Source organism: Budorcas taxicolor, chromosome 10, assembly GCF_023091745.1.
Source record: "Budorcas taxicolor isolate Tak-1 chromosome 10, Takin1.1, whole genome shotgun sequence".
Lineage (NCBI taxonomy): Eukaryota > Metazoa > Chordata > Mammalia > Artiodactyla > Bovidae > Budorcas > Budorcas taxicolor.
The window spans coordinates 86,231,537-86,294,210 of record NC_068919.1 but is presented as its reverse complement, the minus strand read 5'-3'; the positions used below and the strand labels follow the sequence as shown (position 1 = coordinate 86,294,210).

Genomic DNA, 62,674 nt, shown 5'->3' with positions numbered 1-62,674 from the left:
CAAACCCAAGCCCCTTAAAAAGTTGACTGTGAAGAGCCACCGCCATGTTCTTCTCTCAAGGTGGTTGTGCTTCAGGTACGAAATATTTCAGTGATGGGTGAGGTCAGTTTTCTTCTTCCCAGTTCTTCTTGCTTTTTTCTTTCCCCCTTGGGAGAGTATCCTCAACCTTGGAGCAGAAGATCAAAAGCAAAGCACGACAAACATATGTTCTATCACTACAATTGGTTGCAGCCAAAGTGCTGTTCAAACTGCTGGGCTGCCTAACTTGAAACCATTCAACCATCTTTCCCACGCCTGGCTGTTTTCACATGCCTTGGAGTTGAAGCCCACTTGCATTTTACTGTCAAGAGAATCTGGAGGCGTGTTTGTTCCTTCTTGATAAACTATCAGCACATCAACGGGCAGGTCAGTGACTGGAGGGCTTGGGGACATGAGAATCCCTCTTTGCCACTCAGAAGAATGATGAATATCTGGCGATGCATGTAGGGAAAACAGTTAGAACCTTGAATCAAAAGAAATATGTAAATCTGAGACATGACTCATTCCTCCAGGCATTCATTCTGAAAATTTATGGAGCATCTGTTACATATAAGGCACTAAGATAAGCACCACAATGGGGAGGGGAATGCAGACATGATTAAGACTTGGGTATTCCAGTGCATGTATAATACAAAATAGAAGTCAACAGGGCCACTCCTAGGTTGTGAGAGTCCTGGGCAAATACTTTTGGCAGAGCTTCTGTTCAAATAAACAATTTGAGTTATCCTAAATCAGCATGACAACATTTCTAGCGGTCCAATCTCCTGTGGTTCTGTGAAAGAAACACGGAACAGGCCAAAGGAAATGGTCACCTCCTAGGATAACTTGGTAGGCATGAGTCCTGAAGACCCTAGGCATATCTGGTCAACCCCCATACTGGTGCAGAGGATAAGAAAGTGAGGTATTTCTCTCTTAAAAGAGAAAAATGGTGACCAGAAAGTATTTAGATACTGGTCTAAGTTCTGGGGGCTCTGCCTGAATGGTACCATGTGGTCTAAGGTACCACAGGTGAATTAGAAAATTTGGAGGAAGGCATCTCAAATAGCCACTGAACAGAGACACCGCTTACCTGGGTCTAAAGGTAGTACTGGCAAATTGCCAGTACTGGGGGGCATCATGCCCTCACAAAGAGTGATGCTGGAATGGAGTCAGAGGTCTACAAGTGGATTCAGGGGTTTTGCCTAATATATGTACACAGATAGATGGATATAAATATATGCATGTGTTATGCAGGGATTATCATACATACATATATTTTCTAACTTTACCCACTGAAAGGGACCAGAAGCAGAGACAACTTAACGGTGATGAGCATGCCAGTGCCCAGATCTAGGTTTCTATTTTCCTTGGAAAGGTGGGTAATTTCTGTGGTGCCAGCAAAGAAGGAAGGGATCAAAAACAAAAATAAAAAAGAGAGGCATGTAGAAAGTGTGCAGAAGCCAACCTGAATGAGCTCCCATAGCCAGAATTGGAATTTGAAGAGCAAAATAAATGACAGCATTGTGCTGTAACCCAAAGAATAAAATAAACATCTACAAGCCCATATTATTCATGGGCTCTGAGCAAATAGAGGGTGGGGAAAAGGCAGTGGGTGAATCAAGTTGTCATTCAAAGCAGCTATATAATTTTGAATTCCCACAGGGAATATATGAGCATCAGTTGCTTCAAATTCTCACCAATACTTGATATTGCCAGTTTTGCTTTTGAGTGTCATTCTAGTAAGTGTGTAGTGGTATTTCATGGTGGTTTTAATTTGCATTTCCTTAATGACTAATGATGTTGAGCATCCTTTCGTATGTTTATTGGCCTTTCCTATATCTTCTTGCTATTTGTTCAGATCTTTCGCCCATTTTAGATTGGACTGTTTATTTTCTCATTAAGTGCTGATGTGTTCTAGATATAAGTGCTTTGTCACAAATGGGATTTGCAAATATTTTCTCTCCCAGTCTGTGGTTTACTTTCTTGCTCTTAACAGTGTCTTTCACAGAGTACAAATTTTAATTTTGATGAAGTCAAATCGTATCAAAATTATCAGTTTTTTCTTTTATGGATCATGCTTTCAGTGTTGTATCTAAACTCTCTACCTAGCTCAAGGTCAAGTAGATTTTTTCCTGTTTCATGTTAGAAGCTCTATAGTTTTAGCTTTTACATTTAGGCCTATGATTCATTAATTTTTTATCATGATAAAATATACTAACATAAAATTTGCCATTTTAACCCTTTTAAGTGTGTAATCCAGTGACATTAATTTTATTTACAATGTTTCATAACCATCACCACTATCCATTTCCAGAACTTTTTCTATGATCCATGTTGAGTTAATCTTTAGATAAGGTGTAGAGTATACAATATACATATAAATGCACGTGGATGTTACATGTTCCAGCACTATTTGTTGAAAAGACTGTCCTTTCTGCATTTATTGGAGAATTTTTTTTAAGCACAAAACCCTTTTTATTTGATATTGGCATATAGCCAATTAATAATGTGCTTGTTTCAGATGGACAACCAAGGGACTCAGTCATGCATCTACATGTATCCATTCTCCCCCAAGCTCCCTTCCCTCTAGGATTCCACATAACACTGAGCAGAGTTCCGCGCGCTATACAGTAGGTCCTTGTTGGTTATCCATTTAAAATATAGCCGTGTGTCCACGTCCACCCCAAACTCCCTAACTATTCCTCCCCTCTCTCCTTCCCAACCACGGCAAGGATTTATTGTCTTTTCACCACTGTTAAAAATCAATTGACAAACCAAAACCGCATAATCAGCATCTAACCAGAGTGTACTTTAAGCTACTAGTTTGTGAGATAAGCCGCTATGGTGCTGGGAGGTGGGCCTAAGGCACTTAGTGGGTAGGCAGTAAACTGGCTCTACAGTCAATCCACAGAGTGGGGCAAGAGAGACAGTCTCTGGGGGGAGGGAACTGTGATTTTGATAAAAAATGAGTCAATGAGAAAGCCACCCAGAGCAAGGTATGGCCAAATACTAAGGGAATGACTATTTTCTTCTTTATTGCCAATATTCATGTTACGATCTATTCGTTAGTGGGGATCATGGCAGAGGGACCCTTTACTATCCTATAACCATTTTTACCGCCCTTATAAATGCTGGTATTGCTCTGTGGTCCTCACATGTATTTCAATTTTTCACTCAGTTGGGTCCGACTCTTTGCGACCCCATGCACTATACGGTCAATGGAATTCTCCAGGCCAGAATACTGGAGTGGGTAGCCTTTCCCTTCTCCAGGGGATCTTCCCAACTCAGGGATCGAACCCAGGTCTCCCGCATTGCAGGCGGATTCTTTACCAGCTGAGCTATGAGGGAAGTCCCCTTACACGTATAAACACATTCAAATTGTCTAACAGCTATTATGAGATGCTATTTTTATTCCCCTTTTATAGATGAGGAAACAGCACAGAGAGGTTAAGTTACTGGCTCAAGGTCACACAGCTAGAGCTGGGATATAAGTGAATTCAGTCTGGCTGCTGCCTCTCTACACTGACCCTCTTGCCATTCCTTGAACAAGACAAGGTTGTCCCCCACTCAAGGCAGCTGCTGTTCATGGTTCAGAGGAGGGTCTGTGCTCAGGTTATGTATTTCAAGAGTTGGCAAATTAAAGTCTGAGGACCCAGTCTGGTCCATTGTTTTTTTTGTAATAAAGTTCTGTTGAAGCACAGCTGTGATCACTCATTTAGGTATTTCTGTGCCTGTTTTCATGCTACAATGGTGAAGTCAAGCAGTTGCTACAGAGATCCACGGCCGGCAAAACCAAAAACATTTTCTATCTGGTCCTTTAGGAAAAAGTTTGCTGTTGTGTTTGATGACCGTTAGCATGGGATAACTACCGAAGGTCCTAATATTCTGTAGGAAAGAATGGAGAGCCAAGGGTCAAAGATAGCAGGCAGAAATCATGTGAGGAGGCAGGAGGAGGAAGCAGAAGCACAGAAGGAAACAGAGCCTTCATTATTAGGTGTAATAATATCCAATTTTATGTAAGGGCTGGTTTTCTTTAAATGGCAACTGCAAATCAAATTGGATTTCAAGTATGTGGGAGACTCTGAAAGAAAGGCACTTTCAGAATTATTTTGTAAAGCAAATAAACCTTTGCAAAATACAGAGAAGTTCCCCATTACTTGTCTGCTTCTGCAAGTTTGGGTTTTATTATGCTTGGTTTCCTTGGGAACCGGAGCTCTTCAGAAAGAAGGATTTCTCATTAATTAATTATTAATGAATGAATGTGTTGAATATCCTGGTACTGAATATCTGTCTGTCTTCTTTGGAGAAATGTCTGTTTAGGTCTTTTTCCCATTTTTTGATTGGGTTGTCTGTTTTTCTGGTATTGAGTTGTGTAAGCTGCTCGTATATTTTGGAAATTAATCCTTTCTCAGTGGCTTCATCTGCTATTATTTTCTTCCATGCTGAGGGTTGTCTTTTTACCTTGTTTATGGTTTCCTTTGCTGTGCAGTCTTTTTGTTTGTTTTTACCATGTTATAACTTTTTAAAAGTATTTATTTTTAATTGAAGGGTAATCGCTGGGCGATGGGGACAGAGTGGGGAACAGCGTGAAGTATACAGTATACTGAGAGATACTGATGAGTAAGCAAACCGTGACTGTATTGAACCCAGAGTAAGCGAGGATGTTTCAGAAACAAAGAAGGAGGGCTGTGGTCCAGATGTGGGCAGTCATGTGTCTGTAGGTGGGTGGGTGTTAGAGACCTGGAAATGCTTTCCTGAGGAAGGAAGGTCTAGGCTGAAACTTGAAGGTCTGTTAGGCAGTAATTAGGTGAAGGCAGAGGGAAGGGTAGGCCCGGTAGAGAAGGAGAGGTATATGTGGCTGAGAAAAAAGCATGTAAAAGTCTTGACAGCAAGTTACAGTCTCCAGCAAGGCTGTAGTGTGATCCTCCCTGCAGAGGAATTGTGGTGGGAAGGAAGAGCTGAGAGATGAGATGGGAGGTGAGTGGAGGGCAGTAATGAAGGGTCTTTAGTGCTATGCTATGGAGTTTGACTGTATTTTCAGGACAAAAACAATTTTTGTTTTTGGCTGTGCTGGGTAGCATGTGACATGTTAGTTCCCAGAACAGGGATTGAACTTGCACTCCCTACGTTGGAAGCACAGAGTCTTAACCACTGGATCACCAGAGAGATCCTTCAAGGAGGGTTTTTTAAAAAAATTATTTATTTGCCTGCATCGGGTCTTAGGTGCAGCCACGAGATGTTTGTTGCTGCACTCAGGATCTTTCACTGCAGCGCACAGACTCTCTAGTTGTAGCCTGAGCGCTCCAGAGGGCACGGGTTCAGTAGTTGCAGCAAGTGGACTTAGTAGCTCCACGGCAGGTGGGATCCTAGCTCCCCAACCAGAGATCGAACTCAAGTCCCCAGCCTTGGAATCGCAGAGTCTTTTTGTTTGTTTGACCATTCTAGACTTAAAAAAACTTATTTACTTTTTAATTGAAGGATCATTGCTTTACAGAATTTTGTTGCTTTCCGTCAAACATCAAGATGAATCAGCCATAGGTATACATATGTCCCCTCCCTCTTGAACCTCCCTCCCATGTCCCTCCCCATCCCACCCCTCCAGGTTGACACAGAGACCCTGTTTAAGTTCCCTGAGACATACAGCAAATTTCCATTGGCTATCTATTTTACATATGGTAATATACAGGAGATCCAACCAGTCCATCCTAAAGGAGAACAGTCCTGAGTGTTCACTGGAAGGACTGAGGCTGAAGCTGAAACTCCAATACTTTGGCCACCTGATGCGAACAGCTGACTCATTGGAAAACACCCTGATGCTGGGAGGGATTGGGGGCAGGAAGAGAAGGGGACGACAGAGGATGAGATGGCTGGATGGCATCATTGACTCGATGGACATGAGTTTGAGTGAACTCCGGGAGTTGGTGATGGACAGGGAGGCCTGGTGTGCTGTGATTCATGGGGTCGCAAAGAGTCGGACACGACTGAGCGACTTGACTTCACGTGTGGATGGGCAAGAGTTGGGGAAGGAAAGGAGAGGGATGAGCAAAAGGAGCACAGTCTCTGAGGAAGTGAGAGTTGGGGGGTGGGTGGGAGCCCAAGACGGTGGAGCGGTCAGCACTATGCTAGGAGGGAAAGAGGAAAAGGTGGCGATTGGTGCTGGCCGGTGTGTTGGTGTGGCAACTGGGAACAGAGTGTTCACTGAGTAGTTCTGTTTTTCCTCTCAAGTTGGTAGGGAGATGATCTTCAAAGCAGGAAGGGAAGCAACAGAACAGCAAGTCTGAAAAAAGTGGCCATTGTGGAAACAGGAGGGAGAGTGCTAGGGAAGAACACAGGATGGCTGCAGGAAGGTCACGGGCTAAAGTGAGGCTGCGGACCAGCGACCAACAGCTCTGCTCTGTGCAGTTGGTAATTTTATTCCCTGGCACTCGGCAGCCTAGGTGTAAGAGCCAAGAAGGAGAATATGGTTTAACTTACCTAGGCAGGTGTCGTCAAAGAACAGATGGTAAGACAGTGGATAGCAGGCAGAGAGTGACTTTAAAAATGGCTCACGGGTTTGATGAAGTTAAAGAACAGATGATGCAAGGGTGAAAGAGAGAGAGGCAGAAAGCCGTGAGGTGATCCACGAAAGTGGGGGGTGTGAATTTATGATTTCAGAGGTGGAGCAGTATCCAATGATGGTACATCAAGGGTGTTTGGAGTACAGTGGGAATGAGGTCACCAGGAGGTGGTGACAGTGAGCTTCTCAGATTTGGGGTGACTTATCCACATTGATGATAGGAGGACTTTGAGGTAGGGCAGACTGTGAGTCCAGGGCTAGAGTTTTTGGTGAAAGAGGAGAAGTGGGCCAGAGGTCAAGAAAAGCCTGGGGTGAAGCTGGAGTAAACGTTGATGAGTGCTTGGTACATCACTGATGAATGTATCGAGTGCACAAACCAGGGAAAGCGTGAATGAATGAATGCATCAACTCAGACAAAATCCCATGGACGGAGAAGCCTGGTAGGCTACAGTCCATGGGGTCGCAGAGAGTCGGACACGACTGAGCGACTTGAACTTCAAGGGAACCATAACTTAGTCTCCAGATATGGCTTTCCAGGTGGCTCAGTGGGAAAGAAACTGCCTGCAGTGCAGGAGACCCAGGTTCCATCCGTGGGTCGGGAATATCCCCTGGAGAAGAGAATGGCAACCCGCTTCAGTATTCTTGCCTGGAGAATTCCATGGAGAGAGGAGCCTGGTGGGCTCTAGTCCATGGGGTTGGCAAAAAGTCGGACACGACTGAGCCACTAAATACAGGCACACATACACATAGTCTCCAGATAAGTGCCTTGATTTAGGATCTGATTTGGAACTTCAACTTTAGGTAATTATTGGGACAAAATGGAAGGACATGCAAGGAAGGTTTATTTAAGCACATATGAAGGAGGTCAATCTGATCTGGGGGGCTCCTTAGGTAGTTATGTGCTGGTTCCTAAGAGGCTTTCCAGTCTTCAGATTACCCCAGCAGCCTCTGCTTCATCTCTGGAGAAGGTGAGAGTAGGATTGCATGAAGGCACACGCCACCTATAGAGCTAAGGGGCCAGGGTGGGAAGGCCACTGTACTGACTCCTCCTTCCTCCTTCCAGCCTTGCAGTGTTATGATGTACCCAGCTGGTCCTGGATCTGGTGACTCTCCAGAGGGCTTCCCGGAACCACCAAGGCGCCAGTCCCAAATCGGAAATCGCACAGCTCAGACACTGGGTACTGAAACTGGGGGTACTGAACGATCACTCCTTCTTTACAGTGTGGTCGGGCAGGAGATGGAGAGTGGGAAAGGGGAAGACAGGATTAAAGAGGTCTGGGTAGCACAGAGCTGGTGGAAGAACTGGCCTTCTTTTAGTGACATATATTTTATTCTGTCAACAAGGTTTATCTAGTCCCTACTATGTGCCTGGCATTGTCACAGACATCCGGAGGAAAATGAACCAACCAACCAGACTTGGTCCAGTTGCCTTTGTGGAGGGTTCCCACCTCCCTTTTTGGCTCCCTTACCAGTGGGACACCCCCTTTCTTCAAAATTACGGGGGAAAGGGCCCCTTTGGAACAGGATGAGGCAGGAGACAAAATCGTATGTGCTGAAGCAAGGAATGGACTTGATGTGTGACCTAAATCTAAGCTGGGGAAGAGAGTTAAGGAGAAAAATGAGGAAGAGTTTTCTGTCTCCAATGTAAGCTGAGAAGGGCAAGATCATGCTGGGTGAGACCTTAAAGAGACAAAGTCTAGCCCCTCATTTTACAGACGTGGTAACCGATGGAAGGAATGGTTAGGTGGCGCACCCAAGGTGGACACCCAGTCAGGCGGCAGAAGTGGGAATAAAACCGTGGACTAGTAATAACACTACGGGGCCTGCAAGGAGGGGTTTAATGTTAAATGCCGGGGCACCTGGTGCCGCCGCCGCTGCCGGCAGCCAGGCCCTGGGGCTCCGCTCGGTTGCCTTGGGAACTGTCTCCCAATCTTGGCCCTGCGTGCCCAATAAAGTTGTTGTTGAAGCGCAGCGGGGTCAAGTGAGCAAGGCCGGGGAGGCGGGCGGAGCCGGGGAGGCGGGGCGCGGAGCCGGGGAGGCGGGGCGCGGAGCCGGGGAGGCGGGGCGCGGAGCCGGGGAGGCGGGGCGCGGAGCCGGAGAGGCGGGGCGCGGAGCCGGAGAGGCGGGGCGCGGAGCCGGAGAGGCGGGGCGCGGAGCCGGAGAGGCGGGGCGGGCCCGGGAGCGGGGCGGAGCCGGGGGCAGGGCGAGCGGAGGGAGACCGGCTCGCCGTGACGGAGAGAAGGGGCGGCGGGCGCGGGCGGCCGGCCATGATCGCGTCGTGTCTGTGTTACCTGCTGCTGCCGGCCGCGCGCCTTTTCCGCGCCCTCTCAGGTACCGGCCCCGCGTCCTGAAGGGCGGGTGCCAAGCCTCCGGGCCTGCCTTGGCGGGGCCCCCGCGGGGTCTTGGGCGGCGTGCGTTGCGCGGCCGGCCTCACGACCGGTTTATCCTGGACTCCGCGAGGCCCAGGCCTGGCCGGCGACCCTCGTGGGCGGCACCCCCACCCACCTCCTCACGCCGGTGGCCTGGAGGCGTCGGGCCACAGTTACAGCGTGGAGGCTGCCGGGGGAGGGGCGGAGCCCCCCCTCTCCCCCACTTTCTGGCCCCGCGGGCGCGGAGAGGCTCCGGGGCCCGCTGAGTCACTTCTCGGGGGGTCAGGGAGGGTCGGCCCCCTTGGGGGCCGAGGCGAGTGCCCGAATTCTCCGTGGACAGGGGCCCTTCGGCCTTTAAGGGTCTGTGGACTGAAGACCTGGACTTGCTTTGTCTTCCCCTGGGTCGACTCCACAGTCGCCTTTCCGAGCTGCCTCTCTGCGGAGTCTTTGGTTGAAAAACAGCAGAATCCAGAGACACGTTGAAACCTCATCTTTGAAGCAATTGTTCCGTGCGCGTAGACATGTCGTGGGTGGAGGCAGTACTCAGCGGCGGCCTGGAGAAGAGTTACTGTTTAACTTTGCCGGGGTTTGCCCGCGCACCCCATTCCTGGCCTTTGACTTTTCCGAGGTTCTTGTTCTTAAGAGACCATCCGTTCCTCTCGGAGATCGCACAGCACTCCTGGACTTCTCTCTGGCATTTTAGGGGACAGGACAGACTAAGAAGGAGTTTTAGAATAGAATAGAGTAATTTCTATTTCTTAGAAATAGGTCCAGCTGTGTGCATTCTACGCTTTTCCTTTTTGGAATTTTACCTTTTGTGTGTGTAATATCTGTTACTTCATATTTCATATAAAACACTTAAAGTATGTACATGTATGTTTGTATCTGCGCACTAGAATGCAAACTCCAGGAAGGCAGGGCTGTCTGTTCTGCTCACTGTATCTACTGCTAACATACTACCCAGACTATAGTAGGCACTCAGTTCAGGAATCCGAGAATGTCTTGTGTATACATACTTCTTAGAAATGAGGAACTCCACAGAAGGCATTGCTTTCAGAGAACCATCGCATATTCCCCTAACCATGTTGCTGCTATTTCTTGAGCTTTGCCACTGTTCATAATGGCAGCCTTAGTGACCTATACTTAGTGACCTCTAGTCCAGAGGTTTCTTGACCAGTAGCCAGAGTTTTGGCTGCCCTCCCACCCACAGGTGTGGGCCTCCCCCCATCCATAGGTACACACCTATTAACGTAGTCCTATTTGTGTATTTGGTTTCTACAGATTTTCTATCTTTAATAAAAATTCTGCTGAAAAACACAAACCACCACCAATCAAAACCTAAATTTGAAAACTAGTAACCTCACACATATAAATCAAAGAACTTAAGCCATTTGGTATAAATAGAGGATGTTTCAAAGGGCAGTGAATTAGCGAGTCCCTGAGACTAAAACCAGCAACCCAGCACATAGGTTTAAAGCAGAGTTTCCCACTCTCAGTACTATTGATATTTGATAGTTCCTTGTGGAGCTGTCTCTCACTGTAGGGTGCTCACAATCTCTTTATCCTATAACCACTAGATGCCAGTAGCGTCCGCACAGTTGGGACGACCACTGTTCCTCCAGACAATGTGGAAATGTTCTTTGAGGGCAGGATCACCCCTGGTGGAAAACCACTTTGAGGTTTGAGGGACCTGAATCCACACAGGCCATAAATAAGAGTGTCTTTCAACATTTGAGCCATTTTGAAGTTTTTCTTGCCTGAAAAAAAGGAACTGATGAAATGCGTCTCCAGTGATGGAGGGACATCATCCATGTCACTTGGATGATATAAACAAGTGACTTAGTGTGTGTTGGTTGGGGGACGTTTTGTCTGCACCACAGTACTGTGCTTGGATTTTGAGGGCCTCTAATTTTAGAGTTTTTCCCACCTACTTTCTTTTGCCTGTTGGCTGTCATTGTGGCTGCTGTAGCAGAGAGGTGGCGGCTGTCTCTTGCTGAGTTGTTGGCACCTTCTGATTTGCAGCCTCTAGAAGGCAATGGCACCCCACTCCAGTACTCTTGCCTGGAAAATCCCATGGACGGAGGAGGTTGGTGGGCTGCAGTCCATGGGGTTGTGAAGAGTTGGACACGACTGAGCCACTTCACTTTCACTTTTCACTTTCATGCATTGGAGAAGGAAATGGCAACCCACTCCAGTGTTCTTGCCTGGAGAATCCCAGGGACGGGGGAGCCTGGTGGGCTGCCGTCTATGGGGTCGCTCAGAGTCAGACACGACTGAAGTGACTTAGCAGCAGCAGCAGCAGAGCGCTATGGAATGGGAAAGCTGATAATGATATTTGTGAAGATTTATGAGTAGAATAAATAGCTTTGAGAAGAGGACCCCAGGCCTTTGCTAAAAGGCAGATTGTCCAGATTTTGAGACACCCTTTTTGTCTACTTTCTGTTGGAATGCATTCATAGACGGGGAAATTTATAGAACTAGAAAAGCTCTTGGGGATTATCCAATTCACAGTTCCCTCGTCCTCATTTTACACGCAAGAGTAAGTCCATCTCACTAGGGGCATTGTCTAAGGTCACACAGTTTTGTTCATTTCGGTGCTGGGCCACAACCCACAGTTATGATTATGGTCAAGTGCTGGTTCCAGTGTCATGTGGCTCTTAGAACCAGAGAGTTGAAGTTAATAGGATTCTTAGCCTCCAGACAAAAGGAGCGTGGTTATATGTGATCATCTCTGTTCTCGATTATATGGGATAGCCATTCTTTCATTCACGCACAGAGTATTTATCAGATCCCTACCATGTAAATTAGTTAATACTTGTAAAGTCCTTAGAACAGTGCCTGACACATAGTAAGCACTTGGCTCTGGTGATGATTATGTTCCAGACCCTAAAACGGGCAGGTTCAGTGATGATACAACGGTGAGCGCGGTGGATATGATTCTTGCTTGTATGGGACTTACTGGCTTTCTCGTGGCTCAGTGGTAAAGAATCTGCCTGCAGTGCAGGAGACCCAGGTTCAGTCCCTGGGTCAGGAAGATCCCCTGGAGGAGGGCGTGGCAACCTACTCCAGTATTCTTGCCTGGAGAATCCCATGGACAGAGGAGCCTGGTGGGCTACAGTCCATAGGGTCGCAAAGAGTCGGACACGACTGAAGCAACTGAGCATGCACTCACACGAGACTTATATCAGGAGTTGAGAGAGAAGTGTGAGTTGAATGATGCCATCATCTTATAACATGGTATTTTGGCTTTCTTTTTAGATGCTTTCTTCACATGTCGAAAAAATGTCCTCCTGGCGAAGAGCTCGTCCTCCCAGGTAGAAGGCAACTTTGCCATGGCCCCTCGGGGCCCCGACCAGGAGGAGTGTGAGGGCCTGCTGCAGCAGTGGCGGGAAGAAGGGTCGAGCCAGGTGCTGTCAACTGTGAGCGATGGTCCCCTTGTAGATAAGGGACTCGCTGAGAGCAGCCTGGCCCTCCTGATGGATAATCCTGGAGAACAGGATGCTGCTCCTGAGGACAAGTGGTCCAGCAGGCAGCTGAGTGACCTGCGGGCAGCAGAGAACCTGGAGGAGCCTTTCCCCGAGGTGCTAGGAGAGGAGGAGCTGCTGCCGGAGGTCGAGGGCCCAATATGGGCAGCAGTGCCCGTGCAGACCGGCCCCCAGTACACAGACTGTGCCGTCCTCCCCGTGGGTGCGCTGGCCACAGAGCAGTGGGATGAGGACCCCGCGATGGTGGCCTGGAGCATCGCACCGGAGCCTGTGCCCCAGGAAGAGGCTGCCGTCTGGCCCTTTGAGGGTCTGGGGCAGCTTCAGCCTCCCCCAGTGGAAATCCCATATCACGGTGAGTCTTGACAGCTGGTTGAGCGAGCCGGGGCAGCGGTCGTCTCGGAGGTGGGCAAAGCCGTTGCTAAAGAGAAGGCCCTTTGGTGTAGAGCTCTGCTGCCACATTCTGGTTTTCTGAGACTTGCAGCGGCAAATCCAGAGGGGCCTTAGAGGTCATTTCATCCAGCCCTGTGGCCTTTTGAGATGAAGTCATCAAGGCTCGGAGAGGTCGCAGAACATGCCGAAAGTCACATAGCTAGGTAGTGGTAGAACTGAAAGCAGACCCTAGCTCTCATTCTCTGTGTTACTGATTGTCTGGAGGAACCTGGGGTAAGGGTGGAGAGCTCTCAGGGACTTCGCTTTCTCTGCTCCAAACAGGATAACTCCGTTTTTATCTGTGTTACATATTGGGCTTCCGTTAAAATCTGGAAAATGAGGGCTGTGCCTCGCATAGGTTTGCAGTCCACTCTACAGCTAGCTCCCTGCTCTAGGTGATATAGGGGACACATTACAGTTTCTGGTTCTGTAGGCCCTTCTAGGTGTAGAGGTCAGAAAACAGCCAAGGCTGAGATTACTCTAGAAATGTCTTTAATCTCAGATGACTGTTAAGCGCATTCATCTGAGTGATTCCCCGGAGACCAATGGCTTTATCAAAAGTGAGGAGTTGCTGGCCATGTTTAGTGAATTTTAGTGTACTAAGTACCAGGTTCTATGCCAGGTACTAGGGATACAGTGGTGAACAGGCCAAGATTGTCTCTGGCTTTGTGGCGCTTACTCTCTGGTCTGAGGCTATCCTTAGAGTGTTGTTCAGATCACCACAGAAAGGGACGGATGACAGGGAAAATGAGAAAGGGAACTTTGTCACAGTATCGCTGGGCCAGAGTAGAGACGGTAGGCCCTGTGGATAGCATGGACTCAACCATGGACCTCTTCTTCCCAACCCCTTTGCAGAAATCTTGTGGCGAGAATGGGAGGATTTCTCCACTCAGCCAGATGTTCAGGGCCTGGAGGCAGGGGATGGCCCTCAGTTCCAGTTCACTCTGATGTCCTATAATATCCTGGCCCAGGACCTGATGCAGCAGAGCTCCGAGCTCTATTTGCATTGCCACCCAGACATCCTCAACTGGAACTATCGCTTTGCGAATCTCATGCAGGAATTCCAGCACTGGGACCCAGATGTAAGCGAAGGCGGGCGGGGAGGGTGGGATGGATGGGGGTGTGCCATCTTGCATTTGCTCCGGACCCTGGCTGTTTTCCTGTGCCCTTAGAAAAATGAGTTCATCCACAGTTGTTCATGTGATTGGAGTCCGGCTTAGGATGGGAGCTTGCTGCCTGGTGTAAATGAGTTTTGGGCAGATACGAAGATGCCTCTCCATAGGTACACCCTCGCTAGCACCTTTAGGCAGGGAAGAAGACTTGAGGGATTCAAGGAGCAGGAAAATCCAGCTTCACTCAGGGCCTGTTCTTTGCTGGAGTGGCAGTCTGGGAAGAGTCAGCCCCCAGAAGAAGTGTCAGTGTGGCCCAGCCTGAGACCCACAGCAGCTTCCCACGTGGCTTCAGCATCCGCTCCTGGGGTGGGAGTCACACTGCGGTGCCCTCCGTTACCCTGGAGTGACTGGTCTCTGTGTCGTTTCCCCAGATCTTGTGTCTCCAGGAAGTCCAGGAAGATCATTACTGGGAGCAGCTGGAGCCCTCTCTGAGAATGATGGGTAATGCCGCTCCTTGGCACGTGTGCCAGTTTTTTTTCCTCCCACCCTGTCTGCCCTCTATTGAACACACCATCTCTTCTTTCATCTCAGTGAACCCTCTCACCTGTGAGCTAGCTCCCTCGTGTGGAGTAAGAAGAAAAACAAGAGTCCTGAAGTTTTAAAGTGGTTCTGACATACATTGCCATTTATTTACATCTATTTACCAACTCTCTGAGGCTGAAATTATTACACCCGTTTTATAGGGAGGAGACTGAGGTTCAGAAAATTTGAGTGACTAGCTCAAAGGTCACAAAGCTATAAATAAAAAAGCTCATAGCTTGTGGAACCTGGACTCCAATTTGTCTTACCCCGGAGTCCATGCTTTTCTTATCACACCCTTCTGTCCCTCCTTCCCCTTCTAGCTGCACAGCCATCTGGTTACCGCTGTAAGGGAACCTCTGCAGAACCCAGGGATGTGTCAGGGCGCAGACTCCCCCGTGTTGAGCAGCGGGAGCAGTGCACTGGGCACACACACCTGGGCTGCTGGCATTGGTTGGAGGGATGCAGGGTTCAAGGACTCGGACCCATCTCTTTGGCGGGGTGTCCCTTGCAGGCTTTACCTGTTTCTACAAGAGGAGGACCGGGTGTAAGACAGATGGCTGTGCTGTCTGCTACAAGCCCACGAGATTCCGTCTGCTCTGCGCCAGCCCCGTGGAGTACTTTCGGCCTGGCTTGGAGCTCCTCAATCGGGACAACGTGGGCTTAGTGTTGCTGCTGCAGCCACTGGTCCCAGAAGGCCTGGGGCAAGTCTCGGTGGCCCCCTTATGTGTGGCAAATACCCACGTCCTGTACAACCCACGGCGGGGTGACGTCAAGCTGGCCCAGATGGCCATTCTCCTGGCCGAAGTGGACAAGGTGGCCAGGCTGTCAGACGGCAGCCACTGCCCCATCGTCCTGTGTGGGGACCTGAACTCTGTCCCCGACTCACCTCTCTACAACTTCATCAGGGACGGAGAGCTCCAGTACCACGGGATGCCAGCCTGGAAGGTGAGATGGGAGAGGCCACTGCGGGCTTGGCTTACAGGGGGATTGGGGTGCGGCATGCAGGGCTGCTTCTGTGGCAGGAACCCAGGGGACTCCTGTGCTGCCTCCCTCCTGCTTTCTCGTGTCCTGTTGATAGCTCTGGTACCCATACCTGGAAGTTGGGAGCTCGTGAGTGCCTTTGGTATACTGGAATCCTTTCGGGTTTATCATTAATTTATGTTTAGTTTACAAGTACATAAGTAAATGCACAGATGTACATAAGTACCTCTCTATAAGGACTGAAGCATTATTACGTGACTCAAAGGGGAGATGTGGGAAATGGAGGTGATAAAGCGGGCTTAAGACCAAAGCCCGCTTTATTACCTGCATTTCCCACGTCTCCCCTTAGAGTCTCGTAATAACTGTTCAAAGTTTGGTGCTGTTCTTCCGGGTCATTTTCTGTGCATTTGCAGTGCTACCTAAACTGCTGTGGTGATGTAACTGTCATAGTCTCTATTTATTAATCACTAACTCTGCCAGATGCTATTTTAAGCACTTTACCTACGTTAACTCATTAGTTTCCACAAGTTCTATCATTGCTTCTATTTTATAAGTGAGAAACCTAAGGCATAGAGAAAGTTAGGTCATTTACTCTCTATAGTTTGTGCAGGTCCTTAGTCGTGGAGCCAGGATTTGTAATCAGGTGGTCTGGCCCCAGGGCTCTTGCCCTCCAGTACTGTGCTGAGACTGCTTCTAATGGCTGATATCTACTCTATTGTATGTGTTTATAAACATGACATATTACTGTATATTGAATTTTCTAGCTTTTTTACTCAACAATGTACATACGTATCTATCTCATTCCTATTGACTGCTGAATCTTTGTAACATAGCTGTATTACAGTTTTATTGTGGTTCATTTAGCCCTGCTGAGGAGCATTCAGCTTGTGCAGATTCTTCTTTATGTCACTTAATCTCCTTGTTTCTCTCTTTTGCTCCTGCTGATCCAATTTGTTCCTTAACTTTTGGCAAGGCGCAGTGGAGAAAGGACGTAAGATGACTGAATTGTTGTCAAGCCCTTTGGGCTTTTATTTTAATGAGGTTACTTAAGTGCCAGCGATGTCTTGGTTGCCACATGCAAAGAGGAAGGCATTATCCTGCCAGGAGGCTGCTGCTGTTACCAAGGGGCTCAGGGAATGAGAAGTAGACTTGGGAACGGCCTCCCACATGACAGCTGCCATTAAGCAGAGTGATTCAGAGCACTCATTTGGAAGCCAGACAGTCTTGCATTCAGATCCCTGCTCTGCCACCTTGGGCAAGTTACTTCCCTTCCGTGAGCCCCACTGGCCTCATCATACCCTGGAGAATATGATGAGACCTACTTCTGAGGGTCTTCTTTGGTGGATTCATTAAAATAATGCACACAAAGTGTTTTCCAGTTCCTGCTTCAAAGGGAGCAGTCAATAATTGGTAGTGGTTATTGTTGTCAAGATTCTTAGTTGTCTGTGGTATTATTATCCCATTCAATGGGAGAGGATATGGAACCCAAGAGGTGTTAACTGACTTGCCCAAAGTGACGTAGCTAGTAAATGGCCATTCAATTGAAGGTGTTTCCTTCTGATGGCATACTGAAAGTGTTTGTCCTTTGCGGGCAGAGAGATTATCTCCCCAGCACATGGCTAGTGTCTTGCACCTACTTGGCATTCAAATATTTGTTGTTTGTAAATGAAATAAAGGGGATTTTGCTACATGCGTTGGGAGATGTGCAGATGACTGATGCTGCCAAATGTTTCCCCTACTACGTTCTGTCCGCTCCCAGGCTGCTCATGGGCTTTGATTGAGGATGGTGGCGTAGATACGGTAAAGTGCTTTGGTGCATTTCCCATTTGGTTTGACCCTGTGATTTCCCAGTAATGGGCTTCAGATGCTAGACTTCGATCCAGAAGATCCAAAGATCCAAACAAGCCTTTTCCCCTGGCAAATTAAAGCCCTTGAAAGCGGATTCTCCCTGGCAGAGTAGTGTAGATTTTTCCAAGGTGAAATTTAGGGGACCCTGTGTTCACATGGTTCTTTTCTCTTTGTTTCACAGACCTTATTCTCTTTCCCCTTATCCCTGTCTCGTGGACATTTCAGTGTTTCTAATAAAAAAAAAAATAGTTTTAATTAGTTCCTTATGTTTAACTTTCCCCTGAGACTGACGTGTTTTGTACATAGTGTGACTGTGTGTGTATGTTTGTCCGTATGTCCCCAAACACGGGCTTCTCTCTTTCTCCGTCTCGGATTCCTCATTGCCGTCTGCTCTTTGCTCATAGGTATCTGGACAGGAAGACTTCTCCCATCAGCTTTATCAGAGGAAGCTGCAGGCCCCACTGTGGCCCAGCTCCCTGGGTATCACTGACTGCTGTCAGTATGTCACCTCCTGTCATCCCACGAGCTCAGGTGAGCACGTGCCATTGTCTCAGTTGGTTGTCCCTCCCTGCCCATCTTGGGAGAAAGCTAGCACCTCATTGACAAGAGAAAGCGTAATTCCCTCAGTTCTCTGAGCACATTCCTTTATACTTTTCATCGTCCTCCTCGTGGTCCCCCAGTGAAACGGACAACTGTCCATCATAGCCTTTGGAAAATCTCCTTGTCTTCAGGGCTAGACTCCCTCTGTGTCCCTACACTGGAAGCTTCTTGGGATTGAGGAAGTCCCAGCACGTGGCTCCTCTTCCTTCCTTTCACTGTATGGCTTTCCCTGGTTTACAGAGAGACGCAAGTATAGCCGAGACTTCCTGCTGCGTTTCCGCTTCTGTAGCATTGCCTGCCGGCGACCTGTGGGACTGGTTCTTCTGGAAGGAGTGACAGACACTAAGCCAGGTAACGGGAGCTCAGCTTGTTCCCTGACTTGTCCAACTAAGTCAGCTTGGTCTTCTTTCCTCTTCACTTCTAATGTTTGTCAGTTATGTGGGTTTTTAGTCTTTTATAGGTATAATTCTTAGATATCAGCTTCTGGTAAAAATATACTTGAGGGGAAGGTCAGTGAGGTTCACTGGCCATGTGCCATGTATTGAGAACATGGACTAGGAATCAAGAGACTTGGGTTCTAACCAGCTTTGAGACCTTGAGTATGCCAGAAGCTTTGTAAGCTAAAGTTGCTAATACATACCTAGCATGTGTACGGAGAAGGCAATGGCACCCCACTGCAGTACTCCTGCCTGGAAAATCCCGTGGATGGAGGAGCCTGGAAGGCTGCAGTCCATGGGGTCGCTGAGGGTCGGACACGACTGAGCAACTTCACTTTCACTTTTCACTTTCATGGATTGGAGAAGGAAATGGCAACCCACTCCAGTGTTCTTGCCTGGAGAATCCCAGGGATGGGGGAGCCTGGTGGGCTGCGGTCCATGGGGTCGCACAGAGTTGGACACGACTGAAGTGACTTAGCAGCAGCAGCAGCACGTGTACGGCATAGATAAGAGAGAAGACAGACGTGAAAATTGTAAGGTGACAGTACTCCTGGGTTGTAGTAAAAAGTTACTTCTACTGAGAACTTTCAGATGGTGCATAGCAGAGTATATACTTGACATTCTCCACTTCTTGTCTGTGAAACTACTACTCCAAAGCAACAAGGAGAATGAAAAAAAAACCAAACTCCATCTTTGAGAACGCTAGGAGACCTGAAGATACCTGAAATCGGGAAGCACAGCACAGGTGGAATGGCTGCAAGAAGCACTGGCGATCCAGCTGGAGGAGGTGCAGAGAGACTCGTCTGTGGGGCCGTGTATGAGTCTCAGGAAGGACCGGCAGGGTGCATTTCCTCATGGTGAGGCGTGAACCTTGAGGCACAAAATCAGAATCCCTTGTTTCATCAATAGGAATAGGATGGCACAGGTTGTGAAATGAAATTGCCTGAACCCTTTTTGTCCAGAGAGGCGCTGGAGGAAAGACTGATCAAGGAATCAAGCCATCTTTGCATGAAGCAGTCTGTTTAAGTGGCAGGGTGGAGATGAAATGCTTACGGAGCTACACATTTTTTTTGGCCGGGAGATGTAAAGGTTAAAAGGACTCACACAACCCTGTGTCGTAAGGAAAATGCCCATTACTTGGAATGCAGATCCAGAGGATGAAATTTAAGCTGCTGAGCTCAGGAAAGATGTGGAATAAAAAGTGAAAAAAAAATCACTTAAAATGAAGCCAAAATTAGATGCAGCACAAGAGAGAGGAGGCATTGCTGAAAACAAGAGGCAGAGGCCAGGAAAGATAGAAAGTGCCAGAGAGACTATGACAGGAGTGGAAGTTACGGAGATTGAATATACACATAATTGGCGTTTACAAAGAAGAAAGCCAATAATCATGGCACAAAAGGAATATTTAAAGGTAGGATATAAGGAAGATTTTCCCAAGATGAAGAGATCTGAATCTTTGGATTGAGAAGGATATACGACGTCTCAGGGAAAACTGAGGAGAATCAACAGTAAGACCTCCACATGAAGTTAACAGAAGTCAAAGATGAAAGAATCTTTTGGACAAAAAGAGTGGGATACCTTTTTTTTTTTTTTAAATCGGGCTACCTTTAAAGGTAAAAATAATTAGGTAGGCTTCAGATTTCTTAAAATTAACATTCAACTCTAGAACACTGGGAGAGTAAAGTTTCCAGGGAAGAAGATATGTCTCAAGAATTTTATACTCAATCCAAACTCTTTCTTGAAGAAAATGCTAGAAGAAAAACTTAAGATGACCAAGCAGTGACTGAAAAAACTGTAGTATTAACAAAAGGACTGGTGGTAAGCAATGAATTCATCGTTTTCTTGAAGGAATTTAACTTGCATTGGCATTTTACACAAAGAAGGGAGCATTTCAATGGCTTGGGTTTTTTTCTTATTTTCAAAGCTAATATATTATTACAGTGGTGGTGATAGCAATAATAACTGCGCAGAGCGACTGGCGTGCGCCAGGAACTGGCGTAAGTGCTTGTGTCAGTTGGACTCAGGCAGGGAAGCTGTGGATGAGTGTTTTAAGAATTCAGAATCCTCAAGTTAAACCGTAGTAGGATCCCACATACGTAATTCCATGTTAAGAATAGATTGTTTTTAAAAAATCAGTACTGTACTTGAAACATAAAATAAGCATTTTGACTTAATAACAAAATAAGAACTTTAAATACAAACTGACAATCACTTTGTAAGTAGAATCATTATGTAGGGGGAAAATATCCAGTTCACTAACAGTGCCCAATAATAGCAGTATTTTCAAAACTGAGATTAAATTTGAGTAAACACACCCATCTTCCACAAACCGTGAACGTGCCTTTCTGTTTGTTCAGTACCCCCATCCAGGGCTGAACAGGCTCCTGAGTCTAAAAAGCTACCATCACTTTTAGTAGACCATGAGTAGAAAGATGAGTTCAGTACCAGGAGATCATTGTGTGTCATCTTTTTTTCTGGAGGACTTGTTTAGATGTGCTATCAAATAATATTTCCAATCTGGCACCAGAGTCATCCAGCCCAGCTGTGCACAGTAAAACTTGCCAACTTGACTGTGATACTGACTTTAATGGGAAGCATCTCAGTTGCAAGAGGAGCTCAGTGGTAGGCAGTGATGGTCTGACTTTCCCACAAGTTGACATTGCATGGTGCTAGTGTGTTCTACATAACACGTATGAAAAAAACGAAAGAAACATTGTGATTCTCACACTCCCTCATTCTCTTTTTGAGGGAATACTTCATAAGATGGGAATCTAAATTTTAAGTCCCCCTCTTATAAATATTTTAAATTATTAGTGGTTTCTTCTTTCCAGTATGGTTCTTAAAGACACCAAAAGGGGTTACTATGTTTTCTTTTTCATGAGCACTTGCATATTTCCATTTATTTACAGAGCTTTGGGTCTTTTAACATGCCAAGAATAAAGTGTGAGCCTAGTTAAGGGCATTCTAGGAAAAAAAAACAGTTGCTAATAGATGACTTTTGTAAGACAGTGGACTAACTACTATTTACTGGAGAAGGCAATGGCAACCCACTCTACTGTTCTTGTCTGGAAAATCCCATGAACAGAGGAGGCTGGGAGGCTGCAGTCCATGGGGTCGCTAAGAGTTGGACATGACTGAGCGACTTCACTTTCACTTTTCACTTTCATGGATTGGAGAAGGAAATGGCAACCCACTCAATGTTCTCGCCTGGAGAATCCCAGGGACGGGGGAGCCTGGTGGGCTGCCATCTATGTGGTCACATAGAGTTGGGACACGACTGAAGTGACTTAGCAGCAGCAACTACTATTTACAAACTGGCCAAATGGCCACAGAGCAAAGCTATGTGATCAGGTTTTGAACCAGGAAAATTCAGAATCCAGCTTTTGGACTGGCTTATTTCTGCACAACTTACTATCCTTTTCCCAGGTATTTGCAGACCTTACTTTCTCTGCTGCTACCAGTGCTGAATGGTCCAGGAAGCTGTCTTAACTCAGATGGGGCCAGTTGGGGCCGGTGTGTTCATGCAGCCTGGTAGGGCAGGCAGAGGTCTGGGTCCCGTGTAACTGCCAGAGCAGTGCTGTTCGTACACAGAGCTGCAGGGGGAGAACTTACTGCTGAGAGAACCAGTTTTCCTTTCTCTTTGGTTTTTCTTTTCATGTGCTAAAAGAAACAAAAACACTTGATTTTTTTTTTTTTTTTTCTGTTTTTTGTTCTCACACTTGTATGAGGTTTTGGTAAGAGTAAAGGTCTGGTTTGGAAATTAATTTAGTCCATTGTCGTGCAGGCTCCAGTATTGCTAATGAGAAGTCTGCTTCTATTTTGATTCTTGATCCTTTCTTTGTATGTCACGTATTTTGCCTCCCTGAGACTCTGGTCATTCTCTCTAATCCCTTGATTTCTGAAATTTCATGATGGTTTGCTGGTAATTTCTTCAATTATTTTCTACTTTCTTCTTCCTTTTTTGGGAATTCCTTTTAATTGGATATGGGCTTCCCTTGTGGCTCAGCTGGTAAAGAATCCGCCTGCAATGTGGGAGACCTGGGTTCGATCCCTGGGTTGGGAGGATCCCCTGGAGAAGGGACAGGCCACCACTCCAGTATTCTGGCCTGGAGAAGTCCATGGACTGCAGGATGCCAGGCTTTCCTGTCCTTTGTGATCTCCCAGAGTTTGCTCAAACTCATGTCCATTGAGTGAGTGATGTTATCTAACCATCTCATCCTCTGTTGGCCTCTTCTCCTCCTGCCCTCAGTCTTTTACAGCGTTAGGCTTTTTTCCAGTGAGTCTACTCTTTGCATTAGGTGGCCAAAGTGTTGGAGCTTCAGCTTCAGCATCAGTCCTTCAAATGAATATTCAGGGTTGATTTCCTTTAGGCTTGACTGGTTTGATCTCCTTGCAGTCCAAAGGACTCTCAAGAGTCTTTTCCAGCACCACAATTCAAAAGCATAAATTCTTCAGTGCTCAGCCTTCTTTATGGTCCAACTTCACATCCATACATGACTATTAGAAAAACCATAGCCTTGACTATAGGGACCTTTGTCAGTTAAGTGATGTCTCTGCTTTTTAATACAGTGTCTAGGTTTGTCATAGCTTTCCTTCCAAAGAGCAAGTGTCTTTTAAATCTCATTACTGCACTTAATGTCCACAGTGATTTTGGAGCCTAAGAAAATAAAATCTGTCACTACTCCCATTTTTCCCTCTTCTATTTGTCATTAAACAGATGCCATGATTTTAGTTTTTTGAATGTTGAGTTTTAAATCAGTTTTTCACTCTCCTCCTTTACCCTCATCAAGAGGCTTAGTTCCTCTTTAGTTTCTGCCATTAGAGTGGTATCATCTGCATGTCTGCAGTCTTGATTTCAGCTTGTGATTCATCCAGCCTGGCATTTCACATGATGTACTCTGCATAGAAGTTAAATAAGCAGGGTGACAGTATACAGCCTTGTTGTACTCCTTCCCCAATTTTGAACCAGTCCATTATTCCATGTCTGGTTCTAACTGTTGCTTTTTAACCCACATACAGGTTTCTCAGGAGACAAGTCAGGTGGTCTGGCATTCCCATTTCTTTAAGAATTTTCCACAGTTTGTTGTGATCCACACAGTCAAAGGTTTTCATGTAGTCAGTGAAACAGAAGTAGATGTTTTTCTGGAATTCTCTAGCTTTTTCTATGATCCAACGAATGTTGGCAATTTGATATCTGGTTCCTCTGCCTTTTCTAAATCAAACTTGTACATCTGGAAGTTCTTGCTTCACGTACTGTGGAAGCCTAACTTGAAGGATTTTGAGGATTACCTTGCTAGCATGTGAAATGAGTGCAGAAGCAGAAGATATTAAGAAGAGGTGGCCAGAATACACTGAAGAGCTATACAAAAAAGATCTTCATGACCCAGATAACCGTCATGGTGTGATCACTCACTTAGAACCAGACATCCTGGAATGTGAAGTCAAGTGGGCCTTAAGAAGCATCACTATGAACAAAGCTAGTGGAGGTGATGGAATTCCAGTTGAGCTATTTCAAATCCTAAAAGATAATGCTGTGAAAGTGCTGCACTCAATATGCCAGCAAATTTGGAAAACTCAGCAGTGGCCACAGGACTGGAAAAGGTCAGTTTTCATTCCAATTCCAAAGAAAGGCAATGCCAAAGAATGCTCAAACTACCGCACAATTGCACTCATCTCACACACTAGTAAAGTAATGCTCAAAATTCTCCAAGCCACGCTTCAACAGTACGTGAACTGTGAACTTCCAGATGTTCAAGCTGGTTTTAGAAAAGGCAGAGGGACCAGAGATCAAATTGCCAACATCCGTTGAATAATTGGAAAAGCAAGAGTTCCCGAAAAACATCTGCTTTATAGACTATGCCAAAGCCTTTGACTGTGTGGATCACAGCAAACTGTGGAAAATTCTTCAAGAGACAGGACTACCAGACCACCTGACCTCCCTCCTGAGAAATCTGTATGCAGGTCAAGAAGCAATAGTTAGAACTGGGCATGAAACAACAGACTGGTTCTAAATCTAGAAAGGAGTATGTCAAGGCTGTATATGTCACCCTGCTTATTTAACTTCTATGCAGAGTACATCATGAGAAACGCTGGGCTGGATGAAGCACAAACTGGAATCAAGATTGCCAGGAGAAATATCAATAACCTCAGATATGCAGATGACACCACCCTTATGGCAGAAAGTGAAGAGGAGCTAAAGAGCCTCTTGATGAAAGTGAAAGAGGAGAGAGAAAAATGTTGGCTTAAAACTCAACATTCAGAAAACGAAGATCATGGCATCTGGTCCCATCACTTCATGGAAAATAGATGGGGAAACAATGGAAACAGTGAGAGACTTTATTTTCTTGGGCTCCAAAGTCACTGCAGATGGTGACTGCAGCCATGAAATTAAAAGACGCTTGCTCCTTGGAAAAAAGCTATGACCAACCTAGACAGCATATTAAAAAGCAGAGACATTACTTTACTGACAAAGGTCCACCTAGTCAAAACTATGGTTTTTCCAGTAGTCATAGATGGATGTGAGTTGGACTATTAAGAAAGCTGAGCACTGAAGAATTGATGCTTTTGAGCTGTGGTGTTGGAGAAGACTGTTGAGAGTCCCATGGACTGCAAGGAGATCCAACCAGTCCATCCTAAAGGAGATCAGTCCTGAGTGTTCATTGGAAGGACTGATGTTGAAGCTGAAGCTCCAATACTTTGACTGATGTGAAGAACTGACTCATTGGAAAAGACCCTGATGCTGGGAAAAATTAAAGGTGGGAGGAGAAGGGAACAACAGACAACAAGATGGTTGGATGTCATCACCGACTTGATGGACATGAGCTTGAGTAAACTCCGGGAGTCGGTGATAGACAGGGAAGGCTGGCATGCTGCAGTCCATGGGGTTGCAAAGAGTCAGACATGACTGAGCGACTGAACTGAAGTAACATGTTGTATGGTAAATCTCGTTGACACATATTAAACTCTGAACTTTAAAGGCAGAGCAAAGACAAGTTTTAAAATATCCACAGGAAATTCCTGAGACTTGGCCATATATCAAACTACCAGTAGTTGTGACACGTGGGCTTAGTTGCTCCGAGGCACGTGGGACCCTCCCGGACCAGGGACTGAACCCATGTCTCCTGCATTGGCAGGCGGACTCTTTACTACTGAGCCACCAGGGAAGCCCTGTTCCTAGTTTTGTTTAGTGTTGTGAGTTTTGTTTTGCTTTTAGTTTGGGTTTTTTATTTCTTTTTTGGTCATAAAGGAGTGTTGAATTATGTCGAAGGTTTTTTCTGTCTATTCAGATGATCATGGAACAACAAAAAAAAGATGATCATGGTTTTTGTTCTTCAACATTCTGTTAATTGATTTTCAGATGTTAAACTGTTACATTTCTAGGATAAAAATACTTGGTCATAGTATACAACAATTGCTAATTCAGATTTTCTTTTTCTTGAGTAAGTTTATGTAGTTTTTGTCTTTTTAGGAATTTTTCCATTTTACCTAAGTCATCTAGCTTGTTGGTATACAGTTTTTAACTGTATCCTTATAATTTTTATATTTCTGTAAGGTTGGTAGTGATGGTCCTCTTTTAATCCTGGTTTTAGTAATTTGAGTCTTCTCTTTTTTTCTCGGTCAGTCTGTCTTAAGTGTTTGTCAATTTTGTTGATCCTTGTTATTCTATTTTCTTAGTTTGGGTTGTTATAACAAAATACTATAGATGAGTGGGTTATGAACAACAGAAGTTTATTTTTCACTGTTCAGGAGTCTGGAAGTTCAGGGCCCAGGTGCCAGCATGGTCTGATTCCGGTGAAGACTCTGCTCTGCTTGCTAACCGCCAACTTGTAGCTACACACAGCAGAAAGAGGATGAGACAGCTCTCTGGGATCCCTTTTAAAAGGGCATCAATCCTATTCATGAAGGCTTCACCCTCAATGCCAGGTTACCTCCTGAAGGCCCCACTTCCTAAATGCTATCCCATTGAGGATTAGGATTTCAACATATTTTGAAGAGACACAAATATTCAGTCCATAACACTTACTAATGTCGGTTGTTGTTGTTCAGTCGCTATGTCTGATTCTTTATGACCCCAGGAACTGTAGCACACCCAGTGGGACCTGTAATAATATTCCCTCTTTCTCTCCTGATAATGGTAATATGTGTGTGTATATATATAGGTATGTGTAAGTATGGATGCATATGTGTGTGTAAGGGTGTGCATACATATGTATATGCATACATATGTAGATATGTGTAAATACACAGTGGATTGTCTGGGATAAAAGATTCTAGAGGAATACACCAGGGATTTGGTAATGTTGGTTGCCCCTGGGGAGAGGAATTGAGTGGCACGGGCCCCAGAGTAGGAAGGAGACTTTTTCACTGAGGTTTTTCTCTACGTTTTGTTTTTTGTAACCATGAGACTGTTATTACCTATTCTAAAACTTAAAGTGTAAATTTTTTAAAAAGTTGCTGAACCAGGGAAGAGATGTCTGTGTTAGAGGCCCCTGTCGGTCTGCTCCCTGAGGTTCCTGACTCCGGGCCATTGTTTTCTTCTCCCTTCATGTTTTCTCTTTCCCTTTCCCCTCTGGAATGATCCAGTCAAGGATCTGAGTGCCGTTTCAGGGTGCAAGGTTCTGGCCCTCCTTCCCTGTCTTTGAATGAAAAACTCCTCTCTGGTCTTCTGCAGAGCGACCTGCTGGCTGGGCTGAGTCTGTCATTGAGGAAGACACATCTGAGTCTGAGCCAGACGTCCCCAGGTAATTTTCTTCCAGTTCCCTCTGCTTGCATCCCAGCTCCATTGAGGTGTATTAGAGAGGCTCCTTTTGGTTTTCCTGGGCCTGATTTGGGGGAACGCTTTGCTGAGCTTTCTCTTCCTCCTAATACATGATAAGGTTATGGAGGAACACACAGGTGTGCAGAGGCCAGAGGCGACCCACCCAGGTTCTTAAAAATGAAAACCCCGTGCATGTTTCCTTAGGGAGTAAGGCCTCACAGAAGAGCCTGCTGACCTACAGACAAAGGCACATGAGGTATATATACTTCACCAGGTAGCAAGAGGAGGGTGGCTGATAAGGAACATCATCAGGGCTGAATATAAATGTGTCTGTTTCTAGGCTGATTTTAGCTAAGACTCTCTGTCTCTGGTTAGCATGGGAAGGAACTTGCTGAGGTTGAGTTATTTGGGCTCATCCATTAAAAAGCTTTATAAAATCCACAGAGAAGTCACCTTGAGAGAAGTTCAGTAGTGTTTGCTGACTGGTTATCGCCCCCTCCACCCCTGTAGGACTGTGGGCACCATCCAGCACTGCCTACACCTGACCTCGGTGTATACTCATTTCCTGCCCCAGCATGGCCGCCCAGAGGTCACCACAATGCCCCTGGGTCTGGGAACGACAGTGGATTACATCTTCTTCTCAGCCGAGTCCTGCGAGAATGGGAACAGAACTGGTAAGCCTGGTGGATCTGGGATTCCCAGACGCCACCCCCAAGAGTCTCTGGGAGCCGATGGTAGGTCAGGCATCTGATCACATGACTTGGGCTACTGCGACCTGCCTGGCAAAGGAGCAGATCTCATACCTGCCTGATGCTGGTCATCCTCATCGTACTTCCCTTAGGCCCTTTGCCCGGCTTCTCTTTTTATCTTTGTAGCAGAACAAGCCATCCCTCCTTTCTCAAAATAGAGCACCCGGAGGTGATTGGATTTGTTCAGTGGCAGCTGGCTAGTGAGGGTCTTGGTGAGGTTAGAAATCCAGTTTCTTGTCTTCTCGCCCTTCACTGTGGTCACAGTGTGGCAGTCTGTCAGCCCCGCGCCTATTTTCTTTAAAGCACGTCTTTTACAGTGTTTGGATTTTATGTTTAAAAATCAGATTTTACATAGAAACTCTGGGTTTCTGACTTCTCTCGGAAAGTCGGAAGGTCTTATAATGCTAGGCTTGGAGGGGCATTCTCTAGTTTGCTACAGCCCCCGAACACACTCGCTCCATTCACTGACATGGAGCGTCCAAGAGGCCACAGGAGGTGAGAGGGAGGGTGGGCGGCCGAGAAGATGCAGCGTCTTGAAGGTGAAGCTCCCGCAGTCCCCCTCCTGCCCCGGGACATGTGGTGGTGGCTGCATCGCCCACCGGCCTCCGCTCTGTGCTCCAGACCGCAGGCTGTATCAGGATGGAACCCTCAAGCTCCTGGGCCGGCTCTCGCTCCTCTCTGAAGAGATCCTCTGGGCTGCCAACGGCTTACCCAACCCCTTCTGCTCTTCAGACCACCTCTGCCTACTGGCCAGCTTCGGGATGGAAGTCACCGCCCCATGACGGGCTCCCAGGGGAAGAGCGCGTCTTCTCTTCCAGAAGAGCTCACCGGATCAGAGACTGTGGAAATATCCCACGCTTCTGGAAACTTAGATCCAAGAAACTTAATGTCCCCTCCCTGCCCCCTCCTCGTTCCCTTCTCCCCCACAGTTAGATTTTCTCCAGGCCTGTCCACATTCTCTGCCTGTGGTCCCTGCCCTGCCCCAGCCTCTTCCTAATCCTGTGCCACATGAGGGGGTGGCCCCGGGAAAGGCACAAGCGGGGGGTCCCCCCTTCCCTCCGTGTATCCAGCGCTCCCCACTGATTTTTGATTACCAGGGTTGTGGGAGCTACTGATCTTGATTATTTATTTTCAGGCCATTTCTTGGTGGTGCCTTCTGACCCGACCCTCTCCCTGCCTGAGACCCGTGGGCACAGCCCTCCTGCAGACACACACATATTGAGACGCGCTCTTCTGCGCGGTCACGCCTGTCTCTGACCAACCCCCTTGCCACACTGGGGCCGTGGGTCACAGGCCCTGCTCTCCCCTTATCTTCTGTTTCATTAGGCATTCATCCGGCCAACCAGGGGGTCCTCTGCATCAGGGCTCTGGAACAAGTGGGCCCCGCAGACTTGGGTGCACTTCCGGTCTTTGCAGCCTCTGAGCCTCCTGCCCAGAGTGCCCCACCGGCCTGCGTGCTTCCCCCAGGGCTTGTCCTTTTCCCCAGGCTGCCCTGTGGCGGGTGGAGGGTCAGTGGGCAGAGAGAGTGATTTGAGGTTCAGAGCGCTTCAAGGCTGAGGAGAAAGAACTGTCAGGAAACTCAGGTCTCTCTGGAGGACCAGGGTGAGGGTGGGAGTCCCGGGGCGGGAGAGCAGGCAGCGGACTCGAGGCCTCAGGGACTTGCCCCCTTGCCTCACACACCTCAGTTGCAGCTTTCTGTTCCTCTGCTCCCCCTGCTTTTTACTGTTTGCTGCCTACCACATTCCCTTCCCCTTTTTTGCCCCTAGAAAAAAGCCTGAGATTGAGCCCAGGCCAAGCCTTCTCAGTAGAAAGGCGGCCTTGGGCACAAGTGGCCTGAGACCCAGACGTGGCGGTGCCTGAGGGTTTGCTCCAGCTGGCCCGGCCTCTGCTGCTCGTTGTCTGCTTTCCCTCTCTCTGGCCCATTCAGGGGGCTCCCTCGCCCACGCGAGTCACCTGCAGGCCTCAGCCTTTCATTGCTGGGCATGGCGTGGGGTGTTCCTGGCCAGCTCCTCCTCATACCTCCCGTCACTCAGAGTAGCTGAGTGGCCCTGCAGATGTGGCCCCCAGAGCGGGACTGGAGGATATAGCAGAGAGAGGCTAAAGTTAGGGACAGTTAGCTGAGGTTCACGTTTTCTCCTTTGTTTTTTTTGAGAGCCAAAGACCCAGCTTGGATCTGCTGCTGCTGCATTCATGGTTATAAGCTTTCCATGCCTCGGTTCTGGGGAATTTATCTCTGCGTGTATATTTTTAAGCATTGTTTCCTGGGTACTGGGCATGTGCCTGTCTGAGCCCCAGGCCCATCTGTCCACACCCCACCATCCATTCTGTCTGTCTCTTCCTGGACATCTAGGGTGGTCTCCGTGTTTCCTAGAACTAGGGTCCGTCAGCTCTTCTCTTCTGCCAGGCAGTGTAGTTTAAAAATGGCTAAAGATGGCAGAGGGCAGGAGCTTGATAGATAATCTTCTCCTTGTTTTCTTACTTGTTTCTGTTTTGGAAATGAAAGGGGGGTTTAAATGGTCATTGGAATTCTCTCTTCCAAATAAAGGTTTACCTTTCCCCCCCAACTGTTGGTTATTTTATTAGGATCCCGAAGGGCATGGGGGAAGGGAAGGCCTGGAGAATGAGCTGGGCAGAGAGCAAGAGATTGACCTGGGGTGGGGCCTCTAACCCTACATCTAGACCACAGAAAAGGGTTGTCATCTCCCCTAGGTAACTGAGTGGATGCCCACTGCTCTGAGGCCCGTGGGAGGAACGGGGCCTGCGTGCAGCCTCCTGCCCTGACCTTCAAAGGGTGCAGCTCTCCATCCTCTCCCAGCTCGAGGAGAGTGGTCCATTCAGCTGCCTTCATTCTTACTCCATCTGCTGCCCTTGTCCCTCCCCCTAGTCCGAGCAGAGGAGGGTCTGTGGCAAAAAGCAGGACGAGAGAAGTGCTTTCCCTGGTCAAAGCTGTGGCAGCTGCATGAGGCGTGACGCGCATGGCTGATGCCTCTTGCGGCGTTTCTATTTCTGATCATCATCTCTTCCCTTTTCTGGAGCCAGGCCTGAGCTGCGGGCCATCTGTTGCCGGAAAGCTGTCCCTCCTTTACCAGGCCCCGCTCCTCTGGGACTTCTGTCTTCCCCCGCCTCCTCACGCAGCCCTTGTGCCTGCGGGGAGAAGCCCTGAGGCCAGGTGGGGTTTAACACCTCACCTGAACAGAAGCCCAGGCTTCACACCTTTGAATCAGTACCTGAGAATCTGTTACTTAAAGCTCCCCGGGCACCAGTGGAAACACCTGGGTTACGATTCAGCAGAAAGAGAACTTAGTCAGGGATTAGGAGCACCGCCTGTCGTCTTGGCCTGGTCGCTCAGTGGTTGTGGGTAAGTTAACCCCTCCCTGTGTTTCAGATATCTTGGTGAAATGGAAATTAAAGTAGTATTGTTTTCCACTCATCAGGAATTTTCAGATCTGAAGTTACATTGTTTGAAAGGATGCTAGGAATCCCAGAGTATTATTGGTAATTACAGTAATTGGTAATTATCGGTAACAGTTGGGAGTTAAGGATGGCCAGTTTCCCCTAGGCAGTCTGGACAGTGCACGGGCTCAGAATTATTTTATAGCTCCTAAGCTCTGAGGCGTGTCCCCAGGACTCCTTTCCTGGCCTGCAGGGCTTCCCCGCGGTGACCTGGATTTACGCAGCCTCTGCACGGCGCATTGATTCAGGGGTTTCAGGGCGCTTCCCTTTCCACGATCAGCAGACAGCACTGCAAGGTGGCAGTTCAGGTGCGCAAGCCTTACCTTTACATCTGAGGAAGCAGAGATCCAAAGAGGGAAACTGAGACTCTCCTTTGCTTGATTTCTTGCCACCCAGCTCCTCAGAACACAGCCTCTTCTGGGAGTAGGACGGCCAGGTTGTCTCGTAAGGCAGACATGGGGCTGGGTCTTGGAGAAGGGAAGCGACCAACCAGTCCACTGCTGGCTTGTCTTAAACCCTGTTTTTCCTCTCTCGTTCTTCCCCAGCTGTAGCTACTCCCCAGAGGGTTGTTTCTTGATTGGTTACTTAAGGCAAAGTGGCTTTCCTTCCCCTGGCGGGGAGCAGGCGGGGGCCTGCCTCCTTTAGTTCCCCCGCACCGCTGCCTATATTTAGGGAGAGGGCTGCCCTGAGGCCCTACACTTCCACACTCTTCCCCCTTCGTCTCTCCCATCATTTTTCTCTCCAACAAACGGGGTGAGCTCTCCCGGTTTAAGAGGCTATGACCTTAAGGTACGTCAAAGTTACCGCCTTCTGCCCCACCCCTCGTCAGTTACCATGCCCATAAGGCCGGAGTCCTCACACAGCTAGTGTGGAGGCTCCACACTTAAATTCCTTCCAGGTCTTGTCTTTCCCACCACCCAGTCCTTTCTGGCTGGGGCCTGGAAGGACCGCACATTCCTACGTGGGCTGCTCAGGGTGCGGCGCCCCCAGGCCAGCTGAGGTGGCCCATCTCCACCACCTGCCAGGCCTCAGTGGGCGCCTCACCCCTTGGCACACACTCTAAGGGTTAGCAGGCGGCCCGCACGGGGGCCGGGCGACTTGGTCTTCGGTGTGATCAGCACATGTCACCACTGCCCTCCGCAGTCGTGGTCAGGACCCTTGTCAGATCTTGGCAGATGGGGGTGCAGAGCTCCAACCTCTTCATGTCCAGGGCTCTGAGAAGTGCCATCTGCATTCAGAGGTCCAACCCACGATAGTCACGTGCCTAAATCAGGCAGGCACGTGCTGTGAGCTTGGAGCAAAGGGAGCAGCAGGAAATGTGGTCCTCCTCCCAAGAGGCTGGCTTCTGGTCCTCTCGGGAGTCCGTGGTGGCACTCAGCTCTGTGTCAGTTCTAAGAAAGTGGCTGCGCCGGTATCCACGGTGAGCCTGGGTGACTCACGGCCGACTCAGCCCAGCACTTAACCCAGCCCCTGTACGTACGAGAGCAGTCCAGGGGCCCATGGTGTATGAGCCCGCATCACTGAAACCCACCCACAAGGCCCTTTACCAGCTGGACTTGAATATGTACATCTCACGCACTGCCTTTTGTGTGAAGGGGGTATAAGCCAAGTTATTTACAAACTCTGGTTACCTTTATCGAAAGGCTCTTTTTTTGGTATCGTTTAAGCTGCATTTAAATGATCCTGTAAATAACTTAACTTCCTCTTTTCAATGGTGTACAGTCCAAGCCCTTCGTGGATTCCAACAGACCACCTCTCTTCTTCCCAGTGGTCATGCTTCACCACAAGGCTCCTGGAAGTGCCGGAGTCTTGCTGTGCTAGACCACACATCTCGTTAGGGCTTTTTGGGGATTGGCTGGGATAAGAAGTAGGAAATACGCTCCCTTCTCCTAAGCCTAGGGTTTCCTTTCAAGCTGAACGAAAGGAGAGCAGAGAAGTAGGGAGCAAGGGTTATAGGTGAAAAGATGCCTCTGTGCAGGTCAGGTTGCAGTTGTCTGGACCTGCCTTAAAGCACGGGAAGAGGTCCAGGGCTGGACGGACAATGCAGAGGAAGAAGGGGTACCAGGTAGAACCAGGGGTGTTTTCCAAAGCTGTGTCTTTAACCACCATAGGTTCTGCACCGGCGACCGTGATGAGAAGGGACTTGAGATCCCCGTTGCTATGGTTTTCTGAAATAGCCTCCTCTCCCAGGAGAACACCCAGCCTTCCTCCTCCTTCCTTCCTGGTGGACGGCTGGGGACTAGGAGAGGACAGTTGGGCTCTGGAATGCTCCTGGGGCCTCCGGGGGGTGGAACGGGCTGTATGAAGGAGAAAGGGCTTCTTTTACAGCCAGCAGAAAAGATCTCCCAGATGAGGAGTAAAAAGGGCCGAGTGGCTTCAGCAGGCTGAGGGGTGTGACAGTCTGGGACCCCAGAAGTTGTATCATGACTGCTGGGGCTGCGACTCTGGTCAGGTTCTCCCCCTGCCCCCCGGAGCTGCCGTGGCTGACAGTGGCGGGTGGGGCGACTGCAGCCCCAGCTCCCAGAGGGAAGAAGACAAGGCGTACAGGCTGTGGTCTCTGCCCCGCCCACACAGCCGAGCTGGGGGGAGACTTTATTCTTTTCAAGGAAAAAGTGAGAACAGGAATGAGACAAAGTGTAAAAGGGAAAGGGGGAGGGGGGCAATACTGATACGAGAAGAACAGCAAAGTCCAGTACAGCACCGCAGCCGACACCATCACCAAGCCCCAGGCCAAGCGCCCGATCTCTCCTCATCAGACTTGCAAGAAAAAGGGAGACTTGGGACTCTGGAGCACCAAGAGTGGGGTGGGGGGCAACACCGACAGACTTGCAGCTAGCACCTCGCCAGCCCTGCCTGGTCGGGGTCAGACCTCCCCTCCCGCCCCACGCACCTCCCTGCCCTTCCCTGGTTTCTCAGTGGGACAAGGGAGGTGCGGAGTTTAACACAGCGGGGCTCTGGCACTCAGAACGCAGTCCATAGGCTAGGCCCCCAGCTCACACTTCCCTTGTACTTCGAGGCCAGAGGGTGGGCCTGGGGGAAGCCAACAAAGCTAAGCTGAAAACCACCCAGGCAGGAACCCAGGCACACAGGCCTCTGGGCATGCTCCTGGTCAGAAGGAGACCCGGTCCCTGGGCCAGGGAGTCAAGTCCAAGTTGGAAGCGGCGGGATGGGGGGGATGGTGTGAAATGACCCAGGGCCAGAAACCAGACGTGGGCAAACGCAGGCTCTCCCTGCAGCTCAGAACCCTGGCTCTAGGCTTCGTCATGGCACCTAGGGGTGGGAGGTGCAGCTCTCCGAACCTGGCCACGCTCAGGAAGGATGTGGCTGAGAGGGGCCAGGGGATGGTGGGGTGGCTGCTGAGAGGGGCCAGGGGATGGTGACTCTGCTGAGGCCGCGGGAGGGAGGACTGGCAGGTGTGAGTGGGTGGGACACGGCTGGAAACCCAGGTTGCCAGTGTTTTGACCCGGCAGCCCGCACAGGGTACAGGCAGCCTGGCCTTGGGGAGCAGTCACTGTCCCGCCGTGCTGGCCCACCTTCATCACACAGCTTTCTCTGACCTCCCCTGAGCCCTCCCCAGCTAGGAGCCCCGACCCCCAGGGACAGAGGAGCCCACACTGAGTGCTGGGAAGCAGCCCTAAGTCTGGAGGCGCCGGACCTGGCCCCTCATGGGAAGTGAGATGAGGTGATGCTGACGATGGTGACTAAGGCCCCAAGTCCCTGCCCCCTGCCTCCCCAGAAACTCCGCAGCCAGGCTGGCCCTGCGTGGAGCAGAGCCTATGTAAACACGCCCAGGAGGGGAGGAGGGCTTGCTACATATGTGAAATGTGTTAACAAATAAATTGAAAAAGCACCGCTGTGTCCCATGGGTGTCCACAGGCCCGAGGTCTCAGCGAGGAAACGGGCAGGGAGTGCTAGGGGCTTCTCGGTGGGGGCTCTGGCTCTCTCCCCCGCAGACAGCAGCTGGGGCTGCATTCTGCTTCCTTCTCCCCAAAGGGGCTCAGGAGGGAGCCGGGGGAGCAGAGCAGCCTGCTGGGTTCTTGTGCCAGGAGCAGCTCTCCCCCACGTCTCCCTGACCCCAGAACCCCCTGACGTCTCACCCTCAAGCTCTGTGGTTCACCTGCTGGGTGGACATCACAAGGCACCCGCCTCCACACCCACAAAAGGCCCCGTTTTCAGCCTCATGCCTCCCAAATGGATCCATCTCTGCCCCAGGTGAAGGTGTGAACGTGGGAGCCCACAGCCCGCCTCCTGAAAACTAGGATGGGATGGGAGGCTGAGTTGGGGCTCACAGTGGCCCCCAGACTGCTCTGGCTGTGATGTAGCCCAGCAGGCACCTCGCCAAGGGCCCATTGAGCCAGGAGGAACCCAAGGGAGTGAGCAGCCGGCTTCTCTGCCTGGCCTGACTCTGGGCCAGGAGCTGCTGGTCTGAAGAGCTGCCAGACTGGGGCCTCTCCTGTGGGCACCCGCGTCAGCAGACGCATCCTGTCTCCGTCTCTCCCTTTCTTGGCTCCTCAGGCCTCATCCATCTCCCCAGCAGACTGAGAATGGCAGTGTTTCTATTCCACTCCACCCCCTCTTCCCTGATGGCTCAGATGGTAAAGCGTCTGCCTACAATGCGGGAGACCCGGGTTTGATCCCTGGGTCAGGGAAGATCTCCTGGAGAAGGATGATGGCCTCCCACTCCAGTATTCTTGCCTGGAAATTCCCACGCACGGAGGAGCCTGGCGGGCTACAGTCCCTGGGGTTGCAATAAGTTGGACACGACTGAGTGTCTGGTCTGCTGGGAGAGTCGAGTGGGAAGGAGGCAGCTGCCTATCTGGGAGCAGCCGCTGTGGCAAGGATGCTGCCTTGGTCCAGCCTGCTCTGGGATGCCTAGAACTTCCATCCCTTCCATCTCCATGCCATCTCAGTGCATCCATCTCCCCAGCCCAAGCTTTTGCTACTCTCTTTAAGATTACAGACGGTCATTCTTTTTCAAGTTGGGCTTTTAAATTTTCTGAGTTGATTGCCACCATTTAAAAATATGCATATTTCACATAAAAATTCAGAGTTCTGCAATGAAAAAACATCTGGCAATCTAGTAAGCAGGGCCTGCCTTTAGACCCGGTGAGCAGCAGGGGCTGAGGCTGCGCCTTCTTTAGTTGGCCACAGTCCCCACCCAGCCCTGCAGCCCTCCTTTCAATCAGCTGCTCGGCCCTGGGGGAATCTGAGTTCACAACTCTGGGCTTTGTGGTCTTTCCTCTTTCAGAGCTCAGTCAGGCCCTCAGTCTCTAGGCAACCTTACTGACAGCTGCCTCTCAGTATTAAGAAACCTTAATGGTCATCTCCTCCAGTTATCCTTCCATAACCTAAATCCGGTCTATAGCTCTCTAGATGACAAGCAACCATCTAATCTTTGCTTGAATACCTCCAGCAACGGGGAACTCACTACTCCCCAAGGTTCTAAACTCTCCCACACCTTCTTTTCTCACTTACACTCCCTAGTTCTTGGGCTCTGCCTCTCCCCAGTGGCCACACTGCTCTCTTTGCCTCCCACCTCTGCTGTTGCTTGAGCCTCCAGAACCTTCCTCCAGTTCCACCAACTTCTCTCCACAACCTCTCCCTTGCCCGCCAGGCAGACGGTGCAGACTCTAGCAGCTCAGGCCCTTCCTCAGCTGCCTCATGCCCCAGGCCAGATCATCGCTGGGCCCTCCACACCTAACCCAGGCTGCTGAATAGGGGAGCAGGGGCTGGGATACAGGCCTTTGTGGCCTGGTCTTCATTTCCCTAGCAGGGGCTGAGGTAACAGGAAGGGGGAAGCAGTCCCTTGGGGCTTCCTGACCCAGGCCTGAGGGTTCCACCCCGTCCTCAGCCATGGTTCCTGGACCCACCAGGTCTGTTCAGATCCCCACAGTCACGCCGAGCCCAGAGCCTCTCTGGGCCCCCGGCCAAGCCCGGCCCCTTTGTAGGGAGGCCCCAGCTGCAGCAACAAGCAGGGCTGGGCTGAGCAAGGGGGTCAGGGAGGGGTCTGGGAACTCTCTCCCCCAGCAGCTCTCTCCCAGGCTCTCGTCCAGTGCATCCCAGCACTGGGCGCTACCACTGGGCAGTGTCCACCCACATAGCATTGTCCGTGGGGCTCCAAGGACCCTCCTGGGTCACACACTCTGGCTCTTGGGGGCACACGGGGCCTGTGCTAAGCTCCCGATATGGACCACGCAGACCTTTCTCGGGGTGCTTCCTACCCTGCTTTCCTTTCCCTGGGTCATGACGCTGCCAGGGCAGCCAGGACGGGAGAAACATTGCTCCCCTATCCTACCACGGCCCAAGCAGAGCTGGGAGGTTTCCCATGGGGAGGATGGACCCAAACCCCAGACACATGGGCAGGGGTACCAGCCAGACCCGGCAACCCCTCCTCACCCGGCCCCACGACGCTTAGAATCTTCTAAGCACTGGCCTTCCGGCCACTGGCCAGATTCACTAGTTTTTAAGTTTTTTTTCCCAATACTTTAAATTTCAGGTTATCAAGTTAAAACCTTAGAATTCAACTCTTCACTGCCTCTTGGTCCACAGGTAGAGGGCCTGGCCCAGCGGAGGGACAGCAGCTTGGGAGGCTGAGCTGGGACACGCTCGCCCCGTCATCAGCCCCGCGTTCCCCAGGAGCGAGGCTGGTCTGGCTGGAGGATGCTGGTCCCTGGGAAGTGGGTGAGGCAGGGGGCGCTGCCACCCGCCTCATACCCGGATCTGGTACCCATTGAGGTCTGGCATGGCTTTGGGCTCTGAAGGCTTCTTCTCACCGGAAGGCCTGCAGGGAGGAGAGAACAGAGGAGGGGGAAGGGGTGAGCGGCCCCTCCGGGAGGTGGGAGAGTGGGGAGCCAGGGGTGGCTGCCCCCCACTCCCGCCTCCCCATTCTCCAAGGTGTCCCAAATGCAGCAGGAAGGGTCCCCGTAGAAGTCCGTTTCTGGAAACCCCCGACCCCCCTTGTGGACCTGACTGTGGGCCCCACACACTCTCAGAGGCTACTGCTCTTCACTGAGGTCAGAGACTCTGGCTGCAGGTTAAGTGATGAAGTAACAGTGAATCCCTGTGAGGGACCCTGTGTTCTCTCTGAGAGCCTTCCAGGTCAAAGTGAAGGAGGCTGGTTATGGGAGGCAGCAAGGTGCCCCTGACACCAGAGAGGTGTCTCCAGAAAAGTGAAAAAGTAAAATCGCTCAGTCGTGTCTGACTCTGTAGCCCGCCAGGCTCCTCTGTCCATGGGATTCTCCAGGTAAGAGTACTGGAGTGGGTTGCCATCTCCTTCTCCAGGGGATCTTCCCGGCCTAGGGATCGAACCCAGGTCTCCTGTATTGCAGGCAGACGATTTACCAATGACCTTTAAAGCAAGAGCCACTCTGACACAGAGGAGACAAATCTGACGAGGCTGCTGGGTGCTTTATCAGAATGCTTCTGCCGTCCAGTCTGGGTAAAACCCAGACTCCCACGGGGGCAAAGGTTACGCTCAAAGCCACCCACCGGCTGCCGTCTGAGGTTAAAACCTTTTCCAGCAATATTCCTGGAAGAGTGCACTGTTGGCTGGGCCCCACCCTTCTACCATCTTTCCCCCAAAGCCCGTTCTGGTTCTGCAGCTCTGCGGTTGTGGCCTTGGACCTTCCCCCGTGGTGGGCCCACACAGGGTAACCGGTGGGTCAGGGATGTCCTTCTCTCTGGAGAAACAGCTGTTTCAACATACAAACCAACCCACCCTCCCAGGTTCCCTCCAGTGGGGGCGACAAAGAGAAGGGTGGGAATGCGAAGAGCAGAGGGAGGGGAAGATGAGCGGAAAGGATGAAGCCTTTTCCTGCACCTCCCCGCCCCCAACTCCTCCAGGAAAGGGGAAACCCAGGGCTCACCGCCTTTCGCTGCGGCTGTTCCTGCGGTGGGGGCTGGACTGGCCCCGCTGTGGGGAGGACACATCCTTCTTCCGGTCCTTGGTGGGAGACGGAGGGCCGGTCCCTTTGCCGATCTGGGTGGGGAGGAAGACACACAGACCTGCTCCAGGACTGCCCCAGAGTCCGTCCTGTCTTGATGGAGCCACAAGCCCCAAAGCTGCTCTGCGCAGAGCCCAGGAAGCCTCAAGCCCTGCCTTCCTGAACCTGTTTCCCAGGTGCTAAAGTGGCCAGGGCCTTGGGGGTTCCACAGCAGGGCAGCCCCAACTCCATGAGCCCCTGAAACAGCATGGACGTGGACGGCAGTGACTGGGGAGGGTTCAAGGTGGCCCCCGAGAAAAGGGGCGTTTTCTCAGGCCATGCAGAGGGGCCAGCCGGAGAAGCAGCCCGTGTCTGAGCTTGGGGCTGGGAGCCTACAAGACCCACAGGTGACACTGGTTATCTCCAGTTAATCAGAAGCTCAGACTAGTGGCTACATCTCTGATGAAGGGGAATAAAGGAGGTGGGGGGAGCAAGTGAACTTAGGCAACACAGTCCCTTTGAGCTGAATTTTCAAAACGTGGGGTATACAGGACGGGTGCTAGAGGTGGGTGCAAATAACATGGGAAGTCTTAAGCACCAAACAGATTGGGAGACACAGCACTTGAAGTTAGGTACTACTGGCTCCAACCCTAGCTCCAACCTGCTCCCTTGAAGGTACGGTGACACTTGGGCAGCTGAGCACCCCGACTTCCACAGGGGAGGGACAGGGGCAGGAGCAGCTCAGGAGGGGAGGAGGGCAGCCCCCGAAAGCAGCAGGGTCACCTGCAGCTGCCCTGGAGAAGGAAGGCACCGAAGCTGTCACCCCAAGGTCTTGGCCCGGGGACTGGCAGGTCAGGGCGGCCGGGACTCCTGAAAGCACCTGCGACGTGCCGGGGTTCCCCATCCGGAGACTGAGCCCCAGGCCCATCTGCCGCCCACAGGCTGCAAGCAAGCCTCTGGGCTCCCTGCACCTAAGTGTACCCCCCCCCCCCCCCCGGCCTGCTGTGGCCCTCCTGGGATCCTGCGGAGCAGCAATGGGTGTGAAACTGCTGTGGTCACAGCTGTGGCCCCAGGCTGCCAGGAGACGCGGAGTGCAGAGACTGGGCAAAGGGGAGGGGGCAGCAGGCCCCACGGAAGGCCCCCCCAAGTCCAGGGGGACAAACATCTCAGCAGTTCAGCCCACTACTCTGGGTCCAGCAGCTCCCCCACTCATGACCCCTGCTCACTGTGGCCAGGCAAGAGGGAGAAGGAGTCATCCCTCCTTGTCTCCCCTGAGTCTGACCCGCTTCTCTTTTCTGACTTCCTCCCTGGGGCTGGGGGTCAAGAGTCGGAATGACAGGGGTGATGAAGCTGCTGCCCAGCCCACACCATACCACTCCCTCCAGACAGGCCATGACTCCCCACCAGCCTTGACTCGCAGCCCCTCCACCCGGATGGCAGCACCCCTGCCCAGGCCCAAACCCAACTCCCCTGCGGCCCGACCAGAGCCTCCCCGGGGGCTGCCCACCTGAGCCGGCTGTCTCATCAGCAATGACCTTTGAGTGAAGCCCAGAAACTTCCTACCCTCACCTCCCTGACTCCTGGCTCCACCTCCTCCCAAGAAGGTGGGGTGGGGATTGTGGGTTGGGAAGATGGGGGAGGCAGAGGGGACTTCCCTGAAGAGCGAGCCTCTAGAAAGCGGCATTTCCACCTCTGCCCTTCCACCCTCAGCCCTACATTTCCATTGCCCCCTATCCCTTCCATCCCCACCCCTGCCCTTCTGCCCTCCCCCCTGCCCTTCCACCTCCACCCCTGCCCAGGCCCTGGGTGCCCCGGGCAGGGCAGCGCGCACGCACCTTGAGCCGCATGTCGCGGGCATGCCGCTCCAGCTCCTTGCGGAAGTCCTCGCGGCCCAGCCTCTCCACGTCCAGGACCGAGTGCTTCCATTCGATCTGCTCCACGCTGTGCGGGTCGTGGGACACGCACTGGCCCAGCTTCACCTTCTTCAGCACGTGCCAGCAGCGGCCATAGGCGGCCTCATAGTCCAGCACGAGCTCGCTGAGCGTGCGGAAGGCGGGTGGCTTATACATCAGGTCCTCGCGCCGGCTCATGCCCAGCGCCCCGTAGCGACCCCCGAAGTTCACCCCCAGCACTATGTGGCGGAAGTAGTTCCCTGAGAAGTAAGTCTTGAAGCTGATGGGGAAGCGTTCCAGGGTGGGCATGCTGTTGGTGAGGTAACTGGCCGCGCCGCCGCAGCTAAGGAAACGGCTAGAAGCAGGGGTGGGGCGGGGCGACCCCATTCCACCTACCCCACCGGGAGGGCTGTGTGAGCCACCCCGGACCCCAGCTCTCCAGTGCGGACCCCAGCTCCCCAGCGCAGATGGCGGGTGTTCCTCATCCACATCCTGTCATCAGGCTTGGGCCCAGCATGCAGTAGGCACTCAGTGAACTCAATCTCTATGGGTCAGGGTGCTCAGTGATTACCAGCTGCTGCCACGACGTCAAGCAGTGCTCACCAAGTAACAGTGAGCAGGGCGCCTCGAACTGCTGGGCCTTCCAGAGTGGTAGGGTGAAGGAAGGATGAGAGAGGCCCTCCGTCCACCAGCCTGTCTGTCTGTCTCCCCCTCACCTCCCTCCTCCCCTCTGTCGCACACACAGCCCTCTTCACCCCTGCCCTCCTCTCACACGTGCCGATACACACGTGTGCATCACAGATGCACAGACAACCCTGTTCCTTTTCTCTCACTGCCCCCACCCCTCCATGCGTAGATACCGTGCCTGCTGCTCTTCTGATAAAACCAAGGTTGCCGGTGGCTTGGGAAGCTGTCAGCTGTCCACTCCAACCTCCACGGAGGACCGTCTACACCAGCTCTTCTCCTCGGGCCCTGCTGGCTTTCTCAGGCCTCAGGCTTGGCTGGGACCCTGACCTCCCTTCCTAAAGCAAGTCTGCTCTACTTATATTCCCCATGGCACATCACCACAATCTGTGATTATTTTTCTTATTTCTTGGTTTACTTGCTTACTTTTTGTCTCCCTGGCTAGAATGTAAACTTTTGAGAATGGGGACCACCTTGTCTGTCATTTATTTATTTATTTTGCTGTTTCTCTGGGGCCCAGCACAGACATGGCACATGACAGGCACTCAAAACTCTTTTGTGAGCAACAGGATAAAAGCTTGGTGTACAGACCAGGTAGACACTGCGTCCAGTGTCCAGTGTGCTCCCGGTCATTTAACTGTGTTAACTTGTGGGATGGCATTGCCATTGTCCCCTTCTGCAGAGGAGGACTCCGAGGCTCAGAGATGCTAAGGAACTTGCTTGAGGCCACAGTAAGGATGGCAGAGCTAGGATTCAGGCCCAGGTGGGCCTGAGCCTGCAGTCTGCATGAAGTCACTGCCATGCTTACCAGGCCTGACTCCTTGCAAGCAAATGGCTGGGAGCACAGATGAGCCAGGTGCAGGCTCCGAGTGCGGTGAGGATGAGACCAGGGACAGACTTGGTTCAGAGCGCACCACGTGTTCAGGAGGGAGCCTCGGCAGTTCTACGGGGACAGCAGGGTGGTGTCCTGTCCAGATGGGGGGCTCCTCCTATTTTCCTCCTGCCCACAAGCCACCAGGTAACCCCCGGAAGGCCTCTGGGACCATGTGATCCCATCTGGACCAGCTTCTCTGCGTGCTCATGGGGAGGGGAGCAGGATCTCCCTCCTACAAGGGGGTGGGAACTTCTACTTTGGAGCGTGGTCCTGAAGGAGAAGCAAATGTGGGATGGTGAAGGAGGCGCTGGCAGCGGCCTGGAGTCCTTGGGCTGGCCTCACACTCGTCCCAGCAGAGAACCCTTTGGACAGGGCAATGCTGGTGGGTCTCTTTGGACAGCAAAGGACTGCCACAGAGGGATTAGCCCTCAGGGAGGAGGACTGGGGCCACCCCTGCAGTCTCTGTATAGTTTAAGGCAGGTATGTCTATGGGGGTGGGGAGTACCCCCCGATCCCCCTCAGAGAAGCTGTGCTCCTGGCCTGTGAGTGTTGTAGTCTTCTCCCTGACCTGTCTGAGCAAGCGATTCCTCCCTGTTCCATTAGGCACCTGCCCTCTCACCCTGCTGGGCACAGAGCCCAGTGCCTAGTCCAGGAGTGCTAGATGGAATATTTACAAGTCTTGGTAGGTACAGGGAAGAGTGTGGGGTGGGCAGAGATGAGTCAAGACTGGCCTTGAATTGGTAAAACAGTGATGGGCACATGGGCTGCACTATGTTAATTTATGCTTATATGAGGTTAAAATTTTCTGTAATAAAACAAGGTAGGATTCAGGCAGGAACCACTTACAACAGAGAAATGGCCATATGCCAGTCTCCTAACTTTGCTTTAACTGGGGATATTGGGTGCCCCCTCTAGGGGCCTTGTCTGTCCTGACTACTCTGGTGATCCAGCTATAGGTCCGGTTCTACCCTTTGGGTGGGGGAGAGACCGAGAAACCCTTTTAATTTTTTTTTAATATGCAGTTTTACATTTAAAGATCAGGGGATGTCCATCATCTCCACAGATCCACATGTCTTGGAAATGCCAACAGTTGGGCACCCAACCTGCTTCTCCCAGATTCTTTGGTTCTTGGAAATAGCACAGCAGCCTTATGAGACAGACCATGAGCCCTGATTTGTGGTTTGGAGAACAGGGTCACTGTGTCCACTGCTCAAAAAAAAAGCTGCCCAGTAAGCCTTGGAAGTTAGCAACTGAGGTGCAAGAGACTGAGCCCCCCTCAAACTCCTTCACTTTGGGGCCAAGTTCGTGACTTCTGGGAAAGGGAGCCGGGAGGGCCCTTCCAGGGAGGAAGATGGCCCTGGAGGTATGAGTAGCTGGCTGCCCCCTCCCAGGCCTCTCAGAGGAAGGATACATTCCCAGGATCACCGCTTCCAGGCATTTGATTGGCAGAGCCTCTTTGGTCATTTCCTTGGCCAGGTCCATCAGCCTGGGGGGTTGGAAGGCAGAGTTATGAGGACAAAGGCTCCAGTCCCTTCTGGTGAAGGAGCATCGGGAGGTAGACTAGATGGCCAAAGACTCCCCTGCCTTCCAAGCTGCTGCAGCTCAGGCCTAGCACCTCCCCCTCACATCCTTCCTGAGCCTAAGGGGTGGGAGAAGAGACAACCACAGAAGATAAGGAAAGAGGCCCTTCCCCTTCCCCTTCCGTCCTTCCATTTCCTTCTTCCCTCAGAGTCCTGCTGCAGAGTCCTCTGGAGGGGAGGGTGGTCGGGGGTGGCGTGCAGTGGTAGGCAGGTCTTTGAAAGCCACTGGGCTGGGGGCCTCCTGTAAAGATGGTGTTTGGGGAGTGCATGGGATAGCATGCCAGAGGCTGGAGACCTTGGCACTGATCTTGTTTCTCCTGGAGCACAGTGGACACCCCTGACCCAACTATGACTTCTCTGAAGAGCCTTTGATTGTTGTAACTGCTCCCCCATGGCTGGGCAGCTCCCTGGAGCCTGGACATGGGGTCTCAGGGAGTTAGCTGCCCAGTGACTCCCCCACCTGCTCTTGAACTTGGAATTCAGGCCACTTTAAAACAGACTATCTCTGAAGCCTGGTTCCTCCCTCCTCACCAAATGCTGCCTCCTGGCCGTGGGAATGCAGCCTGGCCACTGGCTTTGCAGGACAGGGTGTCAGACTCCTCCATCCCATGAGGCTGGAGCTGGGCCTGCACACACAGCAGGCACAGGACAAGAGCAAAGCTTTGGAGTAAGGAAGGCTGAACTCCACCCGAGGGCTTAGAGAAGGGGTAATTAAGTAATTTGCTAATAAACCATCTAAAGCGCTTTTCATAAGGAAGTGATCATGGATTGATTATATGTGGGGCAAGATGTAAAATTCATATTCATCATAAAAGCACAGGGTTTTAAACCTGTAGGCAGCTTTGGGCTGAGCCCCCAGGCCCAACTGTGGTATTCACTTTACACTCTACTCTGCCCTAAGGGTTTCCATGGGGTGAATCCAGCCAGGGGTCTACACTTAGGGGGCAGAATGGGAAGTGAGACATGCAGTGTTCTCCCCAGTAGGGTCCCTGCAGCTCAAACACTGGGCCTTGTACCAAATGCCCAGAAGCGAGTCCAGAAGGTAACTGGGGTGATGCCAGGGAACAGAGAGAAGGGGGAGGACCCTCTCCTGTGAGGCCCCCCTCTCCTAAAAGGAAGATAAGGGTCACACACAGACATCCACCTGGGACCATTCTCTGTCATCACCAAGGCAAGCAGGTGGGCTGCTTGCCATCACCCTCTTGGCTCAGCATCGATACTGGGGTTCCCCCTCTTGGCTCAGCATGGATATTGGGGTTCCCTTTCCTCAAGGGACCCCTGGCTGCCTATCTTGGCCAGAGTCCCCTCTTTAGGATGTCCTAAGGGGAGTCCCATGGTGGTACCTGCTTTGCTGGTGGGCTCCCCTGGGAAGATTCTCTGCCTTCCTGATAAGCTTCCACCCACAGGTGACAGAGGGGCCCCAACCAGACCAGGCCCTGTGACCTGGTGCAGAGGGACCCGTGCTCCCCACACTTACCCTGTCAGAGGTCTGCTCTTCTTAATTTCAAAGAACTGTGTCCCTGTGTGATTGTACCTGCAGGTGCTGGTTAAGGGCTCTCTGGCTTGATCTGGAAGAGGCGTGTCCCTCTGCCCCCATCCGGACCCCGGGAGTCTAGCACTCCTTGGGGCTGCAGGCCAGGTAAAGACCCCACAGAGTGCTTCTGGAGGGTGCCTGGGAGGATGCTCAGGGCGGGATCGTCTGAAGGGAGAGGGGCTAGCACGCCGCTGGCTCCTTCCCCCACAGGGCCCCTCTCTGTCCTCACTCATCCTCTGTTCCCGGCTTTCCTCTCCCAGGAAGGGAGCCGGGCAGAAGGCAGCCAGGTTGGCCAGGGCTGGGAGAGACGCCTGAGCCCTGGACAGCTCTCAGCAGTACTTCATGTTCCAATTGGTGAGAAACAGCACAAACGGACAGGAGAAGGCTGGGGTGGGATTCCTGAGCGGCTCTGTTGCTGGGTGCTGCTCCCAAGCCAACTGGCCCCTCTCCAGGCCACCAGTCCCCATCTCTGCCCCTGGCCCTCTCCCCCCAAATTGGGCTGGACCCAGTTTTCAGTAACCAGCCTGACTTTTCTTCTGCTCAGGACCCATGCCTGGCCCGTAGGGGTCCTGCCATCTCGGACCGAATCAGCAGCTAGGAGGGTCAGAGGGAGCCAGAAGGAAGAGCTCCAGGCAGGGCCCAGGGTTGGAGAGGGCCAGCTGAGACACTGGGGAATCCCAGGCTTGGGGGTGTCCCAAGGCTCTTCCCCTGCCGGGCAGCTGGCCTTCTGCCAGGGAGGAAAAAGGCACAGAACTAGGGGATACGTCCAAGATGTAGAAGCTGTCTCCTGGAGCATAAAAATCGTTTTTCTCCTCCATCTACCTGCTACCTCCCCCCAACACACACCCTTTCCCCCAACACACGCTTCTTTTAGACCAGTTTTTAAACAGCCCCAAGGGAGCTTTCCCCCCGCTCTCTCTGCTGGCACCGGAGGGTCAGCAGAGGAGGTCTGGGCCAGTGGGCCTGGACTAGGCTTCCACCAACGGGTCACTCAGGACACAATGACGCCATCACATGGAGGAGGAGGCAGGGAGGCCAGAGCAGGTGTGGCATTCATCAGACAAACCCGCTCCGAAACCCGGGAGGACACACACTGTGTGCACATGACTCTGGGGGTTCAGAGATGCCGTGTGAGTGGCACCCCCTGGAGTTGTGGGGTGCAGCTGCTCAGCCCAGTGCCCTCCGGCCCTGTCTGAAAACAAGCCCCAGCAGGCTCCGGACCAGCTGGACGGCGGCCGTGACTCTGACCACAGAGGATACTGCAGCTCCCTGATATAGCGCTGCACCGCTTCCAGGCGCTCAGGGACAGGCGTGGAGGGCTGGAACGTAGGCACACTCGGTATGGGGATCTGGGCACGGAGAGAGAAAGCTCTGGTCATGGAGGGAGGCTCACTCTGGAGCTTCCAGCCTGCCAGACACCCAGATTAGCCCCCTGAGAAGCCACGTCCCATGGAGGGGCTCCCCGCTCCCTCCTTCGCTGAGCTTCTCCCCACCCTGCCCGCCAACCCCCACCCTCCCACTGGCCACTCCTCACCCTCCTGGCCCTTGACGGCATTTCTGATCTGGAGATTATGTTGATATTCCAATTTTATGCTTCTTTCATAATTTTAGAAAAAAACACAGGCTGTTTGGAATTTTATATTTCATGAACTTCAAGCCGTCCCCAGGAATGTTGATCTTGAAGTTAAGTTCATTTGGGTTTGGGGTTCAACGCTGGTTCAAAGTCAAGTTGACCAGGTATCCCTGTCCCCGGTGAACACACCCTCAGCAGGGGGTGTCACCCCACTGCACCCTCATATCACAGCACAGTGGCCAGGCCTTCCTGCTCCCCTGGGAGGAAGGAGGACATGCAGGGGGGAATGTGGCTTGGCACAGGGCTTGCTGTGGACTAGCCTCTTTGGAAGGGTTCCATGGAGGCAGAAGGAGCCCCAGTTCTCCTTTAACACCTGCCTGTCTTGCCAGCACCGCACCGACAGCAGCACGGCTAACCGGGCATGACAGTCCTCCTCAGTGGAATAGATTCTCCAGAGTTTGGCCAGACATAGCGAGAAGGGGCTGTCGTGGGGGGAGAGGGGGTGTGGTGGGCAGGTGCCCGACACCCTGAGGACTGGGAACCCCTAGCTTGGGCTGCCCAGGTGCTGGCAGTCAGGCTAGGCTCCGTGGCCCCTGGAGTTGTCCCTCGCAACCCTGCAGTTGTCAGAAAAGCAGCCACATCTGGGTGTGCACCCCCAGGCCACCCGCTCTGGCCTGGGGAGCCTGAAGGCTGGCAGTTTGGCCGCAACAAGTCAAGTGCGGCTCAGAAGCCAAGGGAAGCACCCACCAGGTTCTTGGGGTTACACGCTGGGCTTTCCTGGGTAGAGAGGAAACAGCTTTCCAAGTCCATGGCCCAGCCCCCTGGGGTCCCCCTTGGCTTCCAGCGCTGGCAGCTCTGAGGCGGCCTCAGGGCTCCTTGCATGACAAGGCCCCACCCTCCCGCCCCTAGGCCTCGGCCTACCCCCCAGCAGGTGGGGGCTGCTGAGCGCATCCATCTGTATGGGACAGAAGGGCCGGGTCCAGCGGGAGCCCATGGGGGCGCTGGGTTTAGGGATGTGCTCCCTGTGGGGTGGTGCGGGCACAGCCTCTCAAGTAAGGTGGCCGGGCTTTGACACGAAGGAAGTGAAAAATCAGTGATTCTGGTGCCTGACGGCACCACAGCCTCTGACAGGCACCTGCTTGCCCCAAAGGGCCGAGGCGCAAGGGAGAAAGCCTTGCCCAGGAGACGACTCTGCCTGAACTTCCTCCCCGGCCCTGCTGGCCCCCTCCTTCCGGTCTGGGCAGTCCCCAGCCGCTGACACCTCGGTCTGGAGGCAGCTGCTTCCCCTTTCACATCCCCCCAGTTCAGTTCAGTTCAGTTCAGTCACTCAGTCATGTCCAGCTCTTTTCGACCCCACAGACTGCAGAATGCCACGCCTCCTTGCTCATCACCAATTCCCAGAGTTTTCTCTAACTCATGCTCGTTGAGTTGGTGATGCCATCCAACCATCTCATCCTCTGTCATCCCCTTCTCCTCCTGCCCTCAATCTTTCCCAGCATCAGGGTCTTTTCAAATGAGTCAGTTCTTCGCATCAGGTGGCCAAAGTATTGGAGTTTCAGCTTCAGCATCAGTCTTTCCAATGAATATTCAGGACTGATTTCCTTTAGGATGGACTGGTTGGATCTCCTTGCAGTCCAAGGGACTCTCATGAGTCTTCTCCAACACTACAGTTCAAAAGCATCAATTCTGCATTCGGCTTTCTTTATAGCCCAACTCTCACATCCATGCATGACCACTAGGAAAACCATAGCCTTGACTAGACAGATCTTTGTTGGCAAAGTAATGCCACTGCTGCCGAAACTGTGGCCACAGCTTAAAATCAGCAGGGGGATAACTGCCCCAGATGGGGAGTGCTTTGTCTTCCTGCCCAGCCACCCTGTACAAGACAGGCTCCAGAACTCTCTGAGGGCTTGGCTGGCCTCCCTGGGTCAGTGATGCAGGGTGGGAGAGCTATCAGAGGAATGATGGCACCATTTACTGTAAACAGCATGGCACCTGGCTTTTTCAGGTGGAAGGTCCCAGGCAAGTCATCTCCACTTCCCGTGAGGGCATCTAGTGACTTTTAGGAGCTTGGGGTAGAGACTGTAAGTACACCCTCCCCCGAGACATTTCAAACAAGGAGGGCTCTGTAGTCCAAGAATCCTTTGAGCAAGCTTGCACAAGCCAACCCTGGGCCAGGGCCGGGTGGTACCATGAGGGTATCACCTGCCATCTAGACACAGGACCCAGGAACTGGAGGCTCTGTAAGAACTAAAGGGCTCCAGGAAAAAGTGTAGAAAGACCCTGGATTCATGAGTAGGGCCTTAAAGGACACCACCACAGTGGCATAGCTGGAGGGAGCTGACAACTGTGATGTGTTAACTCATGTCAACCAACAGGCCAGCATCTTTTTTCTGAATGTTCACACAAACAAAACAAACAGGCAAGAGTCTGTATATCCAAATGATCAGACCTACTGGAGGGCTGGCAACCCTTCAACCCCACCCCAAACCAGGAACTCCAGAAATGCTCCCTTGGCGCAGAGCAGTGGGGTTAAGTGGGGTACAGTGGAGGAAACTGATATTGGCCCAGATCCATCCAGGAATGACTCCTTCTCTACTACCAAGGCCAAGGGTTACCTTGGCTCCAGGAACCCCCTGAAATCCTGAGTTCTATAAGGCGTTCTCCCTGGTGGAGTCCATCTCAGTCTAGAACAGAAAGGAGGCTTGGGGGAGGTTGGGCAGCCTGCAGCTGAGTGTGTGGACAAGAAGCAAGAAACCCTAGAGGCTGACAGACCTGGACCTAGAACCAGCCCGTCGCTGTCTAAATCCAAGCCCCACCGTTTACTGTCTGGCAGCAAGATCCTTACTGTCTCTATGCCTCGGACACCTCACCTGTAAAGTAGGTGCCCAAACAGAACCACCTCAGAGCCAAACTCAGAGCCTAGATGAGACACTGCATGGCCAGGTCTTGGGACGGGGACGGGCACACAACAGGGACTTGGCTCCTGCCCACTGTCGCTGTTATTCCTGGGCATGTCAGAGACACCGGTCAGCCCATGAGGACGCTGGCAGTGCTGCCTTTTTGAGGGGGGATGTCCAAATTCCCCTTCTGCAGGAGCTCAGTGTCTAGAGCTGCAGTCAAAAGAACTTGGGCTGCTGGGTCTGGATGCCTGGCCACTGAACTTTTAAAAAGGTGGTGTCAGGAGACTTCCTTGGTGGTCCAGCGGTTAAGAATCCACCTACCAATGCAGGGGATGTGGGTTTGATCCCTGCTCCGGGAACTAGGATCCCACGCGCCGTGGGGCAACTAAGCGCACGAGCTACAACTACTGAAGGCCCTGAACGCTTTAGAGCCCATGTTCTGAAACAAGAGAAGCCACTGCAACGAGAAGCCCATGCACCGTAACAGAGAGTAGCCCCCACGGGCTGCAATTAGGGAAAAGCCACGTGCCTCAACAAAGAACCAGCACAGCCAAAAATAAATAAATAAATAAAAATTAAAATAAAAAGACTAGAGGCAGCTTGAAACATCAAGGAGACAGTCTTACAAAGAAACACAAATGGCTCCTGGATCTGCGATCCTTTCAGGAACTGTCGCCCGTTAACATACTTGTGTCACCCTTTTAGAGGACACCTCCCCAAAGTGCCTGTGGGGTGGTCTCTCCAGACCCTATTTGCTGAGTACATATGACAGCTTACCCACTTCACAGGCTTTATTTCATCAATTCCTCCCAGTGACCCCTCGGAAGTGGGTATTGCACTTACGCCCATTTTATAGCTGAGGAAACTGAGGCACAAGAAGGTTGCGTCCCTTCCTGGAGACCCAGGATTTGAACATGGTGGATCCGATGTTTTATCACACTACACCGCAGGGACCCCAGACTCAGCCACCTGCAGGGGCCACACTGGTAATATAAACAGGGAAGGCAGACTGAGAGAGCAGGTGGGGGTCTGCGGCCACTGGGGGGAGGGGAACCAGCCCTCAGCCCCGGCTGCCTGCCGCATGTAGGGTCACAGATTCTCTGCTCTCAGACCTTCTCATTTCCTGAAAAAGTCTGGATTCTGATGTGAAATCTCCCCATTTTGAATTCTGGCTCGCCTCGTCTTTTTAAAACATTATGCTATCCCCTAAACTCTTGGTGGACTACCCAGGTGGTGCTAGTGGTAAAGAACCTGTCTACCAATGCAGGAGACATAAGAGATGCGGGTTTGATCCCTGGGTTGGGAAGACGCCCTGGAGGAGGGCATGGCAACCCACTCCAGTATTCTTGCCTGGAGAATCCCCATGGACAGAGGAGCCTGGTAGGCTACAGTCCAGAGGGTCACAAAGAGTTGGATACGACTGAAGCGGCTTAGCACAAACTCCTGGTCCCACTAGGGTGTAACCTCTGCTGCCTCTGTGTTAGCTCCAGGTGCAAGGCCACTCAGGGGGTGGAGGGTGGGGCAGCCCAGTGTTGGGTCCACGCTGCTGGCATTCTGGGATCGGACCCTGATGCCTCCTGGACGTCTCCACTCTGCCCAGACTCTGGGGCCAAGACTCCTGCTCTGGGCCAAGGTGGAGGAAACTGTACCCCCCCTCCTCTCCTTTTCCTGTGGTTTGAGGAGGGGGATTTGATTTAGGTCATACCTGAATGATCTAGTGGTTTCCCCTACTTTCTTCAATTTAAGCCTGAATTTGGCAATAAGGGGTTCATGATCTGAGCCACAGTCAGCTCCCGGTCTTGTTTTTGCTGACTATATAGAGCTTCTCCAGATGACACCACCCTTCTGGCAGAAAAGTGAAGAACTAAAGAGCCTCTTGATGAAAGTGAAAGAGGAGAGTGAAAAAGTTGGCTTAAAGCTCAACATTCAGAAAACTAAGATCATGGCATCTGGTCCCATCACTTCATGGCAAATAGATGGAGAAACAGTGGAATCAGTGGCTGACTTTATTTTTCTGGGCTCCAAAATCACTGCAGATGGTGACTGCAGCCATGAAATTAAAAGACGCTTGCTCCTTGGAAAAAAGCTATGACCAACATAGACAGCATATTAAAAAGCAGAGACATTACTTTGCCGACAAAGGTCCACCTAGTCAAAGCTATGGTTTTTCCAGTGGTCATGTATGGATGTGAGAGTTGGACTATAAAGAAAGCTGAGGGCCAAAGAATTGATGCTTTTGAACTGTGGTGTTGAGGAAGACTCTTGAGAGTCCCTTGGACTGCAAGAAGATCCAACCAGTCCATCCTAAAGGAAATCAGTCCTGAATATTCACTGGAAGGGCTGAAGCTGAAACTCCAATACTTTGGCCACCTGATTTGAAGAACGGACTCATTGGAAAAGACTCTGATGCTGGGAAAGATTGAAGGCAGGAGGAGAAGGGGATGACAGAGGATGAAATGGTTGGATGGCATCACCGACACGATGGACATGAGTTTGAGAAGGCTCTGGGAGTTGGTGATGGACAGGGAAGCCTGGTGTGCTGCAGTCTGTGGGGTCACAAAGAGTCGGACACGACTGAGTGACTGAACTGAACTGACTGAGGAGGGAGAGTTTCAATTCTCTCAATCCTCTCACAAAATCCCTTCAGGACTACCACACTCCTGTCAGTCATGACACCCCCCACAGACAATAGCATTATTCCCTCATCAGTTTCTTTTCTATGTGTGAAGGTTAAAGATGGCAAGATGACATCACAAGACCAGTGGCTAATAAGCTCGTCAATTTTGTTTTTAGTCCCTTGAAGTGGTGACAGTTCTACAGAGGACCATTCACACTCTTCCAGAGCCTGATTTAGATATCAGCAGGATGGCTAGAGAGCCATCTGTTAATCCCTGACTTGCTCATGTGGGAGAAGCATGTGGCTTTGGCTTCAAAGGGACAAATGCTGAGTGAGACCTAGCTGCCCGTCCTGATGAAGGGCATGGACAGAGGGAATGAACACCCAGTAATCAGTACCAGTCTGAGGCATTATAGTTTCTTAAATGCTTTAATACAGGGATTCCCTGGTGGTTCAGTGGTTAAGACTCCCCACTCAAAGTGCAAGGGGCCTGGGTTTGATGCCTGGTCAGGGAACTAGATCCCACATGCAGCAATTCAGAGTTTGTATGCCACACTACGAAGATCCTGCATGTGCAACTGAGACCCGGAACAAATTTAAAAAATATATATATTAAAAAAATGTTTTAACACATTTTGTTTCATTTAACTTCACTACAATCAACGCCACTCTCAACCTCAGACGAGAAAACTGGCTCAAACAGGGCTCTGCTTGTGTTTATAACTAGGCGGGTGATTGGAACAGATGTCCACATCCTCTGATGCCATACTTCCTTTTCCAAGAATTTATCTCAAGGAAATACTCAGAGCTGCTGCTTGCTGCTAAGTCGATTCAGTTGTGTCCAACTCTGTGCGACCCCATGGACAGCAGCCCACCAGGCTCCTCTGTCCGCGGGATTCTCTAGGCAAGAATACTGGAGTGGGTTGCCATTTCCTTCTCCAATAATCAGAGGTGAGTCCCCAAATTTATGTTGTCGAATGGGCACCACAGTGTTCATTTTAAGAAAACATTATTGGAAACAATGGCCAACCACAGGGAATTAGTTAATTCTGAATTAGCTCAGAAGGTGATTATGTAGCCATTCAAAATCAAATCATATTCAATTTCCCTTGAAAATATAAGGCAGTAGCTCAACTCTCAACCTGGGGATTGTCTGAATCCGGCTTCTCCCAGAAGGTAGTCTCTGACGGTTCTACCAAAAACTTAGTAAAAAGAGAACAAAGCAGGCCACCTGTTTCCATGTCTGCTGCTGCTAAGTCGCTTCAGTCGTGTCCGACTCTGTGCGACCCCACAGACGGCAGCCCACCAGGCTCCCCTGTCCCTGGCATTCTCCAGGCAAGAACACTGGAGTGCGTTGCCATTTCCTTCTCCAATTCCATGTCTAATCCACCTTAACTGCCACTCTCTCTGGTCCCTTCCTTCTCACCTGGGCAAGTTTGCATGAGCTTGGGGCTCCAACCTCTGTCCAACTGACTTTTCTTAGGGAATTTCAAGTCTCTGCATTTGAGAGAGTATTTCCTTAGTCTTGAACCATAACTTTGGGGGAAAAAAATCAGTCGTGTTTTTCTACCAAGTACTACAGGGCACAGAATGTTTCAAATACTCTTTCATTCAGCAAATGCTTACAAGTGCCGGTTCTGTGCCAGGCACACAGGAGGCCTTGGGAAGACAAAGATGAATGAGACAGCCTCGGCCCTCATGGTGACTCAACTGAAGGCCAGCCATCATGAAAAGTGACTGCACTTTGTTTTTGCCGTGCACAGAAAAATGCCTGAACTTTGCCCCTCTCCACGGCCCTCTTCTGACTGCCCTGGAACCTCATGTCCTACGGAGCAGAGGCCCTGGAACTGGAAGACCTGCGGGGGGAGAGACTCAGCCCTGCCAGTTACTGGCTATGGAGCCCTGAGCTCCTACTTGAGGCTTCAGCTTCCTTGTCTGTAAAAATGGGTCCTCAAACTGGACTTCATGCACAAGGCTCTTGGAGAATTCAGCAAAACACATGAAAATATTTACTCAGCATCTGAAATCCTGGACCGTCCTCATTCATTCATTCTCTCTGCCCACTGCTCTCTGGCTTAGCAAATAAGATGTCAAGCCACCAGTGAGTGTTATTAAGTTTATCTGCTGCTCTACCCACAACACATGGGCATTTTAAGAGATGGAGGAGGGCACTCCTAGAAACCGGGCATGTGGACCTCACAAAAAAGCTTCAATGGTGATTAAGTAAAAGTTCTTCTGGACAGGTTCAACCTATCTGTATTTTTAACACTTTACCATGCCAGTAACTCCCTACTCCAACAGGAAAAGTGGCACTTTGCTCTGGAAGCCCCCAAGTCACTAAAACCTTAGCTCTCCTCCCCTCCCCCCCCCCCCCCCCCCCCCCCGAAGGCCCACACAAACCCCTCACCTTGGGCAGGTCCGTGGCCCCACGGATCCGCTGAGCCACCTTCTCTCCATCGGGGTGGATCTTGGCCACGTGTTTCCACATCCTTTCCCAGGTGGGCTCGTCCACAGGCAGCCCACCCCGGTTAACAAAGAAGGGGATGCCTCCATCTCGTAGGTCCTCTTCCCCTTCTTCTTCTGGCTCATCATCTCTCTGGGCCGAGGCTCCTTCGCTGGTCTCCAGACGCCGGACCCCAGAGGGGACAGCCGCGGCGGTGGGGGCAGCGCCGGTACTGCCGCCCCCGACAACCTTCTTCCCCCCTGGCATCCCCAAATCCTTGACGGGTGGGTGGGAGGACGTAGCAGCAGGCAGGGGTAAAGAAAAAAAAAAGGTGGCTCACAGGAGGCCTCCCACACACCAGCTGCAGAGATAACACATGGCCAAACAGAGCGCAGGGCACCTTTAAGAAACCAGGGCGTGGCTCCGTACAATAAAACACTACTTGACGCGGAGGGGGTGAAAAATCAGTGCCTCAAAGTGAAGTGCTGGGCAGAGGGGCTTGGTTGTCCCTGGTGAGCCTTAGAAGCCTGGTTCTTTGTGAAAAACGGGATGTAGAGAATACATCTCAACTTGGCAGCTTTCACCAAAGCACCCCCACCCCACCCCGCTTTGAGAGCGAGAACAATACCAGACAGCAGTCTGGGCTGCCCGAGGAGAAAAGCCGGAGGGAAACTGAGGCCAGGCAGCTCAGATCTGCGGGCACGAAAGGGTCGAGGCAAGAGTGCCCACGCCGACCGGGCGCCCCAGGTCCCAGTTTTTTGAAGAGCAACAAATTCCTCTACAAAATACCGCACGCTCACACCTGTGCGCGCTCCGAGGTGGGGGGCCGAGGCGACTCCAGGCCAGGAGTCGGCTCCGAGGTCGCGACCCCCCGGATCGGAGGGCGGCGATGAGGCGCGATTTCTCGGACGCGACGAGTCTGGGAGCCGAGACTCGCAGCTGGCAGGGGCGCGGGGAGGGGGCGCGCGCCGACGCGCACATTCCACGCCCGCCGCCAACTCCCCGCACAAAGTGGGCTTTGTCTCGGTCTCCTGTCCCCTCGCACCCCCGCCCCGGGCAGGAGCAGTGGAGCCCCCCGGGAAGGGCGCGGCGGGGAGGCGAAGCGGGGAGCGCCCAGGCCCCGCCGGTCCCCAGCCCGGCGCGTCTCAGCGGTCGGATGCCGGGCACCCGGCGCCGCGCTGCGCCAGCCGAGCCATCGCGGGGCGCGGGTCCCGCTCCCGGGCCTCAGCTGGGAACGCTCGGGCGGTGCGTAGGGTCACCAAGCGGCGGGCTGCGGCCACAGGATCGCCGCCCTGGATCGGCTGCAGCATGGGCGGTGGCGCGGCCGCGACGGGCAAAGGATGCTCCGCGGCTGTTCGCTCGGCCTCCCGCGGCACCCCTGCCTCCCCCGGCTAAGGGCTGGAGGCAGGACCGTGGGGCGGGGAGAGCAAGCCTGGAGGCTCGCGCAGCCACGGCCGCGGAGGAAGCCGGAGCCGAGGGGCAAAGCCTCGCGAAGCGCGGGCTACGCTAGTCCCCCGAGAGCAGTCTGCTGCGCGCGCGCGCGGGTCCCCGCTTGGGTCTCGGCTCCGGCGAAGCTTAGGCCAACCGAGCGGGCCGGCGGCGGGGTCCCCGGCCGGCCTGCCGCCCACCCGGCTCGACTCTGGCCCGCGCCGCGCATGCGCTCCGTCCCCCCCTTAAAGGGCCAGCGCGTCCCCGCCGGGGCCTCCGCCTCCCGCAGCCATTCTTCACCCCCAAGTCATCACCGGGACGCCGGTGGGCGTGCGCTCCCCTCTTATCCCCTCTCTGGGAGCCGCGAAGCCGGAGCAGAGCTCCTGGAGGGTGGGGGCGTGGGAAGTGTTCGCAACGTGCCAAAGAGCGCAAACTCCATGGAGATTCCGGGCTCGGAAGGCTAGCTGTTGGATACTTCCTAGGGAGACTGCCTGGCTGGGGAGCTCAGGGTCTAGAAACTAGACTATGGCCTGGAAGTCCAGGGTTCTAGACCGGATTCAGTGGTCTGATTTCGCGTCCAACAGATCACTGCCCTCAGTGGACCTCGGTTTCCCTCATCTGTCAGCCGAGGTCTTCCCACTGAGTGAGAGAGACCTCCCCGCGCGCGTGTTCCTTAGAGGAGGCTATCCAAAGGTCAGGATCACGACCTCTGCAACTGAAGGCTTAAAAACCCATCCGCTTCCACCCCGTGACCTGCACCAACGATAGCGGGGTGCGCCGGCTTCTCCCCTTGTGGGCCTCCCTGGACTCGACTCTGGGAACCCCGGCGGACACGACGGTGGGGTCGGGGGGCGGTGAGGGTGCTGCGCCCGGGTCTTAGGACCGTGACCCATGGGAGGCGATGGCTAGAGAGGATCAGCAGGCCCAGAAAAACGGCGAAAGTAAGGGTCACTGTTGTGTGCAGGGCGTGGGGGCGGGGGTGGGCAGGACTGCGAAGACCGAATACACCCTCCCGCCTCCTCCCCATTCCACAAAGTGGTGACATGAACCAGGAGCAAAATCAAGGAACTTGACCAAAATACCAAAATGAGACAGCTGGGGTGAGGATATGTGCTTTAAGACCCTTCCCCTTGCCCCTCCACCAGCAGTTAGTGAGAAAATGTAAATGCGGCTTCCTGGGCCCCCAGCAGGCAGATTCAGCTTCCTTGGGCTGGGATTGCTGCTTGTTGTTTCTCAACGTTCCCAGGGCTGGGACTGAAAAGGCCTTGGAGAATCCCAAGGTACTCAGTGGTTTAACATCTATTCCTTAGAGTTGCCCCTGGTGTCTGAATCCTGGGGCCCCTAGATCCAGGAGCAACCTCTTGCTGCCTCCAGTGTCAGAAACCAGAGGTGATCAGAAATGGGAAGGGTCAGTGGACTTCAAGAAAGCTGGTTAAAGGACTTGTCTGGTGGTCCAGTGGATAAGAGCCTTCCCTTCCAATACAGGGGACATGGTTCAATCCCTGGTCAGGAAATTAAGATACCACATGCCATGTGATGCTGCCAAAATAAATAAATAAAGGCTAGTTAAGAGGGGATGCTTTTAAGATCTTGAGGCAAAAAGTATTGAAGGCAGGAAGAGAAGGGGACAACAGAGGATGATATGGTTGGATGGCATCACTGACTCAATGGACATGAGTTAGAGTAAACTCCCTGAGTTGCTGATGGGCAGGAAGGCCTGGCGTGCTGCAGTCCATGGGGTTGCAAAGAGGGGGACACGACTGAGAGACTGAACTGAACTGAACTGAACTGAGGCAAGAAGACTCCAAGCTGATAGATACCACCAGGGACCAATAATTGCAATCTATTCGTTGTTTTGGTGGGGAAACACAGCCTCAGAGAATCATTTCCTCAAGTTCACACAGCTAATAATTTGAACGGAATTCTTGCTTCTCCAGATACTTAGCTTTCATCAGGCATCTTGCCTCTTGTGCTAACTAAGTGGTTGTGGTTGTTTTAAAGTAGATGCGCAAGTTCTTTTACCACTTTTCTCAGAAGATGGAGTCTAATTCCCTTCTCATTAATGTGGGCTGGACGTAGTGACAGGCTTTTCACGGATAGAAGGTGGTGGAAGTGATGGGATGACCCCTGAAGCCTAGGTCATTAAAAGGAGACATTTCCTGTCTCTCTCCTTAAAGGAGGCTGTCTCCTACTCTCTGAGGACGCCTACCCTGGGAGCTGAGCCGCCATGTTGTGAGGAAGCACAAGCCGCACGGTGGAGGTGACATGAGATGACCTGGCTGATACCTTCAGCTCAGCTCAGCTTGGCTCTTGGGCAACAGCTGACCTCAGCCACTGGACAGGTGGTTAACTGAGCTGACTCTGGCCCCAGCCTTTGAGTCTTCCAACCAAGGTCTCAGATGTGGAGCGGAGACAAGCCAACCTCACTGTGCCCCGTCTGAATTTCTCTCCCACAAAAACTGGGAGATAAGAAGTGATCATTGGTGTTTGAAGCCAGTAAGTTTTGAGATACTTTATTATATTGAGATTTTATTATTTATTACATTGAGATTTATTATTGACATACTTTATTATTATACAGCATTATGTAACAAATACTGTGGGTTTCCTGAAATGATAAATAGTAAAGATAGATTGGGGGTATTTATTCAAACAGTAATACCTATTGAGCACATTCTATGTGCCTGACTCTGTACTAGGGACTGGGGATACAGTGGTGAATAAGAGGGACATGGTCTTTGTCCTGGCAGGCCTGTGGTTTACCAGTGGAGGAGATGTTTAAGCACGATTCCAGTAGAGTGCTTTGCTAGATGCTTTAATACACAGAACAGGAGTGCTTACCCCAGACAACTTCCTGGTCAGGTGGGTTGTTGTGGGAGTCGGCCACAAGGCCAGCATGATCTTGGCCAGAGACTTTTCTGTAGTGTATTCTTAGAAGTTGTGAGGGATGGGTGTCAGGCAAGGAGGGTGGGGCATGCAAGTAAGTTAGAAAATGGCCAAACTGGAAAAGGATGTATCTAACATTTTAGCTGAAAGCCCAGAAAGGACTAGTGTCTTCCCTGGTATCACACAGCTTGTGAACTGGGCCCAGATAATGTGTCTTGCCTCAAATCCTCTCATGATTCCCCTATACCAATGCCCAGAGAACAATACTACTAACCAACACTTGAGTAACTCATTATTTGGCCCAAAGCTCTATGAACGTTGTCTGTCTTCACAAAAATGCTGGAAGAGGTTCAGTTCAGTTCAGTTCAGTCACTCAGTCATGTACAACTCTTTGCAACCCCATGAGTCACAGGACACCAGGCCTCCCTGTCCATCACCAACTCCCAGAGTTCACCCAAACTCATATGCAACAAGTCGGTGATGCCATCCAGCCATCTCATCCTCTGTCATCCCCTTCTCCTCCTGCCCTCAATCTTTCCCAGCATCAGGGTCTTTTCAAATGAGTCAGCTCTTCGCATGAGGTGGCCAAAGTATTGGAGTTTCAGCCTCAGCATCAGTTCTTCCAATGAACACCCATCTCCTTTAGAATGGACTGGTTGAATCTCCTTGCAGTCCAAGGGACTCTCAAGAGTCTTCTCCAACACCACAGCTCAAAAAGCATCAATTCTTTGGCACTCAGCTTTCTTCACAGTCCAACTCTCACATCCATACATGACTATGGAAAAACCATAGCCTTGACTAGACGAACCTTTGTTGGCAAAGTAACGTCTCTGCTTTTGAATATGCTCTCTAGGTTGGTCATAACTTTCCTTCCAAGGAGTAAGCGTCTTTTAATTTCATGGCTGCAGTCACCATCTGCAGTGATTTTGGAGTCCCCCAAAATAAGTCTGACACTATTTCCACTGTTTCCCCATCTATTTGCCATGAAGTGATGGGACCGGATGCCATGATCTTCGTTTTCTGAATGTTGAGCTTTAAGCCAACTTTTTCACTCTCCTCTTTCACTTTCATCAAGAGGCTTTTTAGTTCCTCTTCACTTTCTGGGCTTGCCTGGTGGCTCAGATGGTAAAGCGTCTGTCTGCAGTGCAGGAGACCTGGGTTCAATCCCTGGGTTGGGAATATCCTCTGGAGAAGGAAGTGGCAGCCCACTCCAGTATTCTTGCCTGGAAAATCCCATGGACAGCAGAGCCTGGTAGGCTACTGTCCATGGGGTTGCAAAGAGTCGGACACGACTGAGTCACTTCACTTCACTTCAAGCGTGGTGTCATCTGCATATCTGAGATTATTGATATTTCTCCTGGCAATCTTGATTCCAGTTTGTGCTTCTTCCAGACCTGCGTTTCTCATGATGTACTCTGCATAAAAGTTAAATAAGCAGGCTGACAATATACAGCCTTGACGTACTCCTTTTCCTATTTGGAACCAGTCTGTTGTTCCATGTCCCATTCTAACTGTTGCTTCCTGACCTGCATACAGATTTCTCAAGAGGCAGGTCAGGTGGTCTGGTATTCCCATCTCTTTCAGAATTTTCCACAGTTTATTGTGATCCACACAGTCAAAGGCTTTGGCATAGTCAATAAAGCAGAAATAGAAGAGGTTAGGACTAGTTAATTCCCATTTTGCAGATGAAGAAAGGATGGGCGGCGAAGCGAGGCAACCTAAGTACTTAGTTCAGGGGCTGGCACATCAGTGACTTGGATGATGACAAGGATGATGGTGATAATGATGCCCGGCTCACATCATGTATCACTGTTGTAATCATCACACTCCAGACTGATGTTCTGGAAACTAATACACAGATGCCTAGCTCACATCATATATCACTGTGGTGAAACTCTGGACTAATGTCTTGGAAGCCGATACACAGTGTCTTTATACCAACGCCAAAACTGATATTAATCTATTCCAACTCATTTTCTGTTCTTGTGACACTGAAGCTAGAGTAAAATTCCTGGAGAGGAGAATCTGGTTGACATAGCTTGTGTCTTGGGCTCACCCCTTGGCGGGAGGAGGCCAGGGCAACTTCATTAGCTGTCCCCAAAAGACTGCAGGTGGTGGTGGAAGAGGGGCTGCCTTAAATGAAAATGGGATCCTGTCAGTAAAAGAAGGACATGGAAGTACACGGTTGTAGATGTGTTTATTAAGGATACTCTATGTTTGCCCTGTCCAATATGGTAGCCAGAGTCATGTGACTATTTGAATTTAATTAACATTAGATAAAATTTAAAATTCAATTCCTCAGTCACACTGACCACATTTCAAGGACTCAGTAGCCACCTCCCATATATGGTTACTGTTCTGAGCAGCATAGACTACAGAACATTTCCACCACTGCTGAAATTTCTATTAGAGAGTACTTTGCTTTGGGATTATTACTTGGAATCCAGCTCTTTCTGCTCTTCTTTTTTCCATACATTGTGAATATGGAAATAGCCAAAAAGGCGAGTCAGACTCTTCATTCATTTATTCAGCAAACGCATACTAAGTGTCTACTCTGAATCATACATCATTTTAGGCTCCAGGATGCCTGGAAGGGATCATGGAGATATTTGGTCCAGTGGATCTTACATGAGAATCATCTGGGGAGTTCTTTGGAGTACTGATACCCTGCCCTTCCCTTGTGGCTCAGATGGTAAATAATCTGCATGCAATTCAGGGGAACTGGGTTTGACCCCTGGGTCACGAAGATCCCCTGGAGAAGGGAATGGCAACCCACTCCAGTATTCTTGCCTGGAGAATTTCACGGACTGTGGAAGCTGGTAGGCTATGGTCCATAGGTTTGCAAAGACATGACTCACACACACACACACACACACACACACACACACACACACACACCACACCCTACCCAGCAGAGATTCTGGTGAAATTGGGATGGGGCATGCATACCCATAGGTTGGA

The 62,674-nt window shown here is 51.2% G+C and overlaps 2 protein-coding genes across 6 annotated transcripts; one reads left to right on the top strand and one right to left on the bottom strand.

The window, feature by feature from the left end:
- The first annotated feature begins 8,791 nt into the window (after nt 1-8,791).
- On the top strand, nt 8,792-30,480 carry ANGEL1 (angel homolog 1). Of its 4 annotated transcripts, none has more exons than XM_052646243.1 (10): nt 8,792-8,905; nt 12,202-12,780; nt 13,713-13,939; nt 14,401-14,470; nt 15,063-15,496; nt 17,785-17,911; nt 18,221-18,331; nt 27,089-27,158; nt 27,750-27,849; nt 28,657-30,480. In XM_052646243.1, the coding sequence occupies exons 1-10, from the start codon at nt 8,842-8,844 to the stop codon at nt 28,855-28,857; spliced, it is 1,983 nt and encodes a 660-aa protein (XP_052502203.1). In that variant the 5' UTR covers nt 8,792-8,841; the 3' UTR covers nt 28,858-30,480. The 4 variants fall into 4 exon arrangements, with proteins under 4 accessions (XP_052502203.1, XP_052502201.1, XP_052502204.1 ...); XM_052646241.1 differs by having other exon boundaries at nt 28,546-30,480; XM_052646244.1 differs by having other exon boundaries at nt 27,686-27,849; nt 28,657-28,828.
- A 3,448-nt stretch (nt 30,481-33,928) lies between these two features.
- On the bottom strand, nt 33,929-56,430 carry VASH1 (vasohibin 1). 2 transcript variants are annotated; one of them, XM_052646245.1, is made up of 8 exons: nt 56,028-56,430; nt 55,364-55,932; nt 47,124-47,212; nt 45,807-45,863; nt 44,161-44,235; nt 41,135-41,516; nt 39,243-39,355; nt 33,929-38,158 (listed from the first exon to the last, which is right to left on the bottom strand). In XM_052646245.1, exons 2-8 carry the CDS (start codon nt 55,664-55,666, stop codon nt 38,086-38,088), a joined length of 1,092 nt encoding a protein of 363 aa, XP_052502205.1. In that variant the 5' UTR covers nt 55,667-55,932; nt 56,028-56,430; the 3' UTR covers nt 33,929-38,085. The 2 variants fall into 2 exon arrangements, with proteins under 2 accessions (XP_052502205.1, XP_052502206.1); XM_052646246.1 differs by having other exon boundaries at nt 55,364-55,675; nt 56,202-56,430.
- Between the last annotated feature and the right edge of the window lie 6,244 nt (nt 56,431-62,674).

Bases quoted from the DNA above. Each gene is read 5' to 3' on its own strand.
- ANGEL1 (XM_052646241.1), top strand. From the start codon at position 8,842: ATGATCGCGTCGTGTCTGTGTTACCTGCTGCTGCCGGCCGCGCGCCTT. The intron at 17,912-18,220 runs GTGAGCACGTGC...CCTGGTTTACAG, and splicing joins CTGTCATCCCACGAGCTCAG to AGAGACGCAAGTATAGCCGA. The intron at 27,159-27,749 runs GTAATTTTCTTC...TTCCTGCCCCAG, and splicing joins TCTGAGCCAGACGTCCCCAG to CATGGCCGCCCAGAGGTCAC.
- VASH1 (XM_052646245.1), bottom strand. From the start codon at position 55,666: ATGCCAGGGGGGAAGAAGGTTGTCGGGGGCGGCAGTACCGGCGCTGCC. The intron at 44,236-45,806 runs GTAAGTGTGGGG...CCAACCCCCCAG, and splicing joins AAGAGCAGACCTCTGACAGG to GCTGATGGACCTGGCCAAGG. The intron at 38,159-39,242 runs GTGAGCCCTGGG...TCCTCCCTGCAG, and splicing joins AACAGCCGCAGCGAAAGGCG to GCCTTCCGGTGAGAAGAAGC.